The sequence below is a fragment of the Acomys russatus genome, chromosome 11 (assembly GCF_903995435.1).
Source record: "Acomys russatus chromosome 11, mAcoRus1.1, whole genome shotgun sequence".
In the NCBI taxonomy this organism is placed as follows: Eukaryota; Metazoa; Chordata; class Mammalia; order Rodentia; family Muridae; genus Acomys; species Acomys russatus.
Genome location: NC_067147.1, coordinates 59,350,081 through 59,411,028, shown reverse-complemented (window position 1 = coordinate 59,411,028; position 60,948 = coordinate 59,350,081). Strand labels below are relative to the sequence as shown.

General features: G+C 50.4%; 2 protein-coding genes across 3 annotated transcripts; one reads left to right on the top strand and one right to left on the bottom strand.

The window, feature by feature from the left end:
- Positions 1–367: 367 nt before the first annotated feature.
- Positions 368–39,694, top strand: Bltp3a (bridge-like lipid transfer protein family member 3A). The gene is made up of 21 exons (XM_051153460.1): positions 368–505; positions 20,190–20,352; positions 20,448–20,486; positions 21,042–21,133; positions 23,731–23,920; positions 24,161–24,301; positions 24,749–24,919; positions 25,713–25,923; positions 28,018–28,104; positions 28,641–28,811; positions 29,262–29,401; positions 29,866–30,007; positions 30,470–30,663; positions 30,818–32,268; positions 33,424–33,620; positions 35,914–36,065; positions 36,157–36,307; positions 36,959–37,221; positions 38,628–38,736; positions 38,861–38,961; positions 39,337–39,694. The coding sequence occupies exons 1-21, from the start codon at positions 462–464 to the stop codon at positions 39,460–39,462; spliced, it is 4,335 nt and encodes a 1,444-aa protein (XP_051009417.1). The 5' UTR covers positions 368–461; the 3' UTR covers positions 39,463–39,694.
- A 4,480-nt stretch (positions 39,695–44,174) lies between these two features.
- Taf11 (TATA-box binding protein associated factor 11) lies at positions 44,175–50,845 on the bottom strand. Of its 2 annotated transcripts, XM_051153458.1 has the most exons (5): positions 50,421–50,833; positions 48,605–48,753; positions 46,091–46,178; positions 45,489–45,585; positions 44,175–44,632 (listed from the first exon to the last, which is right to left on the bottom strand). In XM_051153458.1, the coding sequence occupies exons 1-5, from the start codon at positions 50,589–50,591 to the stop codon at positions 44,502–44,504; spliced, it is 636 nt and encodes a 211-aa protein (XP_051009415.1). In that variant the 5' UTR covers positions 50,592–50,833; the 3' UTR covers positions 44,175–44,501. The 2 variants fall into 2 exon arrangements, with proteins under 2 accessions (XP_051009415.1, XP_051009416.1); XM_051153459.1 differs by lacking the exon at positions 45,489–45,585 and having other exon boundaries at positions 50,421–50,845.
- Positions 50,846–60,948: the final 10,103 nt, after the last annotated feature.

Below are 60,948 nucleotides of genomic sequence, written 5' to 3'. Positions count from 1 at the left end.
TGTTATATACTCCCTATATAGCCCAGGATGGCCTCAAACTCAGATTTACCTGCCTCTGCCTCCTGAGAGTTTGTGCCTTCACCCAGCTCCTCGCACGGTGAACCCACCCGTCATCGCGCAGGCCCCGCCCCTCGCCGCCCCGACTTTCTCCTCGTGAGCCTCCGCCGCCCCGCCCTCACCGGGTGCGCCTGTGCCGCCGCGCGCGTCCCCGCCCCTCGCCGCGCGCCTCGCCACGGGGAAGCCGGGAGGGCGGCGTGCGGTCGCGGTGGTCCTCCGCGGGAGGCGGCGGCGCCGTGCGCGCGGGTGGGTGGGAGCGTGGCGGAGCTCCCGGCGCTGCGGCAGGGGCGACAGAGCGCCATGGCGGTCGTCGGTGCCCGCGCCGCGGGGAGGTGATCCTTTCCAGCACTGAGGAGGCCACGGCTGCCCGGCCGCCTGCCGTCCTCGCGGGCCGCGGCTGCGGCATGGCCGGGATCATTAAGAAGCAGATCTTGAAGCACCTGTCCCGGTGAGAGCGCCACCCCGCGTACCGGGTCCCTTCCCGAGCCCCCGGCTTCCCTCAGGCCGTGCTCGCTCGGCGGGGCGGGCGGCTCCGGTTCAACTCTCGCCGGCCGTTGTGAGCGCTGCGTCGCGCCCGCGCCCGGTCTCTCCCCCCCCAGTCCCTGCGCGCTGGTCACCCGGCCCTTTCCCTCCCTGACCGGCACGGAGCCCAGCCAGGCCAGCCGGTTCCTCCGGAACACCGCCGCGCAGCCCTCCGGGCCTCTTCCCGCCTCCCGAGCCGCGCCCGGTGCTGCATCTCCCACGTCCCCCTTAGCTAGCAGCGCCGACCCTGGCTTTCTTCTTCTGTGGAGCCAGCTCCTCCTCCTCTCCTTGCTGACCCTGTTGCATCACCCTTGAAAAGATGTTAGCGCTTCACCCAAGGCTCGCCTCGCGTTGTCCTTTCGGACCTCCCTCCTTGATCTATCCGCTTTCTTCTCATTACACAGACTAACTGGAGAAAGGTCTGTGGAGGTGGGGATAAAGTTTCAGCAACCTTCCCTTTAAGATGTCATGGAGTTTTTTTTTTTTTTTTTTTTTTTTAATCATCAGCCAGTGTCCACTTGTGCGCTGTAGTCTTCTGTTAAGCCAGTTCTGTCGGCTTTGTCGGCTTGGTGTTTGGGACCTGAGAGATTGGTTGGCCAGACAACTTTCAGTTATACTTGAAGGATTCCTGCTCACTATGGGATGATGGAATTTGCTAGAACTGGTGGCTGCAAAAATTGGAGCTAGCATGCAATTCGTTTTCTCTCCTTTTCTTTTTTTTTCATTTTTGGTTTCGAGACAGGGTTTCTCTGTGTATCCCTGGCTGTTCGTTACTCGCTTTGTAGACCAGGCTGGCCTCGAACTCAGCGATCCTCCTGCCTCCCAAGTGCTGGAATTAAAGGCGAGAGCCACCACGGCCCGGACTTTGTCTCCTGGGACTGGTGATGGTTGTTAATTGAGGTGGACTGAGTAGCTATGTGATCCAGGGTTTGACTGCACAGTGCCTAGTAGTGTTCAGGAGGGATGGGTGGGCAGGTGTGAGTGCGTGCGCGGGTGTGGATGGGTGGGTGGCCAGTCCACTTCGTGGAACCCCAAGGCTTGGGTTGATGTTTCCTTTCACCTTCTCATTGTATGTGGCAAAAGCGTGTGAGACTCTATTCCCCACCAGGTGTCCCGCCTTTCCTGGGCGACACTGGCTTCTGTGATCTTAGGCTTTTTCAGCTGGATTGCAGGTACGGCTTTGGTTAGGCACCTTACACACCCCTGGGCCTGAGGGCAGCTCCTAGAGCAGTTACTTTCAGCATCTTCAAACAGGGTAGAGCTAGTCTGTGCTGCAAAGGTTAGACTTAAGAGCCTCACAGAAAGTAAGCACTCAGTAGGACACAGGGTATTTTAATTTTGGGTCATAACTTGTGTGACAGTTTAGTACCATTCATAGACCTGTCTAGAAAAACACCATATATCTGATAATTTGTCATTTGCTTCTTTTGGTTTGTTTCTGTTTTTGTTGTGTTTCTTTCTTTCTTTCTTTCTTTCTTTTTTTTTTTTTTTTTTTTGAGGCAGGGTTTCTCTGTGTAGTCCTGGCTGCCCTGGAACTCACTTTGTAGACCAGGCTGGCCTACAACTCACAGAGATCTGCCTGTTTCTCGAGTGCTGGGATTAGAGGCATGCACCACCAAGTCCTGTTATTTTTTATTTTTTATTTTTTTTCCAGACAAAGTTTGTCTGTGTAGCCTTGGCTGTCCTGGACTTGCTTTGTAGACCAAGGTGGCCTTGAATTCATAAAAATCTGCCTGCCTCTGCCTCTCAGGTGCTGGGATTACAGCTTGCCGCTGTACCTGCTTTATACAGTTTAAAGAAATGATTATTTCACAGCTGGGTGTGATAGTTCACGCCTTTAATCCCAGCACTCGGGAGGCAGAGGCAGGTGGATCTCTGAGTTCAAGTCCAACCTGCTCTACAAAGTTCAGGACAACCAAGGCTACATGAAGAAACCCTGTCTTGCCGGGCAGTGGTGGTGCACGCCTTCAATCCCAGCACTCGGGAGGCAGAGGCAGGCAGATCGCAGTGGGTTCGAGGCCAGCCTGGTCTACAAAGTGAGTCCAGGACAGCCAAGGCTACACAGAGAAACCCTGTCTCAAAAAAAAAAAAAAAAAAAAAAAAAAAGAAAGAAAGAAAGAAAGAAAAACAACAACAGTTATTTGTTATTGAGTGTGTGTGCCTTGTGGGTATGCAGGAAGGTGCAGGAGAACCAGTGTTTATGTGGAGGTTTCGGGACAACTTTGGGGAGTCAGTTCTCTAATTCCAGTTTTACGTGGGTCCTATGGGTCAAACTTGGGTGACACTGCACGGCAAACACTTTTACCTGCTGACCCTTCAGGCTGACCCTTCCTTTCTCTCTCGTCTCTGGCTTGAGACAGTTCTTCCCTCACTTTGTAGCCCAAGGTAGCCTGGAGTTAATGAACTTCTTGTCTTAACCTCCCGAGTGCTTGAATAATTGGCTCTTGCCACCGTGCCTGGCTTCAGGTAGTGTCCCCCCCCCCCCCCCCCCCCCCCCCCCCCCCCGTAGAGGAGTGTCAATTAGAACATGGCTGCTCTGAGAAGAGATCACATCCAAAGACCTTCTAGGTCTATTTGAACGGATAGAATATAAATACGCCTTTAATCCAGGAGACAGAGGCAAACAGATCTGAGTTCAAGGCCAGCCTGGTATAGAACAAGTATCAGGTAAAGAAAAGCTTAGGTCCAGGCGTGGTGGCACATGCTTTTAATGCCAAACGAAGGTACAGTTAGTTTGTAGAAGGAAGCACCCATGTTTGAAAGTGATGTCGAGTTCAGAGGCAGAAAAGGTGACGAATCAGAAAAGATTTGACAGATTAGGATACACCTAACTCTTCCAAGAAGAGAGGGGAAAAGGAAGCTACTTTAGAGGCAGTTTTACCAGGACAGAAATAGAGAGAGAGCTGGGTGGCAGAGAGAGAACTCAGGTGAAGACTGAAGGAGCCATGACATTAGAGCAGAGTTAGCCAGGTTGGATAAAGAGTTTGAGTCAGAACAGTTGAGTCAAACCAGCCAGCCCAGAGCTCAGAACAAGAAAGAGTGAGCTCACTAAGCAGTAAGTCTCGGAGGCTGAAACATTCTAGGCCTAGGTTAGATTGTACAGAGGCTAGAAGCTTCCAGGACTAGGCCTAGGTTAGCAGGAGGAGGCAGTTAGCCTCCCAGATAACAATTGAGCCAGGAGAATAAAATTGCTTTTACACCTTTCTTTTCTTTTTTCTATTCCCCCCCCCTTTTCAAGACAGGATTTCACTGTGTGGCCCTGGCTGTCCTGGACTCGCTTTGTAGACCAGGCTGGCCTCGAACTCACAGCAACCCCGCTGCTACTTACCTCCTGTGTGCTGGCAGGTAATTTCTTTGAGAAGTTTTTGTGAGAGTTGTGATTGCCTAGTGCACACACCTGAGTCTCTCAAAGCATCCTGGGATAAATGAATAATCCTTGCTGTAGTCCAGTTCTTGTCCTCGCCTCTCCTTTTTTCTTCCCTCTTTCCTTCCCCCTTCTTTTTTCCCCCCTTTTCTTTTCTTTTCCTTCTTTTCTTTGGGCACAAGGTCTCAGTATGTGTAGTCTTGGCTGTCCTGAAACTTGATATTTAGACCTGGCTGGCCTCAAAGTCACAGAGATTTCCCCTGCCTCCGCTTCCCAGGTGAGGATTAAAGGCGTTACCACTATACCTGGCTGCAGCCCCTCGCTTTGTCCTGAGCAGGCGAGCCTAGCAAGGCTGTGTGACTTGTCCAGAAGATAAAGGAGGGTGACAGCCTGTTTTCTAACCCTGGGTCACTTGCCCTATGCGCACACGTGTTCCGTGCACCTTCTGTGAACATGAGCTTCTAGTGATATGATACATGCTGAAGCCGTTGTTATTTTTTCCAGACATGGCGTCATGTAACCCAAGCTGGCAACAAACTCTGTCTTCAAGCTCTGAGAGAAGAAAGCCTTTTTTTGTTTTAAGTACAGTAGGAATAGTGTGCTGTTTCTGATTTCCTGGGGGTCAGGGTGAGGAGGAAGAGGTCATGTTTAGGCTGTGACTTCAGGCCCCCCACGGAGGAGTAGGCTGTAGATCTGGCTGGAAAGGCCGAATTACCAGGGCCTTTGTTTACCCTGGACTCAGTGCTCAGTCGCATGTGACCTTGATATGTTTTGTTTTCACCACCACAAGCAGGAAAGGAGCTGCAGCTGTGTGGCCTGTGAGGCTGATGTGAAGGAGGAAAGCTGGGAAGTGTGCAAGGCTCCTGCGTGAACCGTGCCGGGTGTGTGCCACTGGTTCTCTACGCTGGGTGCCGCTCTGGCACTGGCTCTCTACGCTGGGTGCCGCTCTGGCACTGGCTGTCTACGCTGGGTGCCGCTCTGGCACTGGCTGTCTACGCTGGGTGCCGCTCTGGCACTGGCTCTCTACGCTGGGTGCTGCTCTGGCACTGGTTCTCTACGCTGGGTGCCGCTCTGGCACTGGCTGTCTACGCTGGGTGCCGCTCTGGCACTGGCTGTCTACGCTGGGTGCCGCTCTGGCACTGGCTCTCTACGCTGGGTGCCGCTCTGGCACTGGTTCTCTACGCTGGGTGCCGCTCTGGCACTGGCTGTCTACACTGGGTGCCGCTCTGGCACTGGTTCTCTACGCTGGGTGCCGCTCTGGCACTGGTTCTCTACGCTGGGTGCTGCTCTGGCACTGGCTCTCTACGCTGGGTGCTGCCCTGGCACTGGAGAGGTGGCTGGGATTTAGTGTCTTTCAGGGATTTCACCCATGGTTTGGATGACTTGTCCAGTATGCATACCTTTAATGCCCCAGTAAATGTTCATTTAAATGGACCCATTAAAAGAGCCTTACTTAGCAAGTGAAGTAATTATTTATTTAAAACATTGTCAGAATTATGTAGGTGTGGTGGTGTGTGTCCAGCATCCCAGCATCCCAGCACTTGGGAGATTGGGGCCAGGAGGTCTTGGATTTAGGGCCAGTGTGGGCCGTTTATTGAAACCCTGTTTCATAAATAAATGCTAAATTAAATTTGTCACTAAATTAGGCTCTTAGTGTTTGTTTTTGTTTTGTTTTGTTTTGTTTTTTCTCCCTCTTCTTGGGAACCCTGCCTGTTCAGCCTTTGGAGCATTGGCACTACCTGTGTAACACCAGTCCTTACTTAATGGCCTTGGATCATGCAGGTAGGAAGGGGTGTGACAGGATGTGATGTCAGTCAGGGCTCTGCAATGGAAAGGGCGAGAGTGGACAGGACAGCTCCATCCAGCTCTGTCACTGTTGATCAGGCATAAGAATACAGAAGAGGGGGCAGGAGAGATGGCTCAGTGGTTAAGAGCACTATCTGCTCTTCCAGAGGTCCTGAGTTCAATTCCCAGCACCCACATGGTGGCTCACAACCATCTATAAAGAGATCTGGTGCCCTCTTCTGGTGTGCAGGCTCACATGTAGGCAGAACACTGTATATGTAATAAATGTTTAAAAAACGAATACGGAAGAGTAATAGGAGCTAGCAAAATGTGTCTGAGGATGAGGTTGTCACAGTGCCTGACAATGTAAGTAGATTAATAAAGAGTAGTAATTGTGCCAGGTGGTGGCGCACGCCTTTAATCCCAGCACTTGGGAGGCAGAGGCAGGTGGATCACTGTGAGTTCAAGGCCAGCCTGCTGAGAGAGTTCTAGGAGAGTCCAGGACAGTCACGGTTATTACACAGAGAAACCCTGTCTCAAAAAGACCAAAGTAGTAACAACAACAATAATAAAATAACGACTAGTGGTAAAATAAGCTCAGAGGAGTTGGGGATAGGGTCGTAGCGTAGATGGCAGAATGCCAGCTGCCGCTTTCAGAAACTCATTGAAAACCTTAGTTATTTATCTGACTACAAAACGTCAGTCTGGCTTTTTAAAAGTAAGTGCTGGAATTCAGAGGTGTAGGAAGTGTCTGAATTACTTTTGGAGACAAGAAAACCTGACTGGGTTGAGCTGTTGCTGTTCCTGGTCATGCCTGGCAGTGCTCCAGAGTGTCAAAGCACTGCAGGGTCTTAGTGACCACCGGGGCCACCCCAGCCCACCACTGAGCCCCCGGGCGGTGCAGGTCTAGCTCCCAGAGGCCGCCTGGCAGGAAAGTCACCTTCCTTTGCTAAACTCGTAACACTCACGCCCTGTCCGTCTCCTTCCTCCCCGTCTATTGCTGCTTTAGAATAAACCACTTGTGTTTACTCAGCGAATTCATCTTGCAGTCTTGTGATAATGGTTTTGTTACTAGTCTGGGCATTAAGCTCGCTGTATAGAGGAAGCATAAGTTGGCCAAAGTCCCGACTTGGAGGTGCTGTGACGCTCTGCGTGGGTTGCTTGGTCAGACTGAACACAGCACCCTAAAAGGCCCCTGGTGGGGAGCAGGTCCTCATGTTGGCACGGCAGCTCCTGAGCCCTCATCTGCTTCCTTACGTCGTCATGCTTGCGTCACGGGGCAGACTGCACCGGTGTATGTTACTCTGGTAATGGGAATATAATTTAATTTTCTTACACTTGCTGTTGCTGAATATTATGTGTTTTCCTAGTGAGAGCCATTATGAATAATAGTGTGTGCCTGTAGGAAAGTTCTAGGACACGTCTTCTGGTGACAGATGTACACACACCTACCTGTTAGGAGTCTCTTTAAGAGCAGGGTTTTGGCCTTTTGGGTTGTAGACCATGTGTGGGTTTTCCTGAGTGCATCCTACATGACGTGCTAACTGGCACACGCCCACGACGGAAGCGTGTGGGGACTTGGTTCTAGGTTCTATGGTAACACTGGCTTATTTCTGTTTTCCACTGGGGCCATTCCTGAGGATGCATTAATTTCATTTTGAAGAGCTGGATGTGGTGGCTCCCAACAATTAGGAGGCTGAGGCAGGAGGATTGCCTGCAGTTATGGGGCCTTGTCTCAAAACCCACAGGAAACAAAAACAAAAAGAAAAAAAAAAACCCCAAACCAAAAACCTTACTTGCGGTAAGCCAGATGTGCTCTTTGTTCTCAGGCTCTGTGTGTGATGCCAAGGATGGAGCTCTGCACGGCTTAGCACATGCTGTCACTGAGCTAGGCTCCCTGGGCTCTGTTCAGTTTCAGACGCTGAGAACATGTGATGCCATCCAGAATGTCAACTTAGAAAGGGACAGTGAGTTAGGGGCATTTCTTAACCATTACACAAAACATGTCTGACTTGCATTGGGTGCCACAGATCTTTGAGCAGGGTTCCTCTGTGTAGCCCTGACTGTCCTGGACTCACTTTGTAGACCTGGGCTGTTCTTGAACTCACAGAGATCCGCCTGCCTCTGCCTCCTGAGTGCTGGGATTAAAGGTGTGCGCCACCACTGCAGCTCCCACCACCCAGCCCAGGCTTTTGCTTCTTTTAAAAAGTACGTTATTTGCCGGGCGGTAGTGATGCACGCCTTTAATCCCAGCACTCTGGAGGCAGAGGCAGGTGGATCCCTGTGAGTTCAAGGCCAGCTTGATTTACAATGAGAGTCTAGGACAGCCTAGGCTACACAGAGAAACTCTGTCTTGAAAAACAAAACAAGGGCTGGAGAGGTGGCTCAGAGGTTAAGAGCACTGGCTGCTCTTCCAAAGGTCCTGAGTTCAATTCCCAGCAACCACATGGTGACTCACAGCCATCTGTAATAAGATCTAGCGCCCTCTGTACATGCAGACAGAACACTGTATACATAATAGATAAATAAATCTTAAAAAAAAAGAAAAACAAAACAAAACAAACAAAAAATGTATGTTATTTAATTTTTAAAATAAATTTAAAATTTAAATTGTAATTATGTCATTTCCCCCCTTTCAACTCTTCTGGTTACCCCCAGCCTCTTCATATGTTTTTTCTGCGGAGACAAGGTTTCTCTGTGTAATCCCTGCTGTCCTGGAACTCAGGCTTTAGACCAGGCTGGCCTCGAACTCACAGAGATCCAGAGATCCGCCTGCCTCTGCCTCCAGAGTTCTGGGACTAACAGCATGCGCCACCATGCCTGGCTGCTTAAACTTTTCTTTTGATGGCTGTTTGAGACAGGGTCTTGCTATGTGGCTGAAGCTTGCATAGGACTCTTATATAAGACACACACACACACACACACACACACACACACACACACACACACACACATTCTTATTTATAATATATGTTATGTGTATATAAGGTTCTTATATTTCTGCCTCTGTTCCCCACCCTCTTTAGACTACTACTGATTAGGGACATTGAATCTTAGGGCAGGGTTGGCCTTCACTGACAGGAGAGCCAGTTTCTCTTACTTGACTCTCTGTTGGAGACCACTTGACCAACTGAAACAGCAGTAACCAGGAGCAGGAAGAGCAGCAGCCCTCCTCCTCCTCTTCTTCGGAGTGTCCCTTGGTGCCGCCCCCCCCCTCCCCGGGGGAGAATTCCAAACTAAACTATCTGCAGCTGGCAAAGTTCAGGCCCCTGCTAGTGCATAGTCACAGCCACCTGCTGAGAGCTAGCCTCGTGCCCTGCACTAGGGATTGGAACAAAAACATGCTCACAGCATAGAATTAGGTTTTGTGTTTGTTTGGTTTTTTGAGACAGGGTTTCTCTGTGTAGCCTTGGCCGCCCTGGACTTGCTTTGTAGACCAGGCTGGCCTTGAACTCACAGCGATCCACCTGCCTCTGCCTCCCGAGTGCTGGGATTAAAGGTGTGCGCCACCATGCCCAGCCTTAGAATTGGGGTTTTAAAGAACCTCACACTCTGACTACACACACATATTGGCATAGGGGCTTGCTGCTCTTTTCTGGAATATTTCCTCCTAAAGCAGGCAGATTTCTGGGTTCAAGGCCAGGCTGGTCTAGAGAGCGAGTTCCAGGACAGCTGGGGCCACACAGAGAAACCCTGTCTTTAAAAAACCAATATATTTATTGTAGAAAGTGTGTGCACATCAGCATGTGTGTGGAGATCGGAGGACAAATTTGCGGACTCAGTTTTCTCCTACTTAATTTGGATTCTGTCATCATCCCTGTGTGACCAGTATTTGACCGATGAGCCATTCCTCCTGCCCCAATCATATCTGTTTTTCCTTTGTCATGTTCCTGTGTGTGTTGTGCCTGTGTGAGCGCAGGACTTTGCATGTGTGTGGGCAGGGATACATACTGTGCGTGATTATGCGTTGATATTGATGGTGATTGTTCATTGTTGTTCAGACTTACTCGTGGAGGCGGAATCTGTCAGTCAAACTCAGACCCCCAAGTACAGCAAGTCTCAGTGGCCAGCTTGTTTGAGGGTGCCCTGTTTCCACCTTCCGAGGCTGGAATTACAGGCAGCCTGCCACTCTGCCTGGTGTTTACATGGATTTCGGTGTAGTAGTAAAAGGGCTATTAATATCTACCACCAATGCATAGAATACATAATTTTGACAGTTTTTTTTTAACCCACTGTCATATCAACAAAAGACACAGACACCTGTTAGATTTTGAATATGCTCATACACTGGAACTGGGCGGACTGAGCCCTCAGCTCACACCGGAACTGGGCGGACTGAGCCCTCAGCTCACACCGGAACTGGGCGGACTGAGCCCTCAGCTCACACCGGAACTGGGCGGACTGAGCCCTCAGCTCACACCGGAACTGGGCGGACTGAGCCCTCAGCTCACACCGGAACTGGGCGGACTGAGCCCTCAGCTCACACAGGAACTGGGCGGACTGAGCCCTCAGCTCACACAGGAACTGGGCGGACTGAGCCCTCAGCTCACACCGGAACTGGGCGGACTGAGCCCTCAGCTCACACCGGAACTGGGCGGACTGAGCCCTCAGCTGACACCGGAACTGGGCGGACTGAGCCCTCAGCTGACACCGGAACTGGGCGGACTGAGCCCTCAGCTCACACAGGAACTGGGCGGACTGAGCCCTCAGCTCACACAGGAACTGGGCGGACTGAGCCCTCAGCTCACACAGGAACTGGGCGGACTGAGCCCTCAGCTCACACCGGAACTGGGCGGACTGAGCCCTCAGCTGACACCGGAACTGGGCGGACTGAGCCCTCAGCTCACACAGGAACTGGGCGGACTGAGCCCTCAGCTCACACCGGAACTGGGCGGACTGAGCCCTCAGCTCACACAGGAACTGGGCGGACTGACCCTCAGCTGTCTTGCTGTCTCCCAGCCTCACATGCAGGCCATTTGCTCTAATCATTCCTAATTGCGCTGCGTCTGCTGCGTCCCTCCAGCCGCGGGAGGCAGGCTCCTCCTGCCCACGTGCTTCTCCCTGCGCTGACCCCTGGTGACTCTGCTTTCTTCGTCCCCTGTCTCTCCCCTCTTCCTCCTCCTGTGGTCCTCTGTCCTCCTCCAAGCCCTCAAACCTTTGCTCTGCCTTCCTCACTTCTGCCCAACCAGGCATGTGGGCAACTTTATTTAGCCAATCAGGGATAATTTGGGAGGCAAAGTTACACAGCATCACTTTGGTTATGTGAGGATTTGCCCGTAGAACAGTAAGAACCCTGGGTGAGCGAGCGAGCGAGCGAGCGTGCACGCGCACACAGTTAACATCTGAATACATGGTGGCCCCAGATTACCCACCACCATCTGTGCTCTGGCTGTTCTGCTTGTGTGGTGAGAACTTTAACCACTGGGTAACCTCCCAACATTATGTTTCTAGACATTTAATACAGAGTGGGGACAAGCGCTTTCTCAGTGTGTTTAGACACCTTAGCACAGGTGCGTCTTAGTCACTGTGCTGTTGCTGTGAGGAGACATTATGACTGAGGCAATGTTTTAAAAAACAAAATCCCAAATCATTCGATTTTTACCAATAAAGACTCAGGAGTCAGATGTTGAGGTGAAAACCTGCTAGTTCAGAGAGGCAGAGAAAGTACCAGCTGACCTTCCTCCTCAGCTCACGTCCCAAAGGAAAAAGCTAAAAACCAAATGCTTGCTAGCTTAGTTGACAGCCCAGGAGGAAAAGCCAAAAGTTAAAGACCAAAGAGCTAAAAAGCTCTTTCTTCTCCATGCTGTCTTAAAGACCCCTCTCTCAGAGTCCCTCCTTTCTACTTAATCCCTGTCAGCTGGTTTCTTGTTCTGCCTCTTAACCTCGGGTTAACTTTATTTTAAAAGATTTATTTATTTAATGTATGAGTGCTCCATCTGCATGTACACCTGCAGGCCAGAAGAGGGCACCAGATCTCACTAGATGGTTATGATTCACCATGTGGTTGCTGGGAATTGAACTCAGGACCTCTGGCAGAGCAGTGAGTGCTCTTAACCTCTGAGCCATCTCTCCAGCCCCCAGGTTAACTTTATGAAATCCTATGTACAGGAAGCTCTGGGATTAAAGGTGTGTGCTAAGGCTGAACCACACCAAGCAAGAAACAGGTTTTTACAGTTCACAGTCTCTGAGTTCATAGTGGGATCACCTATCCTGCAACAAGGCAACTCTTATAAAAGAACACGATTTAATCGAGGACTTGGCTTACAGTTTCAGAGGAGTAGTCTGTTATCATGGCGGAAGCAGACGGGCTGTAGCTACCTGTAACTGACAGCTTAACATCCTGATCCAGCTAGCAGACAGAGAGAGAGAGACAGACAGACAGAGAGAGACAGAGGGAGAGGGAGAGCGCGTGCGTGAGATGGAGAGACACTTGAACCTTGCCTGTCACTCCCCAGAGACATAGCTTGTTCTATAAGAACACACCTCCTAATCCTTCCTCAACAGTTTGTCAACTGGGACCAAACATTCAAACATATGAGCCTATAGGGACCATTTTCATTCAAACACCACAGGGTGAAACAGCCAGAGTGTATACACTTGCTTGGTCCCTTAGAAAATTTCCTTAAGCATTAGAGGGCGTTTAGTTACCGTCACTTTACAGAGCCCAGTTAAAGCGTCATCACTGAGAATGGTTTTAGTCTAGCCCAGCTCCTTCTGCCAGCTGGGTAGTGGTCCCCACAGCAGAGGGGACCCTGGGAGACAAAGTGGCTTTAGTAGATAAAAGTACTGACGCCACCAAGCCTGGGGACCTGGTTTTGGTGGGAGGAGAAACAAAAACAAACAAAAAGAAAAAAAAAGCCTCACAGAAATAATCTGTTTTGTTTTAATTTGAGGTGTGGGGGCATGGGGCTGCTTTGGCCTGTCCGCCACAGCTGACGATGCTTTGCCTTGTGCTCTGGCAGAGCTGTGGTTTTGCCAGCTGCAGATAGTTGCTGTGAACTTTTGGGAGGACACATAGATGCTAGGCCCCCGGAGGCGGGCTTGGCTGTGGTTTGTTACTTGTCATGCTCAAAGAGGAAACAAGAAGAAAGAAATTAGATTCAGGGGTTTCCCCCACCCCCCTCCAACTTCTTTCTCTTCTAACTAGTGATAGAGGGGTAAAACCTGGGGTGGGAAGAAAAGAACCCACACAGGCAAGCTCCGGAAGGGGGAGTGTGTGCCCGTTATGTGCGTGTGGAGGCCGAGCGCAGTGCTGGGTGTAGCTCTCCCACCTTACCTTTTGGGGAAGGGTCTCTTCTGAGGCTAGACACCTGTTTGTAGCCTGCCTGCCAACTAGCCCCCAGGGTCAGTTCCTCCCCGCTTCCCCCAGGTGCTGGGGGTCCAGGTGCCACGGCAGTGCTTTGCCTTTCTGTGGTCCTGGGGAATCTAACTTGGCTTCTTCTTCTTCTTCTTTTTTAATTTAAATATTTTATTTATTATGTATACAGTATGATCAGATCACATTACAGATGGTTGTGAGCCACCATATGGTTGCTGGGAATTGAACTCAGGACCTGTGGAAGAGCAATCAGTGCTCCTAACCACTGAGCCATCTGTCCAGCCCCTAACTTGGCTTCTTACATGTGAACAGCAAGCACTTTACCAAATGAGCCCCCTCCTTGAACAAAATTATAACACATGGAGTCTGTGAATTTAATAACACACACGCATAGAGAGATTTGCTGCATAGCAGCAGATAATAAAACAATACAGAAAAATCTTTGAAGAAATAGTGGCATTGGGGATACGACTCAGTTGGTAGAGACTTTGCCCAACATGCATGACGCTCTGAGCCCCATCCTTACCACCACATGCCAGTGACCTTAGCACTCAAGGAAGGAGGTTCAGAGCCCAGTGTGGTGGCGCATATCTGTAATCCCAGCACTCGGGGGAGGCAGAGGCAGGTGGATCCCTGAGTTGGAGGCCAGCCTGGTCTGCAGAATGAGTCTAGGACAGCCAAGGCTACACAGAGAAACCCTCTGTCTTGTGTGTGTGTGTGTGTGTAGCAACCAAATTTAAATGTGGACAAAGGCTCTCAATAGGCATTTCTGCAAAGAAGACATGCATATAACCAATAAGCACAGGAAGGATAGACCAGGCTGGCCTTGAATTCACAACTATTTGTCTGCCTCTGCCTCCCAAGTGCTGGGATTAGAGGCATGAGCCACCACTACCCTAATCCCAGCACTCAGGAGGCAGAGGCAGGCAGATCGCTGTGAGTTTGAGGCCAGCCTGGTCTACAAAGTGAGTCTAGGACAGCCAGGGCTACACAAAAAACCTGTCTCAAAAACCAAATGGGGGGGGGGGACAACCCAAAACCTTTCGGTTTCCTAACATTGTGTTAGAGTTTTGCAAGGATGGTTGACAGCCTTTCCATTGCCTCTTTGGCAGATTGCATTTCGCTGGCAGAGATGAAGGTGATCAGTCTGTTTTCCAACTTGGTTTCCTCTGAGCCTCTGTGTTCAGTAACAGTAACAGATGGCCTGAAAGTGTTTCCTTGCACACTTGACCGGAACAGACTCCAGGCTGCGTAATACTGTGTTCAGTTAGAACACAAGTACTGGATCAAGTCAGCCAGGGGCTGTGGAGGACAGAGATGAACACAGCAAGGCTCCACTCAAGAATTCAATTCCCTGTTGTTCCTTGAGCGTTCTGTCGGCTCCTGAGGCTGACATGGGACTCATCGCCTGTCTAGTCTAGCCGACTCTGTGACGGGCCTAGAGTTTGCCGTGAACTTTTTCGTGCAGATACTGAGAGATCCCCTTGGACTTCTCATCGCATTCTTGAGGCTCAGTTCAGCAAACCTGTAGCACCCCCACCAGCCCCCCATAACATGACATAACAACATAACATAACATAAGGAAACAGCTCTCCATAGATCAACTTTTTTCTGGCTTTTCGAGACAGGGTTTCTCTGTGTAGCCTTGGCTGTCTTGAACTCACTTTGTAGACCAGGCTGGCCTCGAACTCACAGCGATCCGCCTGCCTCTGCCTCCCGAGTGCTGGGATAAAAGGCGTGCGCCACCACCACCTGGCTAGATCACCTTTTAAAACCTATTCTTTATCATTGCTAAAAGGTCCAGGAAATACGAGTTTAGAGAATTTTTTTCATTCATTTCTTTTAAAGGTAGTACCATTGTGTAGCCCTGGCTGGGCTGGAACTCACTGTGTAGACCAGGCTGCCCCCGAATCCATCTGCGTCTGCTCCCTGGTTCTGGGATTAAAAGTAGCACTGTGTTCTGGCCCTAAGGGTCCAGCCTGGGGCTCCATGTTTGCTGGGCATATGTCTTCCTTGTAAGGAATTCTTGCTGCCTCTTTGGAGAAACTTATAAGGTGGGATCTGTTTGCTGTTGGTGAGGAAGATGAGGTTCTGCATTGCGTACAACATTTCGGTCAGTGCCAGACCAGCCATGCACTGTGCTCACACCCTCCAGCAATGCACTATGCTCACACCCTCCAGCCATGCAGTGTGCTCACACCCTCCAGCCATGCAGTGTGCTCACATCCTCCAGCCATGCAGTGTGCTCACATCCTCCAGCCATGCACTGTGCTCACACCCTCCAGCCATGCAGTGTGCTCACATCCTCCAGCCATGCAGTGTGCTCACACCCTCCAGCCATGCAGTGTGCTCACACCCTCCAGCCATGCAGTGTGCTCACACCCTCCAGCCATGCAGTGTGCTCACACCCTCCAGCCATGCAGTGTGCTCACACCCTCCAGCCATGCAGTGTGCTCACACCCTCCAGCCATGCAGTGTGCTCACATCCTCCAGCCATGCAGTGTGCTCACATCCTCCAGCCATGCAGTGTGCTCACACCCTCCAGCCATGCAGTGTGCTCACACCCTCCAGCCATGCAGTGTGCTCACACCCTCCAGCCATGCAGTGTGCTCACACCCTCCAGCCATGCAGTGTGCTCACACCCTCCAGCCATGCAGTGTGCTCACATCCTCCAGCCATGCAGTGTGCTCACACCCTCCAGCCATGCAGTGTGCTCACATCCTCCAGCCATGCAGTGTGCTCACACCCTCCAGCCATGCAGTGTGCTCACACCCTCCAGCCATGCAGTGTGCTCACATCCTCCAGCCATGCAGTGTGCTCACACCCTCCAGCCATGCAGTGTGCTCACATCCTCCAGCCATGCAGTGTGCTCACATCCTCCAGCCATGCAGTGTGCTCACATCCTCCAGCCATGCAGTGTGCTCACATCCTCCAGCCATGCAGTGTGCTCACATCCTCCAGCCATGCAGTGTGCTCACATCCTCCAGCCATGCAGTGTGCTCACATCCTCCAGCCATGCAGTGTGCTCACATCCTCCAGCCGAGGTGTGCAGGGTGCTGGTCTGTCTAGATTCGAGTAAGTGCACTCAGTGAGGAACTTGCCTGGGAGCACATCACTCCGCAAGTGCTGCACGCTGCATAGCCACCACTGCGGTCTGCTGATGTGCTTGAAGACTGCCGAGGAGGTCAGGGCGAGGCAAGCACTCTGCCATTGAGCTAAAGCCCCACTCCCAACTTAAAGAACGTAGAAGAGCAGTGTCCACTTCTGACGTTTGATGTATGCTGTTTGCTTTCATACTGCGTTACCCGGCTGAAAACATGGCACCTTCTCGGTCACCAGCCAGCATCCTGGTGGTGGCTGGGTGCTGCTGCTGGCAGGGACATGAAGACATTCTCAAGAAGAGTCTTGCTAGTTCCACTGGCTTGGTGAAGTTCAGAAATGTTTCTGATGATATTACACCATAACTTTCCATAAAAATTGGAATTTGGGCTGGAGAGATGGCTCAGAGGTTAAGCATAGTGACTGCTCCTCTGGAGGTCCTGAGTTCAATTCCCAGCAACCACGTGGTGGCTCACAACTATCTATAATGAGATCTGATGCCCTCTTCTGGTGAGCAGGTGCACATGCAGGCAGAGCACTGTATATATGATAATAAATAAATATATGTTTAAAAATTGGAACTTATTCCACTTACACAAGCTCCACAGGCTATGGTGACTGCAAACAGGGAGATCCTAACCCTTTAGGGTTTGTTGTTGTTGATTTTTTAAATTGAGTTCTGAGGGTTGAACTCAGGGCCTTGGATATGCTTGGGAGGTTGTTTCTGACTAGCTACACCCCCAAGCATCTTCTAACTGTTTCTGAGAGAGACTTCTAAGTTCATACTGTGCCAGGAACTGAGTGTGGAGGTGCACTCCTGTGATCCCAGCACTTGCTGGGCTGAGGCCGTAGGGTCATGAGTTCAAGGCCAGCCTGGACTTTATAGCAAGACCCACTTTCTGGAGCCCAAATATGTGGGAGGATGTGTAACTGTTAGAGACAAGTGTGTCCTTGTGTTTAAGGACGAGCACCCACAGGTTGTGGTACTTGTGTGGTGGGTTAGTAAAGGACTCCAGCGTAAAGCTGGGAAGACGTGACGCGAGATATACGCGACTTCAGCAGACTTGTTAACGCGCCATGAGATTGAAGCTGCTCTTAAAAGACGTATGTAAGTGTGTGTTTGTGTTTGTCCACGTATGTGAGTGCCCGTGGAAGCCAGAAGTGGGCGTTGGGTCCCCCTGAAGATACGGAATAACAAGCAGTTGTGAGCTGCCTGACACAGATGCTGGGAGCCGAAATTGGTCCTCTGTATGAGCGTTCTCACACACGGAGGCATCTTTCCAGCCAGCTCCAAGAAATGTCTTGTTTTGTTTTCTAGACACGGTTTCTCTGTGTAGCCTTGACTGTCCTGGACTTCGGAGACCAGGCGAGCCTGGAATACACAGATCTGCCTGCCTCTGCCTCCCGAGTGCTGGGATTACAGGCGTGCGCATTTATTTTATCTTAAACAGGTGTTTTGGAAAGGACACAATGTAGAAATTAGTTAGGTCTTTAGTCACCTCCCGTTGCCCTCCTCCTCCTCCTCGCTGTCTTCTTCAAAAGGTCTTCCTATGTGGGCACGGCAGCACATACCTGCCGTCCCAGGACTCAGGAAGCCAAGGCACGATTGCCACTGTAAGGGGGACAGCCTGTCCTGCTGGCCATCATCCTGATTTTCGGTGCTGAGTAAGGTGGCTAGAGGAGGGAACTTGGTCCTGTGAATCCCTTGCTATGTGTGGCGTGGAGGCGTGATGGCAGGCACTCTGCGCTTCCTGGTCTGCCTGCTCTCCCTGGCAGCCTCCTCCCTTAGAGGGACTTGCTGTCCTCCCCTGCTTTCTCTTGTTCTGTTCTTTAGGAAGTGTTTCAAGTAGATGGGCTTTTTCTCACTCCATTTTTGTTTGCTTGTGGGTAGGCCATCATTTCAGGGAAAGAAGGAATCGTTTTCCCACTGTGGCAAGCTGGTTTTCAGAGGAAAGGACCTGTCAGTAGAAAGCTGGTCTCTGGTTTAAAGAACAAAGCTGGTTCGTACTTTGTTGGTTTTAAAGAACTGTTTTGTTGATTTTTGGTTTTTTATTTGACAGGGTGTTTTTTTGTTTGTTTGTTTAGCTCTGGCTGCCCTGGAACTCACTCTTTAGATCAGGCAGGCCTTGAACTCAGAGAGATCTGCTTGCTTCTGCCTCCCAAGTGCTGGGATTAAAGATGTGTGTGTGAGCTTGGAGACTGCAACTTCTGAAGTCCGTGGCAGACAAGCCTGCTTTCCGTCCTGGAGGGAGACCCTGCTTCATCCCTTGCATCCACTCTGCACCTGGTCCTGACAAGTGGCTTGAGTGAGCACTGAGTAGAGCTACGTACTCTCGGAAGCATAGAGCAGTGCCAGGGACCCTAGGGGCCTAGCTTCTCCAGCACCGTGCGCACATAGCAGGAGCTGGTGGGGGCTTTAGAACCTCCTGAGCAGCTGTCTGTGGTAAGCAGCAGGCCTGAGGTCTCCGTGCAGCTGGAGCCTCCTGTGCGCCCCTTGCCTCGGCCACAGGCGCTGCTTTCTTTGCTTTGCTTATCATGCCAGTTGGTTCCTGTGAGTTGCTTTATGTCCTATGATACTGTCCCACATGGTTTCAAACCTCAGATCAATAGTATTCTACTGTGTCACCATTTGGCCCAGTTGGTTACTTGAGTCTAGTAGGTCAGTGACTGAATCTACTAGGTCTTCACTACTTGAGTCTAGTAGATCAAGAGTTGGATTGGGCAAGTCATACTTCCTGGTTCTGGAAAGTCGTTGGTTGAGTCTAATGAGCTATAACTGTTTGGGTCTGGCGGATAATTGATTGTAGTGGGTGGTTGACGTCTCTTCCTCCTCCTCCTCCTTCTTCTTCCTCCTCCTCCTTTTTGTTTTTGTTGTTGCTGTTTTGTTTTTGAGACAGGGTTTCTCTGTGTAGCCTTGGCTGTCCTGGACTCACTTTGTAGACCAGGCTGGCCTCGAACTCACAGCGATCCACCTGGCTCTGCCTCCCGAGTGCTTGCAGTGGGTCTTTACTGGTGGGTTCTAACAGGTCAGTAGTGGAGTCTGTAGGCTGGGGAAAGCTGTAGCCTTAGCACACAGTCAGCATGGTGCCTCAGTGAGGGTGGCACAGCTGGTGAGCAGGGGGAATTCTGGTTTTCTTTTTTTTTTTTTTTAGGATGTATTTCATTATTTGTGTGTGTTGGTATGTGCACGTGTTTGTGGGTGCTCTTCAGGTAGGAAGAGGGAATTAACAGGTAGTTGTGAGCATTTTGATGTGGGTGCAGGGAACTAAACTCCAGTTCTCTGAAAGAGCAAGCCAGCATTTTATTTTATTTTTTAAAAAGATTTAGTATACAGTGTTCTGCCTGCGTGTAACACCTGCAGGCCAGAAGAGGGCACCATATCTTATTGTAGATGGTTGCAAGCCATCATGTGGTTGCTGGGAATTGAACTCAGGACCTTTGGAAGAGCAGGCAGTGCTCTTAACCGCTGAGCCATCTCTCCAGCTCCACTAGTTCTCTTCCCGTGTGAGCCATGTGAGGCCACTGGAGGGGAAAGATGCTTTCCTTGGAGCCTGGTGACCCATGCATGATAAATTGACCCCTGACCTTCACATGTGTATCATGGCACACTTGCCCAAACACATGAATTATGTGCACGCATGCTAATAAATAAATTAGAAAAGAAAAGCGCTTAAGTATCATCCACAGTTGTTTTGTGTTTCTATTTAGTTGCCACCTTTTGTTTTCTGTCGTCTGGGGCTGGGTGGTGTGCATCCCAGGCTGGCTTCAGGCTCATCATGGCCTGGATCATCACCAACACTCCTCAAGTGATGGGGTCACGGCTGTACATACCTCTAGCCTGGCCGCTCTGTCTTTAGGGACTTTGATGTGGGGAAGCCGTATTGCTACTCCTCCAGCAACTTCCTCAGACTCCCCACAACATTGTCAGTAGGACGGGGACGGGGACTGTCACAAGTACAGTCTCATCTCATGCCTTCCGTGGAGACCGTGCGGTGACTAACAGTTGCTCTGGAAACAAGGGTGTTTTACTCTCACTCTTTGCAGGTTCACGAAGAATCTTTCTCCAGACAAAATCAACTTGAGCACCCTGAAGGGAGAGGGCCAGCTGAGCAACCTGGAGCTGGATGAAGAGGCTCTGCAGAACGTGCTGGAACTGCCCACCTGGCTAGCCATCACCAGGGTCTACTGCAACCGGGCCTCCATCCGCGTGAGTGTGGGCCCCGGGGCTGTGGCTGTCGTGAGCCTGATGCATGTTTACTTGAGGGGAGCCGTCACAGGCCTGTCTTTCCTTTCTTCTTTCAGATCCAATGGACCAAGTTGAAGACACATCCGATCTGCTTGGTAAGGGCCTTTTCTACTTGAAAGTCATCTTGTTCTCTTGTTTTGTGAGACAAATGGCCTCACTGTGTAGACCAGGCTGCTTCAGACTCCCAAGATTGTCCTGCCTCTGCCTCCAAAGCTCTGGGATTAAAAGAGCGTGCCCAACCGCCTGGTGTTTGTTTGTTTTTTAAATAATTTTTAAAAAAAAGATTTGTCTATTTTGTGTTATGTGAGTGTTCCATCTGCATGTACCCCTGCAGGCCAGAAGAGGGCACCAGATCACGTTATAGATGGCTGTGAGCCACCATGTGGTTGCTGGGAATTGAACTCAGGGCCTCTGGAAGAGCAGCCAGGGCTCTTAACTGCTGAGCATCTCCCCAGCCCTAAATAATGTTTTTTTTTTTTTTTTTTTTTTTTTTTACTGCTTAAGTTCTATCCTTAAATTTCCTTTGGGGTCCAGACAGGAAAGCAGTGCGGGCTGTGTTGGCTCGGGTGGCTTGTAGCACTGCTGTCCTCCTGATTGATGCTCTGTGATTTCTGTGTGGAGACACTCAGTTCTCTGTATTTTTTCTTCAGTGTCTGGATAAGGTGGAGGTGGAGATGAAAACCTGTGAGGACCCGCGCCCCCCCAATGGGCAGTCTCCCATCGCCCTTGCTTCAGGACAGAGGTTAGTTCTGTCAGCCCAGGTAGAGATGAAGGACTGATTGACTGATGTCCCGCGCTGCAGCTCAGGCTGGTTTCAGACTTTACAGTCTTCCTAATTCAGCCTTCGAATGCTGGAGTTAAAAGTGTGCCTCACTTTTCCTGGATTAAAATAAAACGTTCATTACCGAAAAGTTCAAACATACAACTAAAAGCAGATAGACTAGTATATCAAACCTTATGTTTCAAGTATCAAACCTCAAAAATTACCAAAATTTTGCCAACTTGTTTTTCTCTGTACTCCAGGATTTGAAAGCAAATCCCAGGTGCCGTATTATACCTGCCTATGTTACTTACAGCACTATTCACGTTGGGGGCACAGAGCTCAGCACTGAGACTCATCTGTTATATGGTGTGATACAGCCCTCCCCCAAGCCCCTGAAACGTCTTAGGTAGTCCAGGCTGCCTGGACTCAGGCTACCCTTGAACTCCTGATCCTTCTGCCTCTCCCTCCCAAGAGCTGGGATTACAGGCTGTGCCACCATGCCCGCCCAGGTTTCCACTCATGGGAAGGTCATTTCCCTTGTCCTTTTTGGCCTTTGGGACTATGCAGACGTGCTTGTGTGTGGTGTGCTGTTCCTCTGCATAAACACCAGGTGATAATGGTATGGGAAAGCTCAGCTTTGGAAGAAAGGGTCAACTTCTGAGCGGCTTAGGGAAGCTCCTGTGCTGTTAACCTGTTGTATGCTTCTTTCATGTCCTGTATTCACATTCTTTTGTGGGTGGGGACAGGGGCTGCTTCTTCCCTTTCTTTTCTCTTTTTTTTTTTTTTTTTTTTTTTTTTAAAGATTTATTATGTATACAGTGCTCTGCCTGCATGTACACCTGCACACCAGAAGAGGGAACCAGATCTCATGATAGACGGTTGTGAGCCACCATGTGGTTGCTGGGAATTGAACTCAGTACATTTGGAAGAGCAGACGGTGCTCTTAACTGCTGAGCCATCTCTCCAGCCCTGCTTCTTCCCTTTCTAAAGGAATATAACCTCTCAATTTTTTTCTTTTCTCTCTCTCTCTCTCTCTTTTTTTTTTTTTTTTTTTTTTTTGTTTGTTTGTTTTTTGAGACAGGGTCTCTCTGTGTAGCCTTGGCTGTCCTGGACTCACTTTGTAGACCAGGCTGGCCTCGAACTCACAGTGATCCGCCTGCCTCTGCCTCCAGAGCGCTGAGATTAAAGGTGTGTGCTACCACGCCTGGTTTTTTTTTTTTTTTTTTTTCTGTTTTCTCTTTTTTTGAGGCATGTTTTCACTATGTAACTGGCCTAGAACTTGCTGTCCTCAAACTTGCTGAGACCATGCCTGTCTTTGTCTCTTGAATTCTGAAATTAAAGCTGTGCTGCGCTGGTGCATTTCCCCTTAAAGACCTGTTTGTAGGTGCTGGGGATGCTCAGGGGTGAAGTGCCTACTTTGAAGTGTGAGGGCTGGTTTCCCATCACCGGAACCAGAAATGCTAGAGGGTTGGGGGAGCCAGTGTGTCCCAGACCAGGCTGGCCTTGAACTCTCAGCTATCCTTTGCCTCCCCAGTACTGGGATTAAAGGTGTGTGCCACCCCTGCCTGGCTCTAGATTTTTTTTGTTGTGTTGTTGTTATGAGGAAAACTGATTCCAGAATTGGCTGTACTCAACAGTCCCTTGGCCAAGGCAGCAATGCAGTTTACTACCAAACCCTTGTGGATGGATTGAGGCCCTTGGATGTCTTCTGGTCCTTAAAAAATAAAAATAAGAAAGACAAAAGAAAAGAAATTCTGCTTTGAAGACTGTCTGTTTCATTGAAGCAGGAGGAAGACTTCTTGGGAAGAAGGGTTCAGAGAGGGGGAGTGGGTTCAGAGAGGGGGAGGGGGCTCAGAGAGGGGGAGAGGGCTCAGGGAGGGGGAGGGAGCTCAGAGAGGGGGGAGGGGGCTCAGGGAGGGGGAGGGGGCTCAGAGAGGAAGGGAGGGGGAGAAGATAAATAAATTCAGTACAGGGATGAGACTGTCGAAGAATAAATGAAAGGATTGTGATTTTCACAGCCCAAGGGCTTCCAGGCGTCTCTGTCTTTGTCTCTGTCTTGCTGTCTGTCTGTCCGTGTCTCTCTCTCTCTCTCTCTCTCCTTTCTTTCTCTTTGCCATTTCCGGCTTCTCGGGGAAGGGCTCTCATGCCTTCATGAGGCAGGGTGGAGGTGGGAGCATCCTTGAGCAGAGGTAATGCTATTCCCCCTGACCTGCCTGTATTTCTTTTATCTTCCTGTTCCCTTTTTATAGTGTTCTGTGTCTTTGAAGATTTTAGAGAAACTTAGAGGCTGAAGAGTTGGCTCTGAGGTTAAGAGCTCTGGCTGCTCGTAGCAGATCTGAGTTCTGTCTTTAGCAGTTGTTACTGCCTGTAACCCCAGTTTGAGGAGCCAACTCCCTCTTTTGGACTCTGGGGCACGGCAAGCATGTGATGTACAGACATACATGTAGGCAGTGCACTCACATAAACAGAATAAAGAAAAACACCAGCCAAACAATTTAGAGGCGAAAAGCAAGAAGGAGAGAAGGAAAAGCAAGCAGTCGTGTTCGTTGTGGTCACTGTCCCCTCGCTCGTTGCAGTGAGTACGGCTTTGCCGAGAAGGTGGTGGAGGGGATGTTCATCGTTGTTAATTCCATCACCATCAAGATCCACTCCAGGGCCTTCCACGCCTCTTTTGAACTGTGGCAGCTCCAGGGTTATAGTGTCAACCCCAGCTGGCAGCAGAGTGACCTGCGTCTGACCCGCATCACTGATCCCCTCCGAGGAGAGGTGACAGCCTTAGCATTCTAAGTGGGGTGAATGGGGGAGGGGGGATGCGGAGTAGGAGAAACCCCTAAAGGACGCTGTTCCTGGTTGGAGCTCCCAGGATCCTTTTCAGTTGCTGTTGCTGCTCAGTTACAGACCCACTGCCTTCTGTCGTTAGCCGAGAGCAGTGGCGAGGCCCATAGCTCTCCTGTCTCCTGTCATCTCACCTGCAGAATCAAGGGATTGTACATTCCTTCCTTCCAGGTTTTGACGTTTAAGGAAATAACTTGGCAGACGCTTCGAGTTGAGGCAGATGCCACAGAGAATGGCGAGCAGGACCCAGTTACCACTCCGTTGAGGCTCATCACCAACCAAGGCCGGATCCGGATAGCCCTCAAGAGAAGAGTGAGTGTGTGCTCCCTGCCGTGAAAACTCAGGGTAGCACGGATGCTCTGCCACTGTCCTCAGTGTTGTTGGCCCCAGCCGTGGGAGAGCAGCTTCTCATCGTCCTGTTTGGTGCTTTTTGTAGTCACGCAAACCTGAGTTAGTCTGTAAGAAATAGGCTTTCCACATGCTTGATGGTTCTTTCTCACTTCCTGGAAGGCAGAAATATGCCTGGGAAGCCTCTTTGAGGCCTTGAGAGATGCAAGGTGCTAAACTGTGTTCTCTGAGCAGGGCGTGGTGGCACATGGCTGTAATCCCAGCACTCAGGAGGCAGAGGCAGGCGGATCTCTGTGAGTCCGAGGCCAGCCTGGTCTACAAAGTGAGTCCAGGACAGCCAGGACTACACAGAGAGACCCTGTCTTGAAAAACTAAAAAACCAAACCACAACTATGCTCTCTGTGCCCTCAGACCAAGGATTGCAATGTGGTTGCCTCCAAGTTGACGTTCCTGCTGGATGAGCTGCTCTGGGTGCTGACTGACTCCCAGCTCAAGGCGATGATGAAGTATGCAGAATCGCTGAGGGAGGCCGTGGAGAAGTCGGCCCAGCAGAGGAAGGGCCTGGCGCCTGAGCCTGCGCAGGTTAGAGCTGAGCTGTGCCAAGCGGTGCCGCCACTCAAGGCTTCTGGGCGGCTTGCGGAGCTCACCACAGGTGGAGGCTTGTGCCAGGCTCTCTCACTGGCTCTACTCACTGGCTCCCTCCTGTACATCGATGGAGTGCTAGCCTCTGGACAAGGAAGTGGCGTGAGCCTTTCCTTCCAGCCCTTGAGACTTACTGTCTTAGAGGGCAGACAGTTGACAAGTTGTTCATGTGTGCCAGGTGCTGTACCAGGCAAACCCTGTGTCAAGAGCACAGAGAAGGGGCGCCGCCCACCCAGCAGGACAGTGCACTTAACTCAGGGAGGGCATTCTAGACGAGGTGGCCCAGGTCAATCCTGTCCTGGTAGGCAAGAGGGAGGAGGGCATCTGAGCCTGAGGACTCACTTGGATACTTCCTAGACTTGTTATGGGCGGGCTCCATGGAGATTGAGTTGCTTTCTTGGGGTGGTGCTAAGTGAGAGGCTGGACAACAGTTAGGAGATAGAAGGGACGCTCTCAAGTTGTAGACCCAGGCTTACAGAAAGCATCAGGAGGAGCCTCTCTTTGATATCTGTCTTTATTTTTCACTTTAAAGAAAATTATTTTATGTTCACTGGTGGTTTTGCCTGCTTGTATGTCTGTATGAGGGTGTTGGATCCCCTGGGATGGGAGTTACAGACAGGTGTCAGCTGCCGTGTGGGTGCTGGGAATTGAACCAGGGTAAAGCAGCCAGGGCCCTCAACACTGAGCCATCTCTCCAGCCCCTGACTGACATTTCTCTTTCTGTCACATGTAGACCACCCCTCCTGCTCCCAGTGCTCAGCAGACCTGGGCCCAGGCATTTGGTGGCAGCCAGGGCGGCGGCGGTGGCAGTAGCGGCAGCGGCAGCAGCAGTAGCCGCCTCAGCCAATATTTCGACAAGTTTGATGTAAAGGAGTCTTCCTACCACCTGCTCATCTCCCGCCTGGACCTGCACATTTGTGATGACAGCCAGTCCCGAGAGCCAGGTACCACGAGGCCTCAGCCCGGCTGGCTGTACGTCACTGTCTGCCTGCGCAGAGCTTAGGATGAAGGTTTCTTCTGCAGATGCTGTGGCACTCAGCCTTCAGTTAGCTCCCTTCGTCTCAGGATTGTGTGGGAGCCAGCCCTCCTGTGCTGTGGTAGCTCTGTCGGCAGGAGGCAGTGCTCTCCAGCCTGCAGAGTGTGACGGGGCCAACCTGGTACACAGTACCCACCTGGTACACAGTACCCACCTGCTAATGTGGATCTTCAAGGACTGAGCCCAACTAGACTACACTTTGCCTACACAAGTCTCTAGAGACATGCTGGTGGTGGCCAGAGGCTGAGAACCACTGGTAGAGGGTTCTAGGGACCTCAGAGTTTTCAGATTCCTGCCTCCTTTGGAGGTAAGGGTTGACTCCAGACCTTGTATGTATACTAAACAGCCCCCAGCCCACCTAGAGCCAGAGTGTTCACAACTTTGAGTTGTTTTAATGCTGTTGTGATAGTCAGATGTGGTGGTGCACACCTGCGATCCCTGCACTCAGGAGGCAGAGGCAGCCGGATCTCTGAGTTCGAGGCCAGCCTGGTCTACAGAGTGAGTTCTAATACAGCTTGGGCTTCACAGAGAGACCCTGTCTCAATCCTTCCTTCGATTATATGTATTGTACTTAGATGTGTACAGAGGTTATGTTAGTGGCATACTTAAAATAGCCTCACACATGTATATTTATATTTATTCAGAATGATTGACTTTGTTTTTATGATCCCTGCAGAAGCCAGTAACCTTTTGCTTAACTTCTTTGAATATCCTCATTTATGAAATTAAGTAGAGTTGTCTTTGCTCATTTATCTCAAGGCCATTGCCAGGCTGAAGTGCGATAGTCGGCTGGCTTCAGGGCCCGCAGGCAGCCACTGGTTTGGTTTTGGCTCACTGCTCACTCCTTGAGCGCTGTCCCTCCCTTTTACTTGCTTACACTTTCTCTTGCTCACGGGCGGCAGCTCTTCCTCCTGTGTTGGCTTCTCCGCAGCCTGGGTTTGTTGCTTCCTCTTATTTCCTGACTTCTTTTGGTAGTGCTCGGGTTGAACTCAGGGCCTCGTGAGTGCTGTGCGTGTGCTGCTGTGTATTAGCTCCTGTAATGAAACCACGGTTCAGTTTCAGGGGAACACACTTGTTTTCTTCCTGGGCCACCAGGTGGTGCTGCCTCTCTTGTTTGCTCTTCCTTGGTCTTGCAGTGACTCCACTTCCATTTTAAGAGGAGACATGAGCAGTGGCAGTGGATATGGCTTTTCTCCCAGAGGAAATGACTATTAAAACAGTCATCTTGTGTGGTCAGTCGTTTCTTCCCAGTGTTGCTTAGGGGCTTGGAGTGTGACTGTGGCCTTTGAGCCTAGGAGAGGCCACGCAGTGCGCATTTGTGTGATCCCAGTGCTCTGGAGGCTGTGGCAGAAGCAGGGCTGTGAGTTTGAGGCCAGCTTGTGGCACGACTCTGTCTTAAGAGCACCCTCCCCAAATAAAAAGAGCACACTAGTGTAGTTGCGTGCCTTATCTTTCTAGCCGTGGGGAGCTGGGCGACAGGGTCTGCAGTTCAAGGTCACTCTTAGCTATGGATAGGAAGCTTGAGATTAGTCTGTGTTTCATGAGACCTTGCCTAAAACTCAACACAGATCCCCAAAACATTAGTATTTATAGGGTTAAATTTAAGTTAAATACTAATAGCTTCAAAACAACTAATTTAAAACAATTACTCTTTCTTTCTTTCTTTTTTTTGTTTTTTTTTTTTTTTTTTTTGAGACAGAGTTTCTTTGTATAGCTCTGGCTGTCCTGGACTCACTTTGTAGACCAGGCTGGCCTCGAACTCACAGTGATCCACCTGCCTCTGCCTCCCGAGTGCTGGGGTTAAAGGTATGCGCCACCACGCCTGGCTCAATTACTGTTTCTTATCAACAAATTGTATTCTTGTTGGCATGTGAAGCCCAGATAAGGGCGCCTCAGTGAAGAGCACTGGTTACTCCTGCTCGAGGTGGGCTCCCTAGGGCTCACGTGCTGCTTCCTTGTCTTTGTTCCTCCAGAGCTGCTCAGCTGTGTCTTTCTTTCATAGGCGTCTCTGCAAACAGACTGACGGGCGGCGCCATGCAGCTTACATTCCGCAAGATGGCGTTCGACTACTACCCCTTCCACCGGGCAGGTCAGAGAGCTTTAATACGCTCTGGCATGGTCCTGGATGCCCGAGGGTGGATTTCTCCATTCATATCCTGACCAACCAGCAAAAGGGTGCTGGCTGGTACTGCTGCAGGTGCTCAGATGGGCAACGGAGCATCTCCATAAGACGGCACCTGCTGGCCTTCCAGTCCCTCAAGATCACTCGGTCTAAAACCTTTCTAGGGGCTGGAGAGATGGCTCAGAGGTTAAGAGCACTGCCTGCTCTTCGAGAGGTCCTGAGTTCAATTCCCAGCAACCACATGGTGGCTCCCAACCATCTATAATGTCATCTAATGCCCTCTTCTGGCATACATTAATATGTACATGTATTAATAAATAAATCTTTAAAAAAAAAAAACTTTCTAGAAGCCATCACCGTAACTTAGGAATGAGAGCTGCGGGCCACCTCAGAAGCACATGACGCCCTCAGTGGGCACTTCTTACCCTGGGAAGATCTGGGAGAAAACACTGGACTGCTGGACAGTGGTCTTGTGCTGTAATCTTTTTCTTCTTTATCCCAAGGTGACAGCTGTAAGCACTGGGTGAGGCACTGTGAGGCCATGGAGACCCGCGGCCAGTGGGCCCAGAAACTGGTGACGGAGTTTCAGAGTAAGATGGAGAAGTGGCAGGAGGAGACCCGTGTGAGAGCACCGTGGCACCTGGGGGTGGAGTCTCCCTTCCGGAAGAAAGCAGGTGGGTTTTGGGGACCTGGAGGATTCTGGCTGACAGGGTGTGACTAGCTGATGGAGATGACGTGCTGGAGTGTTTCTTCACTGTAGCTCATGGGCTGATGCCAATGACGGGTTTTTATTTTTTCTAGACAAGGTCTCTCTGTGTAGCCTTGACTGTCCTGGAGTTGCTTTGTAGACCAGGCTAGCCTTAAACTCACAGAGATCCGCCTGCCTCTGCCTCCTGAGTGCTGGGATTACAGGCGTGTGTCACCACATGGCCCTTGGTGGTCCCATTGTCTGCAGTGACAGCCGCAGCTAGAGGGTAGTGTTAGCAGGTGGTGACTGTCACCAAGTTCCACCGAGAGAGTTGAGCGCTTTGCTGCTTCATGGCATTGATAATCTTGGGTTTTACTTTCTGAACTTGTTTAATACTGAGCAATGTATGTATTACTTCTTTTTCCTTTTCATTTAGACTCTTTCTCTGGTCCTGGAAAGATCCCTCTTGACAAAAGTGCTGCTCAGGGCCGGCAGGCTGCCTGTGGGCCTCCAGCATGGAATCGCTTACGGTCTAGCTGCCTGGTTGTACGAGTTGATGACCTGGACATCCACCAGGTGAGGACACAGAGCGACATTCCGGAGGGAGTGGGGTAATTTAGGAACAGCACGAACCAAGATGTAGAAACCAGGGCCTGGTGGCCTCACTTCTGAGGAGATGGACAGTTTGGTCAGTTTCTTTTGGGCAGGGCCTCTGAGAAAGGCCTTGGCATGTTCTCAGTGCTGCATACAACCCCTGCTGAAAACAAGGTGGACTGGCTCAGGTGTCTTTGACCCCATTACTTTGGAGATGAACGCAGGAACTCTAGGCCACACTATGCCACCAGCCTATGCCACCTGAGACCCCTCCCCAAGCCAAAACAGACCAGCAGCTGCCTGAGAGTGCCTCAAGTGTGTGTGGAAAGCAAGCTCTTTGCTCCCCTCAGGGAAGGATGTGGGAGCAAGGCAGGGAATGTGCTCCTCAGAGAACAGTCTGTTCCAGGGGCCAGGCCACAGGCTCACGGCGACTTGTGGTTACTTAGGTCTCCACAGCTGGACAGCCAAGTAAGAAACCATCCACTCTGCTCTCCTGCAGCCGCAAACGCCACCGCCTCCCAGCTCAGGCGGCTGCTGTCCACGTGCAGTTCACGGAGTATTACTTCCCGGATAATCAGGCGCTTCCAGGTGAGGTCTGGGCTGGCCGGTCCTTCTGTTGATGCCCTCCATTTCTGTCAGCACTGAGGCCACTGAGCAGTCTGCTTTGGCTAGGGCTTGCCTTTGTTTAAGTTAATTTGCATGTCTAAATTAAGAACTCCGCCCAGAGGCTGGGGCTCAGTTGCTGGACTCTTGCCTGAGATGCACACCTAAAAATCTCAGCACTCTGGGAGGTGGAGGCAGGGGGATCAGGAGTTGATCGTCTTTTGAGGCCATCCATGGCTACTTGGTGAGTTTGAGGTCAGCCTGGAAGATGTGAGATCCTGTCTCACAAACAAAACAAGTAGAGCTGTGCTGTGTGCAAGGCCGTGTCTGCCGTGCCGAGTACGAGGCTGTGTCTTTGCTGTGGTGATAGTGAGACATTAGCTGGTGAGTGAGCGCCCGGCTGCCACTGCGCTTTTACATGGCGATCCCTGTTTTCTCTGTTTCCAGTCCCCTGTCCCAATCTCTACATCCAGCTGAATGGTCTGACGTTTACTGTGGATCCTGCCAGCTTGCTCTGGGGAAACCTCTTTTGCTTAGATTTATACCGCAGCTTGGAGCAGTTCAAAGCTATCTATAAGCTGGAAGGTTCAAGGCAAAAAGATGAACATTTGGACATTCGACTGGACGCGTTCTGGCTGAAGGTAGGGACAGAGAGGCGCTTGTCACTTGGTGGACACAGCGACATTTCCTCCTTGGCTGTGATCTGCATCCTGCTGTGTCCATGATAGAAGAAAATCAGCTGCAGGTGTCGCAGGTGCTCGGACGTCCTTAATGTGTTCTACTTTCTCTCTGAAGGTGAGCTTCCCGCTGCAGAAGCGAGAACAGGCAGAGCCACATCGTCCCCAGGCTCTCGTCCTCTCCACGTCGGGCATGGTTGCCACCAACACGCGGCAGGCCCCGCACTGCGGCTGTCCTGACCTACAGAGGCTCTTCCGGGCCTTTGCTGCTGCCGAGTTCTTTCGCTCTAGTTATGGCCACTTCCCCAAGGTTCCTGGGGGCTTCAGCCTTCTGCACATGCTCTTCCTGCATCACGCTTTCCAGACGGAGTCCCTCCCAGCTCAGCCCAGCTCCCTTCATCCTCAGAGACTGGCAGCATCCCAGGATCTCTGGTCCCTGCACTTTACCCAGATCTCCTTGGACTTTGAAGGCACAGAAAACTTCAAAGGCCATACCTTGAATTTTGTGGCCCCCTTCCCCTTGTCTATTTGGGTTTGCCTTCCTCTTCGCTGGCAGCAGGCCCAGGCACGGCGGCTCCTTTCGGCCTCAGAGGGGAGGCTAAAGCCGTCGGCCAGTTTTGGCAGTCCTGTGCACTCTGAAGCTCTTGCCCCTGAGTCTGTGTCCCAGCAGAGGTCAAAGACCGAACGGGATTTGAAAAGCCTCTCAGGTTCTACAGAAGAAGCCCCAGAGGTTCTGAGAGACGGTGATGCTGGCGTCGACCACAAAGGGCGAGTGGCCGAGCTGGAGGACGTGGCAGACGTTCACATGCTTGTTCACTCGCCTGCGCATGTCAGGGTGAGGCTGGACCACTACCAGTACCTGGCTCTGCTCCGCCTCAAGGAGGGGCTTCAGGGGCTTCAGGAGCAGCTGACCAAGGACACAGAAGCAGTGACTGGCTCTGCCCTGCGTAACCAGACAGCTTGCATTGGCGTCCTCTTCCCCAGTGCTGAGGTGGCCCTCCTCATGCATCCTTCCCCTGGGTCCGCTGGTGCTGATGCTGCGGGCTCGGATACCACCAGCCTCATAGACTCAGAGCTGTCTCCGTCAGAGGACCGCGAACTGAAGTCTGATGCCTCCTCAGACCAAGGCCCAGTAAGCCCTGAGAAGGCCCTGAGGGACAGCAGTGTTGAAAGTGTAGCAGCGTCCCAGGAGAGGCTGCACGGCGAAGAAGAGCCACAGGACTTGGGTCCCCCTGCCCAGCAGCCGGCAGAGAAGAGCCACGAGGCAGTGGAGGCTCTACAGGCCAAGAAGCTGAGCAGAGCGCAAACTGCCAGCTCCCCAGCTGCCGTGAAGTCCCCGGCTGACAGGGATGCTGCTCTGAATGGACAAGGCGAGCCCATACCCTTGAGAAACATTGAGGGGGAATTGTCCAGTGCTATTCACATGACCAAGGATGCCACCAAGGAGGCCCTACATGCTACCATGGACCTCACCAAGGAAGCCGTGTCCCTGACTAGGGATGCCTTCAGTTTAGGTAGAGATCGAATGACCTCTACCATGCACAAGATGTTGTCCCTGCCTCCCGCCAAGTGAGTGATCCTCAGCTGCCTTCTCCTGGCCTCCCTGTTCTTTTTTCTTTTCTTTTCCTTTTGTTTGTTTGTTTGTTTCGTTTTTCTCTTTATTTTATTATTTTTAAATTTTTATTAATTTATTTAGATTACAACTCAATAGTTATCCCATTCCTCCCTCCCTCCTGCTTTCACCCTATTCCCCTTCCCTAGGCCTATGACCGAGGGGGGCCTCCTCCCCCACTATATGGTCAAAGGCTATCAAGTCTCATCTTGGCAGTCTGCTTATTCTTTCTTTGAGTGCCACCAGGCCTCCTCACCAAGGGGAGGCGTTCAAATATGCAGCACCAGAGTTTATGTCAAAGTTAGTCTCCGCTCTCCACATAACTGTGGAGAATGTCCTGTCCATTGGGTAGATCAGAGTAGGGGTTTGATGTTTACTATTGTATTGTCCTTGGTTAGTGCAATAGTTTGAGCAAAGCCCTCTGGGCCCCAATCCACCCATCATGATGCTCTTCTTGTAGGTTTCTAGGACCCTCTGGGTCCTTCCATTTCCCTATCTCCTATATTTCTCTTACCTCTTTTTTTTCAAGACAGGGTTTCTCTGTGTAGCCTTGGCTGTCCTGGACTCACTTTGTAGACCAGGCTGGCCTCGGACTCACAGAGTTCCGCCTGTCTCTGCCTCCCAAGTGCTGGGATTAAAGGCCTGCACCACCACGCCCAGGTACTTCTTTACTTTTTAAAGATTTATTATGCCCAGCGTTTATTTTATCTTAATTTTAATGTTGAGTGCTTTGCGTGCATTTGTGTCTGTGCACTACGTGGGGACAGCATCTGAAGAGGCCAGAAGGTGTTGGGTCTCTTGAAACTGACTTAAGCCGCTGCATGGATGTTAGGAACTGAACCCAGGTCCTCTGGAAGAACAGCCAATGTTCTTGACCACTGTGCTGTCTCTCCGCTCACTTCTGCAATCCCAGCACGCTGGGAGTCGAGAATACTGACATGAGTTTGAGACCTTGTCTCAAAAAGACTCCACGCCCCCCACCAAGTTGTGAAAAATTTGGTTGCAATCCATATGGTCTTATGAGAAGCACTTAGCCAGAGCCAGCTGGGTGGAGAGCAGACAGGTCTTCACCGCTGAGTTCGTGGGGCTTGTTGATTTTCTTTTAAATACAGGGAAGCCATGTTGAAGCCAGATGAGGCGGTGGGGACCCCGGTGAGTGGGGGTGCGGCCCGGCTCCGGTTTTTCTCCATGAGGAGGACAGTCTCTCAGCAGTCATTTGATGGTGTCTCGGTGGACAGCAGTGGCCCTGAAGACCGGATTTCGGTGGACAGCGACGGCAGTGACAGCTTTGTGATGCTCTTGGAGGCTGGTATGTGGGTGTCAAGCCACATTAGTGCAGAGAGGGCTCCGAGGCTGATTCTCACAGCAGCAGGACTCCAGCGGGGCTGGGGAGGAGGGAATAGGCATTTCCTCACCAAGACAACAGAGAGATTTAGCACATTTGTGGTGATGGAGTTAGTTTCACATTTCCTAGGTTATTTTAATATTTAATTTTTTGGGTTTTAACAGGGGAGGGGGGTGGAGCGTGGAGGGTGTCTCATGAAATCCATGGTAGCCTTGAACTCCCTGAGTGCTGGGATTGCACACATGTGCCATCACTCCCATCTCTCCTATAGACTATCATTTAATACTTAACATTTATCACAGAAAAAGACTCAAAGAAGTGTTTAGTCCCAGGTCAGCTGACCAGGGCTAACTGTGACTGCGGTCAGTAGCACATGCTCGCTGTCTGAGCTTGCTTTCTTCTGCCTGCATATTTTTCTTTAGTCTTGAAAGATTTATTTATTATATTTAATTTATTTCTATTAATTTTTATATTCACCTACGTGTATGAGTGTTTTGTCTGAATGTATGAAGGTATACCGTGGCCATGCCTGGTGCCCTGGGAAGCCGGAAGAGTGTGCAGGATCCTCTGGAGCTAGAGTCAGGGGCCATTGTGAGCTGCTGTGTGGTGCTGGGATTCGAGCTCAGGTCGTCGGCAAAAGCAGCAAGTGCTCTTTTCCAGACAGAGTCTCTCTGTGTAGCCCTGGCTGCCCTGGACTCACTGTGTAGACCAGGCTGGCCTCGAACTCACAGACATCCACCTGCCACTGCCTCCTGAGTGCTGGGATTACAGGTGTGCGCCACTGCGCCAGCTTTGCCTGTGTATTGTTAGAAAATAACCTGAAGTTTTTGGTCTGTTGATATGATTAACTTAAATTTTAGTTATATATATATATATATATATATATATATATATATATATATATATATAATTATATATTTAAACAATATATAATCATATATATTGAGTGTATGAGTGTTTTGCCTTCTGTCATATTGTCTCAGGTGGCAGGTGTTACTGTACACGGGCACACGTATGATCTTTATTCACTGGATGATGGGCACGAGTTGGTTGTGACTTGATAATGGTGGCTAGGCTGCAATAAACATGGCGGTGCACAGGTCCTTGATGACACGGCTGGAGTTCTTTTAACATGCTGATACCGTGTGGGAGCTCTTACTTTGCAGAGTTGCTGTGTCCATGTGCCTGGTCTGCTGCACTTTGTTCTGGGATGGAGTCCGTCTTCTCCACACTCTCCCTCCCTCCCTCCTTCCCTCCCTCCCTCCCTCTCTCTCTCCCTCCCTCCCTCCTCCCTCTCTCCCTTCCTCCTTCTCTTCCTCTGTTCCTTCCTCCCTCCCTCCCTTTCTCCCTTCCTCCTTCTCTTCCTCTGTTCCTCCCTCCCTCCCTCCCTTTCTCCCTTCTTCTTTCTCTTCCTCTGTTCCTTCTTCCCTCTCTCCCTTCTTCCTTCCCTCCCTTCCTGCCTCTCTTCCTCCCTCCCTTCCTGCCTCTCTTCCTTTCTTTCTTCCTTCCATTTTTGAGACTGGGCTATGTTTGTGTTGTAGCCCTGACTGTTCTGAAACTCACTCTGTAGACCACACTGGCCTCAAACTCACAGAGATCTGCCTGCCTCTGCCTCCCAAGGGCTGGGATTACAGGCCTTCGGCACCACGCCCAGCAGTATTGGCTTAAAAACAAAATGTTTATTCCTTTTTAATTTTGTGGCTGTGTGTGAACTGGTGCTCTCAGAAGCCAGAAGAGGGCATTAGATTCCCTGGAGCTGAAGTTACACGGTTGTTAGCGGTGGGTTTGAGTCAAAGTCTGACTGTGTGGGCCAGAGTGGTCTCCGACCCATGGTCCTTCCCTGGGCTCCTGTGGGTTTGGATTCCAGGCACATGCTACTATACTGTTTGCTCCTCTATTTATGATTTGTTTACTGCTCGAACAGTGAACACCAGACTCTGGGCTTTGGTGTGTGTAGTGTAGAATTTCCTTTCCTTTCAAGTCCAAGTATTGCTCCTGCCCATCTATGCCACACGCTGGCTATCTGTTGACCACCAGTGGACACACAGGTCGCTTCTATTCATAGCTTGTGTTAAATTTGACCAAACACAGTCTTAATTTTTTTCCCCTAAATACAGTATTGTACTTTTAAAAAAACCACAGTCCTTAAATCCATCAGCTCTCTAGTTTTCAAACCTTCAGTTGTCTTTGTTTCTAGTTGTTGCTGGTCTTAGAGGTTGGATGTGAACTCAGTTGTTTCGTTGCTTTCTTCATGCAGAGTCTGGCCCAGAGTCCGTCCCGCTAGGATCTGTGACAAGTGTCTTGGATGAGAGTGGTGCTCCAGGGAGTCCTGTTACGGATAGCTGTGGCCAGGGGCTTCCAGACAGCAGCAGCTCAGTGTCAGCCAGCGCTGACCTCGTTGTTCACTCGGTCAGCTGCCATGCTTTCTTCTCTGCAGAGGGTAGGCTCTTGGCCAGGCACAAAGCTTGGGACTTAAAACTAAGGGAACCTTTTTTGACAGGTGTCAGTTCTGGTCCTGAAGGTGAAGGAAGTGTCCTTTGGGATTGAGGTTCGTGGTGAGGACCTGACAGTCGCCTTGCAAGCAGAGGAACTGGCCCTGCAGCAGCTGGGCACCGTGGGGCTCTGGCAGTTTCTACATGGACAGTGCCCAGGTACTGACGACAGCGGGAGAGGTCAGCCCCTGCCCCTGGCGCTGCGCCGTGAGGACCGCTGCTCTAGTGCCAAGCACCTCTCTTCTCTAGCAGCTCTTGGGAGTATTTACTCTGTGACTCCCTTGTCTCTGGAGGCTCCGGAGCTCTTCCTGGGCATCACGCTCCCTGCGGAGTGTCTCTCCTCACCTCCAGGCCCCGCCAGGCTTAAACAGGAGGAGTGGCCTCTCCTTGGAGGGACTTCTGCTATTCAAGATCACTCTCTTTCTTTCTTTCTTTCTTTTTTCTAGACAGGGTCTCTGTGTAGCCTTGGCTGTCCTGGAACTTACCAGGCTGGCCTCGAACTCACAGAGATCTGCCTTCCTCTGCCTCCTGAGTGCTGGGATTAAAGGTGTGCGCCACCACCTCAGTTCTTTCCTATAAACGATCATTTATACTTTATGAGATGGCAGGAAAAATCTGGCTTATGTTATAGGCTTCATTTAATATTTTAAAAGATCTTCAGTAGATACAAAGAATAACAGCACTGTGACGGTTGATTGCTGTGGGGTTGGATGTGCTAGCGCTCGCTGGCACAGGGTTATGAGTGTTGGGTGTGGCTGAGGTGTTTGCCATTGTCCTGTGCTAATGCTGTCATCACCTCTTTCCCCAAAGGAACAAGCTTTCAGGAGCCCTCAAATCTGAATAGCGGCCGCACCAGGCCTGCTGTGGGACTGCGCTTTGAGGTGGGGCCTGGTGCAGCTGTTCACTCCCCACTGGCCACACAGAATGGTTTCCTACGGTTCTTACTTCGGGGCTGTGACCTGGAGCTGTTCACCTCAGTGCTCAATGGTCTGGGGCCTTTCTTGGAGGATGAGGAAGTCCCAGTGGTTGTCCCGATGCAGATTGATCTCCTCAACTCCAGTATTACTCTCAAGGTGAGAGGGACCTTGGTGTTTGCCTGGACTCTGTAGTGACAGTGTCTTCCGTCCCATCTTACAACTCGGTGAGCAAGCGAAGAAAGGTGGCTTGGCGCTCTCTGCCAGTATTTGAGTAGCGTGGAAATACGGGTGCACGGGTAAAGCCTAAGGTGGAGTAGGAAGATGGCTCTGCTCTTGAGGTGGAGTAGGAAGATGGCTCTGCTGTTAAGGTGGAGTAGGAAGATGGCTCTGCTGTTAAGGTGGAGTAGGAAGATGGCTCTGCTGTTAAGCGCTTGCTGTTGGAGTGTAAGGGCTCAAGTTTAACCTGTTCCTCGTTCCTCACATAAGTTAATAGCCCGTTCTGGCAGGGAGGAGACATTTCATGGACTTCCTGGCCAGTGAGCTTCAGGTTCAGTGAGAGACCATCTTAGAAGTAGGGCTGACCAGGCCTAGAGCGATAACTCAGTGGTTAAGGGCACTGGCTGCTCTTGCAGAGGACCTGAGTTTCTATCCCAGCATCCACATGGTGGCTCATAGTCATTTGTTACTGCAGTTCCAGGGGATCTGACACCATCTTCTGACCTCTGCAGGCACCAGGCATGCATGTGGTACATATACATACATGTATGTGAAACATTTATACACTTTAAAAAAGTAAGGAGGAACATGATTGAGGTACGCCTTGGCGTCCACATGCCTGCACACACATGAGCACATGAGTGTGAACACAGACATTCACAAAGCCTAGGTTATCTGTAACCCTCATTCTGTCCTTTTTAAAGAAGATGTATTTATTTATTATGTATACAGTGCTCTGTCTGCATGTACACCTACAGGCCAGAAGAGGGCACCAGATCTCATTATAGATGAGTTGTGAGCCACCATGTGGGTGCTGGGAATTGAACTGGAAGACAGCCAATGTTCTTAACCTCTGAGCCATCTCTCCAGCCCTCCCCACCACCCTCTAATTCTGTCTTTGACATGTAATATAACCATGCCAGGCTCCTGGTTTGTCTGACTCTCAGTTTCACCATCTCTAGGATGAGTGAGGCTTGGTTACGCCTCTTGTACCTTCCAAGAATGTATGGGTGAGTTAGCAGGATGGTTCAGAGTTGGTAAACAGAGTTGCTTCCAGCCTGAGGACCCGAGTTCAATCCCTGGGACTCACATGCTGGGAAGAGACCCTCTTCGCATGAATTGTCCTCTGACCTCCACATGAGAGCCTTGGCATGCATGTATACACACACACACACACACACACACACACACACACACACACACACACACACTAAATAAATGTAATTAAAAACAAAAGAATATCTGGAGAGTCAGTGGCATCCAACTGCTTCTGCTGAGTGGTAGAAACATGGGCATGTTGCTCTGAGCTGCGTAGGTAAGTCACATGGTTCCTCCCTGTCCCTCAGGATGATATCCCTCCCATCTATCCAACGTCACCTGGCCCTGTCCCCATCACTTTGGCAATGGAGCATCTTGTGCTGAAGCGGAGTGATGATGGCGTGTTTCATCTTGGCGGTGAGTTAGGCCTCTTGGCTTCTCTGCTCTGCCTCCTCCTCCAATAAGTCAGGAAGCTAACCAGCAGGAACTGTCTGGCTGTTGGCAGGTATTTTTCAATTAAAATGGTTATTTTTTTCTCCAGCTCCTGCTCAGGACAGACCATTGACTGAAGTATGTGAGAAGCAGCAGCTCCCAAAGGAACAGCTGCTCCCGGTGCCCACAGGACAGGGTGTGGTAGGCCAGGTGAGGCCCTGACTAAAGGAACCTGTCATCAACATCTAGGGGCTGGACTTGTGGGAGGTCTGAAAGGTCAGCAGGTGTGCAGCAGGTGTGAGCAGGTGTGCAGCAGGTGTGAGCAAGTGTGCAGCAGGTGGTTTGGGCTCCTGTCACCAGCAGCAGCTTCTGGCGGAGACAGAAGAGGCTATAGGCAGGAACAGGCTGGGAGTGGCCACTGCTGTGCCTGGCCTTGCGGCGGATGAGCTCTGCAGAGGGAGTTGGGCCTGTGGGAGCCACTTGAGCCTTTCTGATCATTGTCCCATTGGCGCTTGCTTCTGTTGAACTCTCCCTCCCCGCTGAGGTTTAGCTGTGTTCCCTGATGGTGACTTGTTTATCCTTCAGGGAGAAGACCTGCCCACCCTGCAGCAAGAACTTAGGGACACCAAGCAAGCGCTGGCCGTTGCCAACCAGGACAAAGAAATACTTCTCCAGGAGATTAGGAAGTACAATCCTCTCTTTGAACTTTGACATCAGCTCAGCTGGCTGTGCCAAGGAGAGACCATATCACCAGCAACAGCGCCACCTAGGACAGAGGTGCCGAGGAGCAGCGGGCTGGGAGCCTGCTTCCTGAGCTGCTGGCCTGGGTGGAGGACAGGGCAGAGCATCGCCGCCTCAAGGAAGTGGGATGGCTGTGTCCCTAGCACTGCGCATGCCTTGCCTTTACGCAGCCTTGTAGCCCTCTGCGTACTACGCTATGGGGCAGGTCGTCACCTTGTTTCATGAGAGGTGGTTGCTTCCTTAATGGTCACCTGAGTCATGCACACAGCCACCAAAGATCCTGTGTCCCAGTGCTTCCTATGGCATAGGTCCTCGCCTTTGGAGTAGATGAGGAACCACCCAGCCTCAGCGGTTGGGGCAGAGGAAGCGCATCATCAGGGAGACATGGACTAGCCTGTCTTGGAATGGGAGCTAGGCTCCTATCTCTTGGCTGATATTCCCGGGTCATGCTTTCCTGTTGATTCTTCCTTGTAATGCTTTGACTGCCTTGGCCAGAGCATACTTCCCCGAATGACAGGTCATCTGAGATAAATCAAGAAAACCAGTGCTCAGCTGCTCCTGAGGGCATGGTGGGGTTAGGGTTCTGCCTGTCTCCACAGCTGTACCTGACAGGCCCTTTCCTGTCTGTTCCTGGAGTTCCTGGGCATCTGCTTTCCCAGCACTGCCCTCTGCCTGGGCTGACATCAGCACCTCGTAGTTGGGGAGCTAAGCGTCAGTCTAACGACCACGCTGAGGTCGTAAGCACCTCAGTCACTGCCTTTTGCCCCTCTGTTACTATGGCTTTTAAAATCATGTGATTTCAACTTACGTGAAAACAGAACCAGAGTCCTTGAGTCTGTCTAGGTCTCCTTCTGACTGTCCCACTGTGTGCTGTTGATGCCACTGAAGCACCCTTCCCGCCCCCCCCACCAATGCTCTGAGGGTAAGAAGAAAAAAGGACAAGGCTGCATTTGTTCAGTCCTGCAGGACTCAGGCAGGTTTCAGAACACAGCTTCTTACAGGAGTGCAGTTTGTTACACTGAAGAGCTACAGTGCAGACCCGGGAATATCATCTTTTGAGACAGTGTTAACAGGCCAGTCTCCTTTATTTCAGATTTTAATAAATGACCTAGAGCTTTAAATGAAGTCAAATGTTGCAGCTTCTAGGCCAGAAGAGAGAAAGAACCAACCACAAAGCCACAGAAATCACGGTGGGCAGGGCTGTGAGTAACCAGCATGGCAGTCAAGGGCTGGGGTGTGAGTGGCTCTGGTGAGGGCCCGGGCTCACCCCCAGCATCAGCATCACAGGACAGAAGTAAAGACTGTGCTTGGGCTGATAATAGTAGGAAGAATTACTCAGGAACGAATGCAGAGCCTTGCAGAGGGAGGGGTCAGCGCCATGCTGCAGCCTGGAGCCTGGTCATGCTGCCAGCATCGTTAGGGCAGCCGTGGCGCCATGCAGCTCCCTGGCAGCTCCCTGGCAGTGCATGCAGCTCCCTGGCAGTGATTGGTGCAGTCATTGGGCAGGGTATGGAAAAGGGGACGGGGATTCAGAACAGCGAGAGTAACCAAGGGTGTCTGCAAGGACAAAGGCTGTAGGGAGCAGCTGGCCGCATGCTCAGTCACAATGGAGACCCAATCTTGAAACATTAGCTCTTGGGCTTTGTCACTGCCTCAGGGAAGACGGAAGCACCTTTAGCAAAGTCACAAACTTGAAGTGCTTGTTGGAGAAGCGACACCTGTGTTTCTAACCATCTTGGAGAAGGGAGAGTCAGTAACTAGAAAATAGAATTATGCAGCTTCAGAGTCATTTGATTTTTTTTTGTTTGTTTTTTTATTTTTGTTTGCTCCCTTTTTTTGGGTTTTTGTTTTTTTTTTCCGAGACAGGGTTTCTCTGTGTAGCCTTGGCTGTCCTGGACTCACTCTGTAGACCAGGCTGGCCTTGAACTCAGAGATCCACCTGCCCTCTGCCTCCTGAGTGCTGTGATTAAAAGCTTGAGCCACCATGTCTGTTTTGAATTGGTTTAAAATCACATCCCTTCCTATTTTGCTCACCACATCCCTCTGGCATCTCCCAGTACTCATGAGAAGATGTCTAGCAAACACTTGGTGCACTTTTCTATTAAGCTTGCAGGAGAAACACTTTGTCAAGGATAATGCCTTAACGGCCAAAATGCCAGTTTTTTGAGCTGAGGTTGTCTGGGGTTCTGGTCTATGTGCAAATGGAAACAGTTTTGGCTTCCTTTATGTGGTAGTGGCTTTGGCCTTTTGTGCCTTGAAGCCATCCCTCAGGAAACACGGTTAGATTATTATCCCATGGGATTTCGATAATGCCATCTTTTGTAATTCCATTCCTCTATTCGTTGGGGGATGACTAGGAGAGACTTTGCCATAATAAAACTGGCTGTGTGAATCTTCAGGATTAGGGTAAAATAGGATGAAGAGTCGGGCAGTCCTTTTGGAGCTTTGTTGTGAAGTTGTTAACACGAAATAATACCTCAACAAAACTTCTGGGGGGTCCGCAACAGTGCGCCTCAGAGGCTACAGCCACTGCTCATCGTCCTGTCTGCGTGAAGCCCTCGATACAGCTGCGTCATCCGTGATGGTCTGGACTTCCTGTTTACATGCATGTGCTGGGAATATGTGCTGGAGTCCTCTCCTTGGGCCACAGAAGTGGCTGTCAACCTCTTTAACCTGTTTTCGGTTTGCTGGAGCGAATAACGGAGTCTCTCCTGATGGAAAGCCAGCATGGGTTCTCTTGCCTCCAAGAGCTGCAGTCATGAAGCTTCACTTCTGTGTTCTAGAAGAGCGTCACTGTGGGACAGAGCAGGCTGACAGCACATCTCACAGACCCTGTAACTCCGTGTCTGTGTTACTTCATGTTAGTTTTTCCTTAGGGGCTCAAGAGATGGAGCACTGCAAAGGCAGTGTGACTTCTCCTGGGTGGGAACTTCGTTTCAAACCTCTTTCTAACATGAGTGATGACAAGCCACAATGAAAACTGTTTACTCCCCAAGCTAGCATAGTAAACATCTAGTTCGGACTCTACAACTGTGGCTCTGTCACTCCTGGAGGAAACACACAAGCCTTTGGGTGATCAGGCCTTGCCCAGGTGCCACCATATTTTCTACCAGGCTGTTGAGGAAGAGGCATTTGTCCTCATGGCAAGGGAAATGCTCTTAACCTAGAGCAGGGAGGCCTTGCTAAGTGGCCAGACTTGGGATCTGGGCTCCCTGTCGTGCTGCTGTGTCCTGCCTCATCCTGTACCCTCTATCAGCGTAGGCGTAGCTCCTCTGCGGTAAGACTTTCCTATTAAGAGTTGAGAAGAAAATGTTTTGTCAGTTTACTAGGTCTCGGTGGAGATTGAGCTTGAGTCTTACGGCGTTCTTGGTGGGTTGCTCCACTTCGGTGTCTTCTGCATTGGCAAAGCCAATCAGCTTTAATGTGAGCTACTACAAGTCAGATCTGTCCAGTTCCGTCTGAGCTCTTTCCCTAACTCAGGGTGCTAAACACAAGAGACTTGCTCCTCAGGGAAGCTTCAGGAGAGAAGAGCTCCCGGCACTTCTCCCCGTGGCCCTCAGCCGCGCATGGGGAGCAGGTCGGCGGAGCACCGTTCTGTCAGGTAGCCTTACTGCTGCTACTCACTGTCAGCAGCCCCTTCATTCTCTGGGGAAAGCAGTTAGAATGTGCACAGCCAGCTGGAGTCCTGGTCAGCACTGGGGAATCTCAACGTTGCAATATCTAACCACACCCTGAGCGTACTGGTTCTGTGAACCAACTAAAAAGCAAATTAAACATCATTACTAAACAGCATTGGTCCTTGTGTGTACTTACAGGAACTGAAGCAGATGAGTTTCTATGTTTTGTTCTTTTTTTGCTATGTACCCAACTTGACCTCAAACTCGATTTTCCTAGCCAAATGTGGGGTTTACATAGCTGGAAATAGTGCTGCATGCTGGGGATGCGCCACGGTCGTTCGCATGCATGCATGGAGACCCTCAGCCCCACCGATCCCAGTCCCGCATAAAGCAGCCAAGTGTGGGCACACCATGATTCCACTACTGCGGAGTGAAGTTGTTCCTTGGCTACATAAGCACATTTTTGGTTTTCTGTGCATGTGTGTGGAGATGTGTCATGGGAGTCTGTGAAGGTCAGAAGAGGTCCTGCATCCACTAGAGCCATGTCACAGGAAGTTATGAGTAGCCTGATGACAGGGCTGGAAACCGAACTCGGATCCTCTGCTCTCAACTGCTGAGGCTTTTTTCTAGGTCCAAGTTTACAGTTTTTGTGGGTATGGGAAAAGTTCACTTTTAGTAAAAGGGGCCAGGTGTGGTGGCCACCCCAACACTCTGAACTCAAGGCCAGCCTAGTCCACCTAGCAAGTTCTAGACCAGCCAGGGCTAAATAATGAGACCTTATCTCAAAAACATTTTTCCTGCATGAAAAAGCTAAGATTAGTGCTAGCCTTAGCAGCACTTTGTGAGTTTGAGGCCAGCCTGGTCTAACAGCAAATTCCTGGACAGCCAGAGCTGGAGAGTCTAATATGCAGGGTGGTGGTGGCACAGGCCATTAATCCCAGCACTTAGGAGGCAGAGGCAGGCGGGTCTCAGAGGCCAGCTTGGGTTACACACAGAAACTCTGTCTTGGAACAAACAAACAAAAAACCAAGGCAAGTTTTATTTGGATACTAGAAGAATGACTTCTGTCTGCAACAAAATAAACTTTTCCATACATGTTGGAAAAGCTGTTGTGTGACTGTCCTCGCGGTAGGTAATCATAAGCCAGGCTTCATGGTGAAGTCGCAGAGCCCTCTGTCTGGTTTCTCTGAAAGCATCTCGCTCTCCAGAAGATGCTAAAGGCCTTGTATCTTTCTTCTTCAAACTAGCCAGGACACAGTGGAGACAGTCCAGGATTGAGTGAAGGCAAGTCTGAGCCACACTGTGTGCCTTGTAGATGTGACACTAAAATCAGCATCATGCGTCCTTGGAGCCACAACAACTGGGAGACGTCGGGGACCTTTTTGGTTAGAGTTAGAAGAAGATGATTTTCTTGTGCTTTGAGTTGGGGATTTGCCCCTTGGACTTCAACCTCCGCACAGCCTCCCTCATGTGCTTGGGCTGCAGGGGAGGGGTTTCTCCCCACTTTTCACACACATCCAGGGCTAGCGTGGGGAAAGAAAACAACATCATCTCCTAAGATTTTACTAATCATAACTCAAGTATTAGTTCTGGCTATTGTGAAATTTGCCCAAGAAACAAACCAAGATGTTTTCCCATTAAGAGAATACTATAAAGTCAGGCGTGATGGCGCACGCCTAATCCTGGCAGAGGTAGGAGGATCTCTGAGTTTGAGGCCAGCCCGGTCTACACAGTGAGTCCAAGACAGTCAGGGCTGCAAGAGAAACCCTGTCTTGAAAGAAAAGAAAGAAAGAAAGAAAGAAAACACACACGCACACCCCCCCCCCCAAGTAAGGAAAGAAAGCTAGCTAGGTATGAGCCAGGCGAGGTGGTGCACACTTTTAATCCCAGCACGCAGGAGGATCTGAATTCAAGGCCAGCCTGGTCTACAAAGTGAGTCCAGGACAGCCAGGGCTACACAGAGAAACCCTCTCTCAAAACAACAAAGCAAAAAGAATCTAATAAAGTATATCACACTGGCTTTGGTTATATCCCAAGGGTCTGTATGACTACAGTTTAAGAACAAATGGCACCACAAGACAGATGATCGGTGAGCAGCGGCCAGGTTTCCTCCCTGGTGGCGCTCTCAGTGGGACACTGCTGTCAGGCCAGCAAGCAGCAGAGGCACAGCTGGTTTTGCCACCCTGGGCTAAGGAAAGGGATTTCCTAAATGGCCTCACCTCATCCTCCCCAGCCCCACCCACCCAGTAACAAAAATGACAAGAATAGCCACGCTCCCCTCCAGACAAGGCTCATCAACCTCTAGTGCAGTCGGGACTCCCCACGGACTCTTGACAGGAGACCCTGTGAGAGCAATGCGGAAGAACCAATGCTACTCACCTTCTTCTACCACCTCCCCGACAAACACTTTAGAAATACCAGACATGGCAATCACGACATTCTGAGACACAGAGGTGCCAGTGATGGACTGGATTAGCTTGGAAGAGAGAAAGAAAAGACAGCCTGTGTTAAAACAGTCAGTAGCTGGCTTTGGAGTGTTGTCGCAGTGAGTGAGCGCCACACTGAAGGCTGAGTGCTAAAATTGAGACTATTAAAATGATGACCTGGGTCTGGAGAGGTGGCTCAGTGGTTAAGGGAGCTTGCTGCTCTTTGAGAGGACCAGAGTTCAGTTCCCAGCACCCATATTGGGAGCGTCACAATCACTTATAACTCCAGTCAAGGGGAACTGATGCTCTCTTCTGGCTTTAATGGGCACCCACACACATGTGGTATACACTCACAGACACATCAGTAAAAAACAAAAATGCAAACATTCTAAAACCCCAAGGGTTAATGTGTGTTATGACTTGCTGTACGTGACATATAAGGCAGGTGTTAGCCAGACAGTGAGGGGGTTCTCTCTCCCTCCTAGCAATCTCAGGTGCCTCACTTGAGAATGCTGAAACAACAGGGGAAACCAGCACACACATGTCCATCCTTACCCTTTTAATGGCTGCCTTGGGGAATGCTGACCGGCGATACATTTCATAACGGTTCAGCTGCTCCTCAGAAAAAGAAGAGACCAGGATTCTAGACAAAGATGAGTGAGTGAGTGATAAAGTTGGTTAATGAGAATGAATTCTAAAGGCGTAAATGAATAAAAACAAGCCAGTGACAGGGCATGTTTGAAGGATAATGCTTCATGCTGAGTGTTCATGAGGATATCATCACAACATGTCCACTCTTGAGGAATCTCGGAAATCCAGAGGAAGACAAAACACAACTTCCTTTCATTAAAGACAAAAGCAGCTGGATGTGGTGGTGCATGCCTGGTCAGGAGGTGGGCCACCGTGCTCCTCCTAAAAGACAGCAATGTGTGGAGAAAACACTCCATGCTGACTGTACGTCACACAGTAAACATCTCACATAGAAGCTTATGTTCAAATCAGAGTTCTTCAATATTAAGCTTAGAGGGACATATTAAAAATATGTAAAGTCTTTAGAAAGTTTTTGAGACATGATATATCCCAGGCTAACCTCAAATGATGTTATCAAGGATAAATTTGAACTTCTGATCCTCCTGGCTCCACTTTCCAGAGAATGGGACTACAGACGTGTCACCAAATCTGGTTTCACTCAGAGCTCTAGCCTCAGCCCTAATACCCTTTATATAAATCATTGACTCTGGCCCACATGGTGGCACAGGCCTTTAATCCCAGCACTCAGGAGGTGAGGCAGGTGGATTGCTGTGAGTTGGAGGCCAGCCTATCCAGGACATCCAAGGCTACACAGAGAAACCCTGTCTTGAAAACAACAAAAAAACAAAGATACAAAATTATTGAATCTGCATAGTGTTTGTGTGTGGAGGGGACACCATGAGGACACAGCATCTGTGTGGTGTGTGTGTGGAGGGGACACCGTGAGGATACAGCATCTGTGTGGTGTGTGTGTGTGTGTGGAGGGGACACCGTGAGGAAAGACAACGTGAAGTAGTCAGTGTTGTCCTCCCATCATGTGGGATTGACCTCAGGTTGTCACACTTGATGGCAAGTACACTTACCTGCTGGGCCACATCACTAGCCCTAAATTCCTCAACAACAACAACAACCACCACCACCTTCTCATGTGAGTGCTTGCTTGTGTATCTGTCTCTGCACATGTGTGTGCAGGTCCCCATGGAAGCAGAAGGGCTGGCCAGGTCCCCTGGCACTGGAATTAGAAGCATTTTAAAGCAGCCTGAAGTGAGTGCTAGGACCTTCCTGGTCCTCTCTCAACCCCCGAGCAGTCTCTCTAGCCCGCTGTACTCTTTATAGTTAGTTCTTTTAAATAAATAAAAGATGGCTGGACCAGTTTTAGAAGGTGAAGCAAAGACTTAATAGGGAATTCACAAAAATACCCATGGCCAATCGGGTTGGAGAAAGAAACAGACAGACATTGCACATTACCAAGGAACTTGAAATGATTAACTACAACAGGATCACAGACAGGACTACAGGAGAAACAAAACCAACAGAAAATCACACTTTCCATAAATCTGGAAGTACGTTGAAAAGCCTTAGAAAGCACGCATACTAGTGTTTATGCAACTAGTTCCAGCACTCGGTGGGCAGAGGCAGGTCGATCACTGTGAGTTCGAGGCCAGCCTGATCTGCAAAGTGAGTCCAGGACAGCCAAGGCTACACAGAGAGACCCTGTCTGGGGGGGTGGGGGGTGGGGACCCCACCACCACTACCACCACCACAATAATACAACTAGTTTATCTTAGAAAGAAATGGATGAGATGTAAAGATGTTCCCAAACATGTAACTCAACAGTGTTAAAAGAAACAAGAATGTAAAAGCCCTGACCAGAACAGAGGGCCTGACGGTGTGATTCAGGAACAGGTGCGATGCAGTGCAGCCAGGAAGCACTAATATTTATGAGATTCTGTCTGCACAAGCACATCCCAATAGCTTCTCTTCCCTCACCCCGCTTTGGGGCAGGATATTCTGAGTTATTTGCAATGAGCCCATATTATTGAAACCAGAAAATGAAATCAAGCTTTTTGAAGAAAATAATGAGTTTGATGTATTATTATTGATAAGGGAAACACTGACCAAATGTAATATAAAAACAACATTTTGAAAAAGAAATTATTTAATGCCCTTACATTTATGTATTTATTGTGTAAGGAGCATGCCTGTGTCAGAGGACAATTTCCAGGAACTTGTTCTCTCCTTCATGAACTCCATGTGGTATCCCAGGATGAAACTCAGGTCATTAGGCTTGGTGGTAAGCCCTTTCACCTGGCATCTTGCTGGCCTGAAATTATATCCAGGCATAGTGGTTCATGCCTGTCATCTCAGCACCAAGGAGGCTGAGGCAGGAGGATCAGAAGTTCAAGACTAACTTAAACCTCATGAGACCCTATCTCAAAAGCAAATGAACAAAAAAAGTAAGCAAGAATAGATGTGCACCTGAGTTAGAGCCCTGACATGGGGACAATTAGTGACTCATGGGGACAATTAGTGACTCACTGCATCTTCTGAATCTCATCTTCGTCCACTTTCTGCTTCTTCTCCTTCTTTTCCTTCGTGTCCAGTTTGAGTTTTTTGGCTGCAGGAGTAAGTAGTGATGAGTCTTCCCTCTCAGCGGCTGTTAAATCTGAGACATCCCGACTCTTGAGCTGGGAAGAAGATGGACACAAATTCTCATTACATATTTGGTACACTTTTCAGGCTTGGGCAAGGCCAGCCCAGCAAACCTGCCTATGCAGTAGCTGTCTGGTTCTGGGCACTGCCTACACCACCAGCATACGAAGCCATCTATCCCCTTTCCAGTCCAGCCAGGAGAGAAAATGAATAATCCCGCTTTCCAGTTTAGCCATGATAACATAGAGGTCCTGTATCTGTTTACCATAGTGAGGGGAAAATGCCAACGATCCAAAGAGCCCCTCTCATTTGGGCACGCCCTCTGCCCTCGCTGCAGGTGTCAGAGCCCCTCTCATTTGGGCACGCCCTCTGCCCTCGCTGCAGGTGTCAGAGCAGCCTTCATGCAGCAGCGTGTCTATTCTTGTCTTCTCTACTGGTTCATGAGGTCTTTCCCATTACTAGGTTGGAGACTTTTTGGGACAGTCTTTCTACCTTGTCCTGAAACTCTCTATGTAGAACAGGCTGCCTCTACCTCCTGAGAGCTAGGATCAAAGGCTTGCACCACCACGCCCAGTTTGGGAACTTCTTTTCCATTTGTAATTGAAGACAACGTCTCACTCTGTAGCCTAACCTGGTGGCGGCCCAACACTCCCTGGTCTCCAGTTTGTCAATTGTCCTGCCTCAGCCTCCTTGCTGGGGTTATCCATTTGTACCACCATACCGAGTTTAAACTAAGAACTGAGAGATGGCTCAGAGGTTAAGAGCATCGGCTGCTCTTGAAGAGGATCCAGGGTTCAGTACCAACACCCATATATGGCAGTTCACAGCCACTAGCAACTTCAGTTTCAGAGGATGTGATGCCCTCTTCTGATTTCCACAGGGACCAGGCACATCCATGGCAAACAAATACATCCAGGCAAAACCCTCATATAATAAAAAAAAATTTAAGTTATGCATATTTATGCATCGTGTGTGTGGATTAGCAAGTGTAGACCACAGGGCAGCTTTGTGGAGATGGTTCTCATTTCCTCGGCTTTCACAGCAAGCGCCTTTACCTGCCAAGCCATCCTGCTTGACCTAAGCTAAAAACTTTCTGAAGATGTTTATTACTTACATTTCTTTTCACATAAGCACTTATATGTTTTGTATTCATGACAAGTGTAATCCAAACTGTGTCCTGAACAACTTGCTGTGAAATCTTAATAACACCAAAACTCATTAATAAGATTTAATGGTTCCTTTAAAAAGAAATTCATGCCAGGCAGTGGCGGCACAGGCCTTTAATCCGAGCATTTGGCAGTCAAGCGGATGTCTGAGGAGGCCAGCCTGGTCTACAGAGTGAGTTCTACGACAGCCAGGGCCACACAGAGTGAACCGTGCGGAAATGGAACCTAAAGAACAGAGGCTCAACTAGGCTACGATGCTTAGCTTTTTGAAATGGCACCGTCGATGGTTTTGATAAGGCTCCGAAAGCCCTGGAATGTAACCCCCCGGTCACTGGTTCGATGTACCATAACCGAACTCAGTGCTTGGCGGCCAGGATCGAAGCGCCACCTCCAACATCGCCCTGTCCCCTCCACTGCCCCTCAAGGCTGCACACTAACAAAGAGTCGTAATGAATCCTGGTTCTCCTAGCTTTGGAATCCGGGAAGCAGTCAGACGCAACCTGGGAATCCTTCAGCCTTGCCACGCTCGCACCTACCTCGCTGTCCTCTGCCGCGGCTTCTTTCAAGTCCGCGTCTCCATCGCGGTCCGTTTCCTCCGGGATTCCCTCAGTGTCGGCAGCCGCCGGGGCCCCAGGAGTAGTCCTCATCTCCTCTGACTCCCCTGGCTCTCCGCCTTTGTCTGTGGGCGACTCCCCAGTGTTGTCCATCGCGGTAGAAGCGGCCCAGAGGCGATGGCCAGCACTGCCAGGCTGAGGAGTGAGGGACGACAAGCTGGTCCGTGGAGCTGGTGCTTATGTCTTGTCGTCGCGTCGAGATGACGTCACTCCCACCGGTCCTCGGATGGGTCATTTTCAGAAGTGCATTGACAACTCAAGGGATTCATTTAAATTGAAATTGATTTAGCGAGAAAGCAATGTAGAAACGTGGATCTTCTGCTTTAGTGAAGAAACGTCCTCGAAAGAGCGCATATTCGTTTGCTGAGAAGCCTCTTTTCCTTCTCCTTTCTAGAAACGCAAAGGAAATTAATCCTCCTTTAACTTGACTCTTTCAGCCCAAAGTCTGGGACACGAGAAAACTTAGTCTGACTGTTAGCTGCTGCTTTGTACTGAACAACTTCCAGCAGGGACCCAACCTCGTATTTTCCAATTCACCAGGGAATCGCTACGGCTTCCCTTCTGTTCCGCAGGCATCTCTAGCTCCAGCAGAACGTATCCAACGCTTTCAGTCAGCGCCCCAACCATTGGCTACCTGCCTAGAGTCAGAACAGGGTTACTAATATCCGGAGAAAAACCAGAAAAAAACAGTCGCCCCTTCCCAATTACATCCCCCGCCCCAGTCCACTAATACTCAAAATTGGCACTGGTTTCCCAAATCTGACTTTTAAAATATGTTTGTTGAATCTCACGACAACTAAGAGGAAGGTCTCTTCTGACCATTTATTTCACTTGAAGAGTTAGAAGGACGAAGAGCGAGGATACTGCTTTAATTTTTTTTCTTAAAAATGTAGTTCATGTGTATGGGCGTCTTGGCTGCATGTATGTCTGTGCACCGCATGCTTCCTCGATGTCCTGGAAGGACAGAAGAGGGTGTTGGTTCCGCTGCTGTGACAGCGTCATGTGGGTGCTGAGAATCAAACCCAGATCCTCTGACAAAGCAGCCAGTGCTTTTAACCCATCTCTCCAGCCATTCTCGGCCCCTCCTTTTGAGATAGTGTGTCACTATGTAGCCTTGGCTAGCCTGTAACTTGCTTTGTAGACCAGGCTGGCCCTTAGACTCACAGAGACGCACCAACTTCTGCTTCCCGAGTACTGGGATAAAAGGCGTGTGCTGTAACGCCAACTGCTGTTTCAAAACTCTCCGGTCTTCCCCGCCCCCCGCAGGCACCAGGGGGCGGGATTTTTCACGTCTGGGTATTCCGTGTTTAATCTAGGCGTCTTGAACGGAATTGAAACACAGGTAAGCGTTACCAAATTTCTTTTGTTTCTACAGTGCCTGGACAAATCACCATATTTCCAGTCCCATGAGGTCCCAAACCTTTGGGAAGGCGAGCACTTGAGGAGGCTCCGACAGGTGGGGCGCGTGTGTTCTCTCCCACCTGCTGACTGGGCGGGTGCTCTGGGCGTGGACCCCATCTCCGCCGCACGTCTCCGCTCCGCGAGCCTTGGCTAAGCTCCTAGCCCTTCAGTCACCTGCACGGCGGCGCGGAGCCCCGCCCACTAGGTGGGCAAGGGGGCGGGCCGCGGGGGCGCGGTGACGCGTGACGCCGGATCCCGGAAGTGACGCGCCGCGGGGGGGGGAGGCCAAGGAGGCGGGGGGTGGGGGGGAGAGGGGGTGGCGTCCCCGGCTGGTTTGAGGGGTTCGTTGCCCGGAGACGGAAAGTTTGGGAGCCGGAGCGGGCTCTGCGCGGCCCCGGGTGGGGTTTCCGAGGGGTGGCGGTCCTGGGGATGGGGAAGGAGCAGGAGCTGCTGGAGGCGGCCCGCACCGGGCACCTCCCGGCCGTGGAGAAGCTGCTCTCCGGGAAGCGGCTCTCCTCCGGCTTCGGCGGCAGCGGCGGCGGCGGCGGTGGCGGCTCCGGTAGCGGCGGCGGCTCCGGGGGCGGCGGCCTCGGTTCTTCCAGCCACCCGCTCTCCAGTCTGCTGAGGTGAGTGCGCACGGCGGGGCTCGCAGCCTGGACGGCGCGGATCCCTGGAGAGGTCGCGGCTCCCGAGGCGCGCGCGGCGCAGGCCGGGCTCTCGCGTCTGGCGTCGCCCGCTGCGGAGAATGGGGGGAGTGCCCAGGTGGCAGCTCGCGCCGCATGGCACAGCTCGGCGTCACCCTCGCCCGCCGTGGGGTGCCAGCTGCCGCTTCTCACAAAAGCCACTTGAGAGCAGACCGAATTCGCGGAATCCCTCTCACACCCTGCAGGAACTCCCACGCCGTGTAGAGCCCCGCGACTTCCCTGCCGGAGCACATTCTCGTCTCCTTCTCTTAGGAACTTGGAACGTTCCACCGGGCTGTGTTGGGACCCGGCTTTTGTTTGTTTTTTAAATTGCTTCTGCATGGAGCGCGCACGAGGTGTTCAGTCTTTGAGCCCCTCTTGCGCCTGAAGTTCAGTGTTCCGTTTCCGTGTAGGCATTCTCGCTGGGTTCGTCCAAATGGCATATGCTCATTTCCCCTGGGGACTTAATCGGTAAGAAACCAAGGTTTGGAAATACTTTCTTGGGGAACTGAGGTGCGTTCAACTTTCTGAGATCTGTGAGACACTTGGATCTGGGGCTGCAAGGCTTCGGTGGTGGTTGGGGGGGGGGTCACTCTTTGTAGCTTACAAGGGAGATTGGAATGCTGTCAGAGAACCTAAAATGTGTTGGTTCAGCAGCGCTTTCGTAGCTGTTTTCTTTTCCTTCCTTGTTCTTTTGAGGTTTTTAAGAAGTGGAAGTTCACTCAGAAGTGACTGCCTTAGCTTTTGCTCCCTATCAGGTCATGTACCTCGGCGTGAGTGAGCTTGGTGAGCTTCGACCCAGGAAGCCCAAGTGTTCAGTACTGAGTCTCACCCCTCAACTCTTCGGGGAGATTTTAAAAAGCACTCCGGAGTCCCCCTTCCTCTGCCCTCCCCAGGACTCAGGGTTATAGCCACTGTCCTTGGCTTTTTTTTCTTTTTTCCTCCTTTAAACGTGGGTGCTACCTCAACTTCAGGGGTTCCTGTTTGCTGAACAAGCGCTTTTCGGACAGAGCCATCTTAGGGGATGGTCAGTTTCTAAACAAATTGGTGATCCTCACTGTCAGTGGTTGGAACTTCGGAGTACAGACGTCTCCCTGGCATGGGTTGGAGGTCAGAGCCCCCAGGGGAAGGTGCTGTGAAGGTTTGGGGGTAGGTCCCTTAGAGTGGGGGATGTTCCAGGGCAGCACACCCTCATCAGGGGCAGAGGAAGGAGACCTGTTTGCTGCTCATGGCCTTCTGGGGGAACTTCTCGCTTGGGGCCTCGCGCAGTGGGGGGGGGGGGGCCTTAGAGGTAAATGAGAATATGTCCACTAGGCCTCTCGTAGTGACAGTCTTTCTCATGCTGTGTTAATGCCTGGAGACAGTGTCACAGGGTCTCCTAGTTAAGGTCACCGTTGCTTCAATGAAACACCATGACCAAAAGCAACTTGGGGAGGAAAGGGTTTATTTGGCTTGCACTGTCACTGTCACACCACTGAAGGAAGTTAGGACAGGAACTCAAACAAGGCAGGAACTTGGAGGCAAGAGCTGACGCAGAGGCCATGGAGGAGTGCTGCTCACTGGCTTGCTCCTCATGGCTTGTTCAGCCTGTGTTCTCACAGAACCTAGGACCACCAGCCCAGGGATGGCCCCACCCACAGTGGTCTGGGCCCTCCCCCATTGATCACTAATTAGGGAAATGCCCTACAGCCAGATCTTATGGAGGCATTTTCTGAATTGAGGCTCCCTCTTTTCAGGTGGGTCTAGTTTGTGTCAAGTTGGTATAAAACTAGGCTGCACACAGGTGTTCAGCAAATAAACACTGAACACACGTTGTTATCTTTTTCTCTTTTTATACTATGCCTCACTATGTAGCCATGGCTTTCGACTCATTATGTAGAGCAGGCTGGACTTTAACTAGCAGAGATCCACCGGCCTCTACCTCCCAGGTGCGTCACCAGACCTGGCCGCTTTTCTTTTTCTTTTTAATTCCACCTGTACTCTTTTAGCATCCTGCAGTTTTACTGTCTGAGAGGTGAGGAAAAGCTACCCACATTTGGAAGTCCCTCTCACTGGGGGACCTAAACTGTCCAGCATCCTTACTGGTGCTCCCTCAGGCAGAGGAAACACTGCCAAGAGTGAGCTGCTGTCTAGGTAAGCGCGGTAGTGAGGTCTGTGGAACACACTGGTTTTACTTTGGTGTGTGGATTGGTGTGTCCATTCCCGAGGGTCACAGAGCTGCTGGACCCCCATCCCCCATGGCTACAGATGCCAATGGGCGTCCTGGTCTCCCAAGCCCCTCCGGCCCTTGTTGCAGTGGGCGTGTCATCAGTTGAGGATGACCAGTGACCCTACCGGAAGGCTGGGGCCTCGTGGTCAGCGTGTTCCCTCTGTAGGGTTGGTGAGTGAATCCTTCATGTGCTGAGTTACTGTTGCAGCCTGTGGGCCCATAGCTGGGCATGCTGACCGCGTCTCAGCAGATGTACCCTCGCCTATAGCTGCAGTGAGCACAGATAGATGTACCCTCGCCTATAGCTGCAGTGAGCACAGATAGATGTACCCTCGCTTATAGCTAAGTGCAGTAAACTGTAGCCTACCTTTCTCCTGAAGCCTAAGGATCTTATAGCTGCAGTGAGCACAGATAGATGTTGCAAACTGCTTCTGTGTTTGTTTCCTCATGTGTTTATGACCCCCTCCCCTGATCATTACACAAAGGGTTTGTATGTATTCTGTGTGTGTGCATGCATGTGTATGTGGAAGCCATTCGGACAGTCTCTCAGGATCCCTCCTGTTTGCTTCTCCCCCAGCCCTGGGTTGACGAGCAGACTCCACCACTCCTGGCATTTTTATAATGGTTCTGGGGATTGAACTTGGGTCCTCATGCCTACAGGGCCAGCACTTTTCCAGCTAAGCTATCTCCCTCGTGTGTGTGCTGGAGTTACAAAATGCTCCCTTCTCTCCCCGCACACCTGGTCTCTCAGAACCATCTTCTACTCGGGTCTTAGCCTCACACGGCCGGTGATGGCCCTCATTCACAAAGATCTTGCCAGCTTTTAGGGGGCACATGCTGCCTGTGGTGGACAGCAGTTCACTGTTCCAGTCTTTGTCTGCCTGCCTTTCACAGCTCATCTCTTCGGTCTGTTTGCTGGCTGGGTTGTTACTGCTGTTTGTTTGTTTGTTTTGTCAACTGACACAAGCTAGAGTCATCTAAAAGGAGGGAACCTCAATTGAGAAAAGGCCTCCTGATTGATGGGCGCAGGCCCTGTCCATTGTGAGTGGAGCCACCCTGGACGGCGTGAGAAAGCAGGCTGAGCAGGCTACATGGGACAGGCCGGTAAGCAGCGTTCCTCATGGCTTCTGCTCCAGTCTTCACCTCCATGTCCATGCTTTGACTTCCCTCGGGGTGCAAGTGTGACCTGAGAGTTCTAAGCTGAAGTAAACCCTTTCCTCTCCAAGCTGCTGTTGATTATAGTGCTTGTCATAGTAACAGAAACCCTAACTAAGATGCTCTGTCATCCTGAGGTTTTTCCTGTTGCCCTCCTCGTCCACTGAGAGTACATCTGAGTCATAATGTCAGCCAAGAAGACCCCCCACTAGAAAAGTGTTTTCAGACACCGTGTACTTACTGTCTCCCCATGCAGCACAGAGCACTAGATAGGTCCTGAATTCACAGTCTGCTGCCATCAGTGACCACCACTTAACGTATAGACATTAACTACTTTGACCCTTACTCTCCGTAAGATAAGGGTACTGTTACCTGCCATATAGATTCTGCCCATATAGATAATAAATGCGGTGATAATAAATGCATCCACTGTGAGCTGGCCTCGGGTCATCACGGCCTGTCATGGTACACTTGTTATGTGCAAATACTGTTTCATTCTAAGCTTATTCATTTATTTTAGAGACAGGATCTAATGTAGTGCAGGCTGGCTTTGAACTCGTCTGTAGCCAAGGATGACTTTGAACTTCTGATTCTTGGTCTTCTAAGTCCCAAGTGCTTTGATTTCAGGTATATTCCACTTGTTCCGGCTCAGACACATTTTTTTTGTTTTGTTTTGTTTTGTTTTGTTTTGTTTTTTTCGAGACAGGGTTTGTCTGTGTAGCCTTGGCTGCCCTGGACTTGCTTTGTGACCAGGCTGGCCTCGAACTCACAGCGATCCGCCGGCCTCTGCCTCCCGAGTACTGGGATTAAAGGCGTGCGCCACCATGCCCGGCCTGGCTCAGACACATTTTAATTGGTGTTCTTTCCTGTTTGGTGATCTCTTCTTTGAGCAGTGGCAGGTTAGAAACAGTCAGCAAGGGCTAGGCCCTGATCAGGCAGACATGTGAATGCCGTTTGTTGACTGGGTGCCCATCGTCTGCTTTGTTCAGGCCAGGAGATTGTGCCCTGTGAAATTATCTCATCTAGCGTGGAGTAGGTGCCAGGTCAGAATTAGCCCTTCTGACGCGTGCGCAGTTCGCTAGTAGAGTTTATAGTGGTATAGTATGCATGTGACAAACTGACAAGGTGGAGTGTGTGCCTACCTGCCCCTGGTTGTTGGAAGCTGTGGAGATGGGCGTTTGTAGCTCTGCACACGCGAATGGGCCCACAGCGCTGTCAGGCTCTGTCTTAGTGCTGTCTGTTAGGAGTTGGCAGCTAGTAAGTGGAGATTATGCTCATAGATGTTTAATCTTTCTATCCAAAATGGTGCAAATATAATTTTTGTTACTTTACGAATAATTGGTAGGTCAGCTCGTTCTCCAGAGTGTCCAGTGCTGCAGAGATCCTGCTCTGCACGGTCTCTTCTTTGTGTGGCATGCATTTTCTGTTTCACGGATCCACACCAAAGCCTGCGAGCGAGGGACAAGAAACCTTTAAATTTTTTATTGGGTGTGTTTAGCCCTAAGCACATAGCAGACATGAGAATTTCCTGTAACAGCTGTCTGTGTTTAGGTTTATAGTGAAACTACTGATGTCCAAGAAAGTGATTTCTGTCTGAGAATACAGTAAGATTTAAGTTAAAAGGCCAAAAGGTCAGCGATGAAAAGAAACTTACCAGGTAGTTGCTTAAAACTGTAAGTTAGTCCCACTCCGTGGATTGGCATATGTGAAAGGGACAGCTAAGCAAGGTCCATGACAGTCAGACAGGGACAGTCAGAGGTGCTGGTCATGAAGGAGGCTCTGTCTCGGTTCAGGGCAGTTCTGTGGTCACAGGGGCTTGCTGAGGAAGTCCGGGAACCTATGGACAGTATCTGTGGATGTGATTTTAAGCTCCTTTTTACTCTACAATCTTGTGAAAAAATAAAAACAAACAAGGGGAAAATCCCACAAAGGACATGAAATGTTTCCCAGGGGAGGCCAGAAGAGGGGGTGGATCCCCCAGAATTGAGTTACAGGTGGTTGTGAGCCACTCTGTGGGTGCCAGGCACTGAACTCAGGTTCTGTGCAAGAGCAACCAGTGCTCTTAATGACTGAGTGGCCTTTCCGTTCCCAAGAACTTCGTGCATGCTTTTTTTTTTTTTTTTTTTTAAGTGTGGTTTTGTTGTCTGGCAGCCCTCTTCCCTAATTTTGTAGTTGCGTAGGGTATGGTGTTCTCTAAAGGAGAATGGCTACTTTGTTCAAAACAACAAAGAAAAAAGAAAACAAAGTAGCAATCCTGGCACTGCCGTACTTCACCTCTAGGATCTCGGCTTGGGAACGGAGGGCAAGGCTGGAGTTTGCTTCTAACCGTCGTCCTGGGCTTGACCTGGATCTTTCCTAGGAGAAAAAACAATCTAGCAAGTGCCACTCTTTCTTTGTTCTTTTTCTCTTTCTTTTTTTTGAGACAAGGTTTTTCTGTGTAACCCTGGCTGTGCTGAAACTCACTCTGTAGACTAAGCAGGGCTCAAACTCACAGAGATCCACCTGCCTCTGCCTCCCAAGTGCTGGGATTAAAGGCGGGCGCCACCACACCCTGCTGAGAGTGCAGCTCTTACTCGGAGGAGGACAGTATGCGCAGCAGAAGACAGTTTGTTTTTTGTTAAGGCTGTGCTGCCCCTTTCTCCAAATCCTCCAGTGGAGCTCAGTTTTCCCTGCACTAGCCTCAGAGGGTAAAGAGCCTGTGTGAAGTGTGACCTGGGTCCGGGTCAGCCTCGACTGTTCACTGTTAGGAGATAGCAGGGACCAGAACCAGCAGAAAGGGAGTGGCCCTCTCCACATTATTTTCTCTCCCAGCAAAGATCCAAGTCCGAGATCCTCGGCCTGGCGGGAGCAAGCAGACCCTAGCCCCGCGCTCCACTCCTGAGTCCGAGATCCTCGGCCTGGCGGGAGCAAGCAGACCCTAGCCCGCGCTCCACTCCTGAGTCTGAGATCCTCCGTATGAAGCAGATGTAAAGGCTTTTCTCCAGAAAACTCCCTTCAATCGTTTCCCGAGTTTGCTCACCGGAAGAGCTGTGAATTTGGGTTTTCAAGAAGGAAGGGCCAGATCGTTTCTGCCCTGGTTTTGGTATGAGAGTGAATACTGGGTTCCATGGTGCACAGACACCAAGGAAACCCCAAAAGTAGACAGTGGAGGACTTGTTCCTGGGAGCCATACTGCCCGTCAGGTAGGAGAAAGGACTCCTTTTTGGAGCATCCTGCGAAAATGTTTCCCACATTGATTCCAAAAGATTATGGGGAGATTTTTCTGTGGTGTAGAAAATTACATCGTGTAATATGTTGCACCCATAGAGCAATCCTCAAATAATTTTGGTGTGGTTAGAGTTAGTGGTGGCAGCCCAAGAAATTATATGGTAGGGCTTCCAATTTATCCTTCCTCAGTAATTTATAGATCAAGCTCATTTAGTTTACAAATCAAAAAGGAGTTTTTAAAATAAGTCTCTTGTCTGTCTTAAAGCCAGCTGTATCTGCTGGCCCTATCACTGCGATCACTGGGCCAGTGGGGAAGGATGTGACCTATCGGGACAGAGCTGCCTTCAGGCCGCTGCCCCGGAGCTCAGGACATCAGTCACAGCTTGTGACAAGGCAGCTCAGGACGTTTCTCCAAACCTATGGTCTCATAGGTAGAGCCTGCCTGGGCTAGTTTCCATCTCTCGAATGTCAGATGAGTCAAAAGAAACTACGCAAGGCATGTGTGGCCTAGCGTGTGTCCAGAGGTTATAGACTGCCGCTGCTCGGAGCATCCTTGGGAGCCACTTGCGTCCACCTTTGAGGAGCCGTACCGACGAGCGTGCCTGTGAAGGACTTGTCTTTCACCGTTGTCATTTTAACTTTATAGTACGTGACAATGCCGGCTCCTGATGCTTTCACAGGAGACGACTCTCAATCTACACCCCCAACAGCGTCTCTGCTTCCCAAGTGCTGGGTTTAAAGGTGCACGCTTCCATGCCCATCCTAGGAATCTCAGTTTTAAAACATCAGAGTGGCAGGTTTTCAATCCCTTGTTAATGTTTGGAACTGTGGGCTTTGGGGGCTGTGGAGTGTGTTGGCTGGCTTTTATGTCAACCCGACACGGGCTAAGAGTCATCTGGGAAGAGGGAACTCAACTGGAAAAACCCCTCCATCAGATCGGAGGCTTCTGTGCTGCATTTTCTTGATTTATGATTAGTATGAGAGGGCCTAATCGCTGTGTGTGTGTGTGGGGGGCTACCACCCTGGCAGGTGGTCCTGGGTTGTATTTGAAAGCAGGTTGAGCAAGCCAATAAGCAACGTTGTCCATCATGTCTGCTTCAGTTCCTGCCCTGACTTCCTCGATGATGGAATGTGACACAGAAGTATAAGCTGAGATAAAACCTTCGCTCTCCAAGTTGCTTTTGGTCCTGGTGTTTATCACAGCAATAGAAACCCGAAGAAAGGCACGGGGAGAGTGATGTAAGCCCCTTGGTGGACTATGGCGTGGCTAGGACAGTATGTTTCTGTGGTGAGTCAGCCTGTGTCTGTTCACACTAAGTGTCACAGGGCTTGCAGCTCACTGGTGCTGGCGCAGGGAATATGAACTCACAGCTTATTTGTGTGTGTTCAGTTGTTAGTTGGCTGGTTATTTCGAGGCAGGATCTCACTGGAACTCACTGTGTAGATCAGGCTGGCCTCGAACTCACCAAGATCTGCTGCTGTGATTAAAGGCATATGCCGCTGTGCTTGGCTGAGACCTTTTTTTAGTTTGAGGATTATAGACCCCTGCTTTATTGTAGAAAAATCTCATTTTTTTCTGGGCAAATCTTTTTTAAAAATGGAAATGACATCATTCTGATAATAACATGTGTCAGAATTTAACATCACATGTTATGAAAATGTCCTTGTCATTTTCTATACTCTCGCCTTGTTTTAAGAGCCTTGTAATATCTATGGTATTTAGGAAGTGTCATTTAACTCCTTGCTGGCAGTGGGATATGAGGGTTTTTAAATTTTTTTGCACTTAGGACAGCTG

Excerpts from the sequence above, each read along its gene's own strand:
- Bltp3a (XM_051153460.1), top strand. The coding sequence starts at position 462 with ATGGCCGGGATCATTAAGAAGCAGATCTTGAAGCACCTGTCCCG. Across the intron at positions 32,269-33,423 it reads TTGTCCCTGCCTCCCGCCAA|GGAAGCCATGTTGAAGCCAG; the intron begins GTGAGTGATCCT and ends TTTTAAATACAG. Across the intron at positions 36,066-36,156 it reads CTGACCTCGTTGTTCACTCG|GTGTCAGTTCTGGTCCTGAA; the intron begins GTCAGCTGCCAT and ends CTTTTTTGACAG.
- Taf11 (XM_051153458.1), bottom strand. The coding sequence starts at position 50,591 with ATGGACAACACTGGGGAGTCGCCCACAGACAAAGGCGGAGAGCCAGGG. Across the intron at positions 48,754-50,420 it reads CCGCGGCAGAGGACAGCGAG|CTCAAGAGTCGGGATGTCTC; the intron begins GTAGGTGCGAGC and ends TCTTCTTCCCAG. Across the intron at positions 45,586-46,090 it reads CCAAGGCAGCCATTAAAAGG|CTAATCCAGTCCATCACTGG; the intron begins GTAAGGATGGAC and ends CTCTCTTCCAAG.